The sequence below is a fragment of the Pleuronectes platessa genome, chromosome 13 (assembly GCF_947347685.1).
Source record: "Pleuronectes platessa chromosome 13, fPlePla1.1, whole genome shotgun sequence".
Classification (NCBI taxonomy): Eukaryota; Metazoa; Chordata; class Actinopteri; order Pleuronectiformes; family Pleuronectidae; genus Pleuronectes; species Pleuronectes platessa.
The window spans coordinates 26,327,729-26,399,817 of record NC_070638.1 but is presented as its reverse complement, the minus strand read 5'-3'; the positions used below and the strand labels follow the sequence as shown (position 1 = coordinate 26,399,817).

General features: G+C 43.8%; 1 protein-coding gene across 1 annotated transcript; it reads right to left on the bottom strand.

The window, feature by feature from the left end:
• Positions 1-43,115: 43,115 nt before the first annotated feature.
• LOC128455261 (sterile alpha motif domain-containing protein 3) lies at positions 43,116-49,617 on the bottom strand. Its single transcript, XM_053438944.1, has 5 exons — positions 48,966-49,617; positions 47,519-47,546; positions 44,841-44,905; positions 43,768-44,722; positions 43,116-43,274 (listed from the first exon to the last, which is right to left on the bottom strand). Exons 4-5 carry the CDS (start codon positions 44,716-44,718, stop codon positions 43,116-43,118), a joined length of 1,110 nt encoding a protein of 369 aa, XP_053294919.1. The 5' UTR covers positions 44,719-44,722; positions 44,841-44,905; positions 47,519-47,546; positions 48,966-49,617.
• Positions 49,618-72,089: the final 22,472 nt, after the last annotated feature.

Genomic DNA, 72,089 nt, shown 5'->3' with positions numbered 1-72,089 from the left:
TGTTTTAATGTTCCTGACAGGACGGTGATTCTTATAGGCTGCAGGGAGTCGGCGAAGTCTATTTAGGGACCCCCTAACTCTTCCCTTCTCCCCCTCTCTCTCTCCCCCCACTGCCGGTCCTGTGTGTGTGAGGAAGTGTTGCGTGGGCCGAGCAGGGATGGATTTATAAAAGAGTGCGTAGGATTCTTACTAAAAGTGTGCTTATGCCCAAAAGCAGGAAATGGCGTAAGCCAAAGCTAATTCCGATTTATAAAACCGTGCGCACGCAAAACCTGAACTCCAAATCCGCTCTCCACACGCTCAATTTCTACTATAAATGGTCAATGCATAGCACGTCACGAATATTAAATTATGAAGCTGACCAATGGTTTTCCACCGCGAGTCCTGACGGAGGCACGGCATCAAGCGATGTGAAGAGGAAGTAAAACTTTCAGACACTGACATCGAGGTGTTTGTTAGTGAGATGGAGGTGAAGAGCGACTTATGGGACAGCTGTGATGTCACTAATAAAGGAAATATACTGATACTCTGCCGCTGCTGCTGTGGATAACACAATGTGTGAGAATAGAAATCGCTGAACCCTCGCTTCCTCCTCATCATTCCATTCGCATGCACACATCGTCCAGAACCCCCCACCGGGGTCACGGTAGTATTTATCCATTTAGAGAATCGGACCGCTTCCCTCACATCAGTGGATCCTTGCCTCCACTCTGGGATCTTATTTGGAAAGTTTATTCATTTCTTGTAAGTGATCTCCTGTGCGCTCTGCCCGCTCTCTGTGCGCTCTGCGCCACTGCGCTCTCTGCGGTCTGCGCGCTCTGCTGAATTATATTGAATTTCATTTAAAACAATAATAAACAGACAAATAAATTTACATGACAATTGTTTACAGTGCGGGAGTTACACTCCAACAGAACGCATCACACTCGCGCTGTGGGTTTTACGCGGTGTCATTGCCGCCGGTCTACGGGGAGTATGACGGAAGTTGCATGTGCGCAGGACATCAGCTACTGTGGAAACACACGAGCAAAGCGATGACGGAAGCGACGCTGATGGGATCGGTCCCAGAATTTCCTTGTGGTTAACTCTTTAGATTTGGAAGGGTCGAACATCAAAGCAGCAAACACAAAAACCTGAAGGGAACAACCTAAACTTAACTACTGAAATTAATGGAACCAAAAGACATGTTCCTATCCTGACTCCTCTTCCAGAAACAGGAGAAAAAATGGGTTCAACTCAAATCATACCCACCCCCGAACCTGGCTGGGACATCCTCAACAGATCTTAAGACACGTTACAAGTGTAAGGGGTCAATTCTTAATACAGTTTTCGAGTTTTGGCAGTGTTATTTTTCCCGTTTTGCTGATATTTTAATTCATCCGACAGGACAGTGATTCCTATAGGCTGCGGGGATTTGGCGACGTCTATTAAGGGACACCGTAGCGCTCCCTCTCGCCCTCTCTCTCTCTCCACTGCCGGTCCTGTGTGTGTGAGTAAGTGCAGCGTGGCCGCAGCAGGTGCGGACACAAATTGTTTGTTGCGGTGAGTTTGCTGAAAGTAACTTTAATGTCAACGGAGATCACTCAGAAAACGTTCCGCAAATATTAACCTTTATTCCGTCCCTAGAGCCAGCGTACAGCTGTGTGCGTGAGGGTGAGACCGTATCAGCGTCGGCATAAATGCGCGCTGTAATCTTCAGTCATAAGAGTAATACTTGTAAGTAATGCGCCGGAACAATTAACAGAGTCTTCACTATTGTGTGCGTGACATTAAGTTAAGTTGTCTTTTCCTGTTTTAGTAATTGCTCTCAAGACAATAAGGACGGCGTGGATCCCTGCTTTATTTTAAATGAATTAAAGGTATGACATAATGATGTGTTTTATGATTGTCAATGTTTTCAAACATTTTGATAAACTGGTTTAAATTGTGTGAACTAACTACAACAAGTTTGTTTTATAGGGCTGCCTTATTTGACCTCATTTAAATTTAGTTTCTTTCTGATTTATTGGTTTGATTATTGTGCTTTTTGTTTTATTTTATTTTGCTCTATGGGAATGTGCAATATGGTTGACTGGTACGTATTAAATAAATTGTATATTTCTGAAATCACAGCCTCTTCTGCTGATGTTTTAATGTTCCTGACAGGACGGTGATTCTTATAGGCTGCAGGGAGTCGGCGAAGTCTATTTAGGGACCCCCTAACTCTTCCCTTCTCCCCCTCTCTCTCTCCCCCCACTGCCGGTCCTGTGTGTGTGAGGAAGTGTTGCGTGGGCCGAGCAGGGATGGATTTATAAAAGAGTGCGTAGGATTCTTACTAAAAGTGTGCTTATGCCCAAAAGCAGGAAATGGCGTAAGCCAAAGCTAATTCCGATTTATAAAACCGTGCGCACGCAAAACCTGAACTCCAAATCCGCTCTCCACACGCTCAATTTCTACTATAAATGGTCAATGCATAGCACGTCACGAATATTAAATTATGAAGCTGACCAATGGTTTTCCACCGCGAGTCCTGACGGAGGCACGGCATCAAGCGATGTGAAGAGGAAGTAAAACTTTCAGACACTGACATCGAGGTGTTTGTTAGTGAGATGGAGGTGAAGAGCGACTTATGGGACAGCTGTGATGTCACTAATAAAGGAAATACACTGATACTCTGCCGCTGCTGCTGTGGATAACACAATGTGTGAGAATAGAAATCGCTGAACCCTCGCTTCCTCCTCATCCTTCCATTCGCATGCACACATCGTCCAGAACCCCCCACCGGGGTCACGGTAGTATTTATCCATTTAGAGAATCGGACCGCTTCCCTCACATCAGTGGATCCTTGCCTCCACTCTGGGATCTTATTTGGAAAGTTTATTCATTTCTTGTAAGTGATCTCCTGTGCGCTCTGCCCGCTCTCTGTGCGCTCTGCGCCACTGCGCTCTCTGCGGTCTGCGCGCTCTGCTGAATTATATTGAATTTCATTTAAAACAATAATAAACAGACAAATAAATTTACATGACAATTGTTTACAGTGCGGGAGTTACACTCCAACAGAACGCATCACACTCGCGCTGTGGGTTTTACGCGGTGTCATTGCCGCCGGTCTACGGGGAGTATGACGGAAGTTGCATGTGCGCAGGACATCAGCTACTGTGGAAACACACGAGCAAAGCGATGACGGAAGCGACGCTGATGGGATCGGTCCCAGAATTTCCTTGTGGTTAACTCTTTAGATTTGGAAGGGTCGAACATCAAAGCAGCAAACACAAAAACCTGAAGGGAACAACCTAAACTTAACTACTGAAATTAATGGAACCAAAAGACATGTTCCTATCCTGACTCCTCTTCCAGAAACAGGAGAAAAAATGGGTTCAACTCAAATCATACCCACCCCCGAACCTGGCTGGGACATCCTCAACAGATCTTAAGACACGTTACAAGTGTAAGGGGTCAATTCTTAATACAGTTTTCGAGTTTTGGCAGTGTTATTTTTCCCGTTTTGCTGATATTTTAATTCATCCGACAGGACAGTGATTCCTATAGGCTGCGGGGATTTGGCGACGTCTATTAAGGGACACCGTAGCGCTCCCTCTCGCCCTCTCTCTCTCTCCACTGCCGGTCCTGTGTGTGTGAGTTAGTGCAGCGTGGCCGCAGCAGGTGCGGACACAAATTGTTTGTTGCGGTGAGTTTGCTGAAAGTAACTTTAATGTCAACGGAGATCACTCAGAAAACGTTCCGCAAATATTAACCTTTATTCCGTCCCTAGAGCCAGCGTACAGCTGTGTGCGTGAGGGTGAGACCGTATCAGCGTCGGCATAAATGCGCGCTGTAATCTTCAGTCATAAGAGTAATACTTGTAAGTAATGCGCCGGAACAATTAACAGAGTCTTCACTATTGTGTGCGTGACATTAAGTTAAGTTGTCTTTTCCTGTTTTAGTAATTGCTCTCAAGACAATAAGGACGGCGTGGATCCCTGCTTTATTTTAAATGAATTAAAGGTATGACATAATGATGTGTTTTATGATTGTCAATGTTTTCAAACATTTTGATAAACTGGTTTAAATTGTGTGAACTAACTACAACAAGTTTGTTTTATAGGGCTGCCTTATTTGACCTCATTTAAATTTAGTTTCTTTCTGATTTATTGGTTTGATTATTGTGCTTTTTGTTTTATTTTATTTTGCTCTATGGGAATGTGCAATATGGTTGACTGGTACGTATTAAATAAATTGTATATTTCTGAAATCACAGCCTCTTCTGCTGATGTTTTAATGTTCCTGACAGGACGGTGATTCTTATAGGCTGCAGGGAGTCGGCGAAGTCTATTTAGGGACCCCCTAACTCTTCCCTTCTCCCCCTCTCTCTCTCCCCCCACTGCCGGTCCTGTGTGTGTGAGGAAGTGTTGCGTGGGCCGAGCAGGGATGGATTTATAAAAGAGTGCGTAGGATTCTTACTAAAAGTGTGCTTATGCCCAAAAGCAGGAAATGGCGTAAGCCAAAGCTAATTCCGATTTATAAAACCGTGCGCACGCAAAACCTGAACTCCAAATCCGCTCTCCACACGCTCAATTTCTACTATAAATGGTCAATGCATAGCACGTCACGAATATTAAATTATGAAGCTGACCAATGGTTTTCCACCGCGAGTCCTGACGGAGGCACGGCATCAAGCGATGTGAAGAGGAAGTAAAACTTTCAGACACTGACATCGAGGTGTTTGTTAGTGAGATGGAGGTGAAGAGCGACTTATGGGACAGCTGTGATGTCACTAATAAAGGAAATACACTGATACTCTGCCGCTGCTGCTGTGGATAACACAATGTGTGAGAATAGAAATCGCTGAACCCTCGCTTCCTCCTCATCCTTCCATTCGCATGCACACATCGTCCAGAACCCCCCACCGGGGTCACGGTAGTATTTATCCATTTAGAGAATCGGACCGCTTCCCTCACATCAGTGGATCCTTGCCTCCACTCTGGGATCTTATTTGGAAAGTTTATTCATTTCTTGTAAGTGATCTCCTGTGCGCTCTGCCCGCTCTCTGTGCGCTCTGCGCCACTGCGCTCTCTGCGGTCTGCGCGCTCTGCTGAATTATGTTGAATTTCATTTAAAACAATAATAAACAGACAAATAAATTTACATGACAATTGTTTACAGTGCGGGAGTTACACTCCAACAGAACGCATCACACTCGCGCTGTGGGTTTTACGCGGTGTCATTGCCGCCGGTCTACGGGGAGTATGACGGAAGTTGCATGTGCGCAGGACATCAGCTCCTGTGGAAACACACGAGCAAAGCGATGACGGAAGCGACGCTGATGGGATCGGTCCCAGAATTTCCTTGTGGTTAACTCTTTAGATTTGGAAGGGTCGAACATCAAAGCAGCAAACACAAAAACCTGAAGGGAACAACCTAAACTTAACTACTGAAATTAATGGAACCAAAAGACATGTTCCTATCCTGACTCCTCTTCCAGAAACAGGAGAAAAAATGGGTTCAACTCAAATCATACCCACCCCCCGAACCTGGCTGGGACATCCTCAACAGATCTTAAGACACGTTACAAGTGTAAGGGGTCAATTCTTAATACAGTTTTCGAGTTTTGGCAGTGTTATTTTTCCCGTTTTGCTGATATTTTAATTCATCCGACAGGACAGTGATTCCTATAGGCTGCGGGGATTTGGCGACGTCTATTAAGGGACACCGTAGCGCTCCCTCTCGCCCTCTCTCTCTCTCCACTGCCGGTCCTGTGTGTGTGAGTAAGTGCAGCGTGGCCGCAGCAGGTGCGGACACAAATTGTTTGTTGCGGTGAGTTTGCTGAAAGTAACTTTAATGTCAACGGAGATCACTCAGAAAACGTTCCGCAAATATTAACCTTTATTCCGTCCCTAGAGCCAGCGTACAGCTGTGTGCGTGAGGGTGAGACCGTATCAGCGTCGGCATAAATGCGCGCTGTAATCTTCAGTCATAAGAGTAATACTTGTAAGTAATGCGCCGGAACAATTAACAGAGTCTTCACTATTGTGTGCGTGACATTAAGTTAAGTTGTCTTTTCCTGTTTTAGTAATTGCTCTCAAGACAATAAGGACGGCGTGGATCCCTGCTTTATTTTAAATGAATTAAAGGTATGACATAATGATGTGTTTTATGATTGTCAATGTTTTCAAACATTTTGATAAACTGGTTTAAATTGTGTGAACTAACTACAACAAGTTTGTTTTATAGGGCTGCCTTATTTGACCTCATTTAAATTTAGTTTCTTTCTGATTTATTGGTTTGATTATTGTGCTTTTTGTTTTATTTTATTTTGCTCTATGGGAATGTGCAATATGGTTGACTGGTACGTATTAAATAAATTGTATATTTCTGAAATCACAGCCTCTTCTGCTGATGTTTTAATGTTCCTGACAGGACGGTGATTCTTATAGGCTGCAGGGAGTCGGCGAAGTCTATTTAGGGACCCCCTAACTCTTCCCTTCTCCCCCTCTCTCTCAACCCCCACTGCCGGTCCTGTGTGTGTGAGGAAGTGTTGCGTGGGCCGAGCAGGGATGGATTTATAAAAGAGTGCGTAGGATTCTTACTAAAAGTGTGCTTATGCCCAAAAGCAGGAAATGGCGTAAGCCAAAGCTAATTCCGATTTATAAAACCGTGCGCACGCAAAACCTGAACTCCAAATCCGCTCTCCACACGCTCAATTTCTACTATAAATGGTCAATGCATAGCACGTCACGAATATTAATTTATGAAGCTGACCAATGGTTTTCCACCGCGAGTCCTGACGGAGGCACGGCATCAAGCGATGTGAAGAGGAAGTAAAACTTTCAGACACTGACATCGAGGTGTTTGTTAGTGAGATGGAGGTGAAGAGCGACTTATGGGACAGCTGTGATGTCACTAATAAAGGAAATACACTGATACTCTGCCGCTGCTGCTGTGGATAACACAATGTGTGAGAATAGAAATCGCTGAACCCTCGCTTCCTCCTCATCCTTCCATTCGCATGCACACATCGTCCAGAACCCCCCACCGGGGTCACGGTAGTATTTATCCATTTAGAGAATCGGACCGCTTCCCTCACATCAGTGGATCCTTGCCTCCACTCTGGGATCTTATTTGGAAAGTTTATTCATTTCTTGTAAGTGATCTCCTGTGCGCTCTGCCCGCTCTCTGTGCGCTCTGCGCCACTGCGCTCTCTGCGGTCTGCGCGCTCTGCTGAATTATGTTGAATTTCATTTAAAACAATAATAAACAGACAAATACATTTACATGACAATTGTTTACAGTGCGGGAGTTACACTCCAACAGAACGCATCACACTCGCGCTGTGGGTTTTACGCGGTGTCATTGCCGCCGGTCTACGGGGAGTATGACGGAAGTTGCATGTGCGCAGGACATCAGCTCCTGTGGAAACACACGAGCAAAGCGATGACGGAAGCGACGCTGATGGGATCGGTCCCAGAATTTCCTTGTGGTTAACTCTTTAGATTTGGAAGGGTCGAACATCAAAGCAGCAAACACAAAAACCTGAAGGGAACAACCTAAACTTAACTACTGAAATTAATGGAACCAAAAGACATGTTCCTATCCTGACTCCTCTTCCAGAAACAGGAGAAAAAATGGGTTCAACTCAAATCATACCCACCCCCCGAACCTGGCTGGGACATCCTCAACAGATCTTAAGACACGTTACAAGTGTAAGGGGTCAATTCTTAATACAGTTTTCGAGTTTTGGCAGTGTTATTTTTCCCGTTTTGCTGATATTTTAATTCATCCGACAGGACAGTGATTCCTATAGGCTGCGGGGATTTGGCGACGTCTATTAAGGGACACCGTAGCGCTCCCTCTCGCCCTCTCTCTCTCTCCACTGCCGGTCCTGTGTGTGTGAGTAAGTGCAGCGTGGCCGCAGCAGGTGCGGACACAAACTGTTTGTTGCGGTGATTTTGCTGAAAGTAACTTTAATGTCAACGGAGATCACTCAGAAAACGTTCCGCAAATATTAACCTTTATTCCGTCCCTAGAGCCAGCGTACAGCTGTGTGCGTGAGGGTGAGACCGTATCAGCGTCGGCATAAATGCGCGCTGTAATCTTCAGTCATAAGAGTAATACTTGTAAGTAATGCGCCGGAACAATTAACAGAGTCTTCACTATTGTGTGCGTGACATTAAGTTAAGTTGTCTTTTCCTGTTTTAGTAATTGCTCTCAAGACAATAAGGACGGCGTGGATCCCTGCTTTATTTTAAATGAATTAAAGGTATGACATAATGATGTGTTTTATGATTGTCAATGTTTTCAAACATTTTGATAAACTGGTTTAAATTGTGTGAACTAACTACAACAAGTTTGTTTTATAGGGCTGCCTTATTTGACCTCATTTAAATTTAGTTTCTTTCTGATTTATTGGTTTGATTATTGTGCTTTTTGTTTTATTTTATTTTGCTCTATGGGAATTTGCAATATGGTTGACTGGTACGTATTAAATAAATTGTATAGTTCTGAAATCACAGCCTCTTCTGCTGATGTTTTAATGTTCCTGACAGGACGGTGATTCTTATAGGCTGCAGGGAGTCGGCGAAGTCTATTTAGGGACCCCCTAACTCTTCCCTTCTCCCCCTCTCTCTCTCCCCCCACTGCCGGTCCTGTGTGTGTGAGGAAGTGTTGCGTGGGCCGAGCAGGGATGGATTTATAAAAGAGTGCGTAGGATTCTTACTAAAAGTGTGCTTATGCCCAAAAGCAGGAAATGGCATAAGCCAAAGCTAATTCCGATTTATAAAACCGTGCGCACGCAAAACCTGAACTCCAAATCCGCTCTCCACACGCTCAATTTCTACTATAAATGGTCAATGCATAGCACGTCACGAATATTAAATTATGAAGCTGACCAATGGTTTTCCACCGCGAGTCCTGACGGAGGCACGGCATCAAGCGATGTGAAGAGGAAGTAAAACTTTCAGACACTGACATCGAGGTGTTTGTTAGTGAGATGGAGGTGAAGAGCGACTTATGGGACAGCTGTGATGTCACTAATAAAGGAAATACACTGATACTCTGCCGCTGCTGCTGTGGATAACACAATGTGTGAGAATAGAAATCGCTGAACCCTCGCTTCCTCCTCATCATTCCATTCGCATGCACACATCGTCCAGAACCCCCCACCGGGGTCACGGTAGTATTTATCCATTTAGAGAATCGGACCGCTTCCCTCACATCAGTGGATCCTTGCCTCCACTCTGGGATCTTATTTGGAAAGTTTATTCATTTCTTGTAAGTGATCTCCTGTGCGCTCTGCCCGCTCTCTGTGCGCTCTGCGCCACTGCGCTCTCTGCGGTCTGCGCGCTCTGCTGAATTATGTTGAATTTCATTTAAAACAATAATAAACAGACAAATAAATTTACATGACAATTGTTTACAGTGCGGGAGTTACACTCCAACAGAACGCATCACACTCGCGCTGTGGGTTTTACGCGGTGTCATTGCCGCCGGTCTACGGGGAGTATGACGGAAGTTGCATGTGCGCAGGACATCAGCTCCTGTGGAAACACACGAGCAAAGCGATGACGGAAGCGACGCTGATGGGATCGGTCCCAGAATTTCCTTGTGGTTAACTCTTTAGATTTGGAAGGGTCGAACATCAAAGCAGCAAACACAAAAACCTGAAGGGAACAACCTAAACTTAACTACTGAAATTAATGGAACCAAAAGACATGTTCCTATCCTGACTCCTCTTCCAGAAACAGGAGAAAAAATGGGTTCAACTGAAATCATACCCACCCCCCGAACCTGGCTGGGACATCCTCAACAGATCTTAAGACACGTTACAAGTGTAAGGGGTCAATTCTTAATACAGTTTTCGAGTTTTGGCAGTGTTATTTTTCCCGTTTTGCTGATATTTTAATTCATCCGACAGGACAGTGATTCCTATAGGCTGCGGGGATTTGGCGACGTCTATTAAGGGACACCGTAGCGCTCCCTCTCGCCCTCTCTCTCTCTCCACTGCCGGTCCTGTGTGTGTGAGTAAGTGCAGCGTGGCCGCAGCAGGTGCGGACACAAATTGTTTGTTGCGGTGAGTTTGCTGAAAGTAACTTTAATGTCAACGGAGATCACTCAGAAAACGTTCCGCAAATATTAACCTTTATTCCGTCCCTAGAGCCAGCGTACAGCTGTGTGCGTGAGGGTGAGACCGTATCAGCGTCGGCATAAATGCGCGCTGTAATCTTCAGTCATAAGAGTAATACTTGTAAGTAATGCGCCGGAACAATTAACAGAGTCTTCACTATTGTGTGCGTGACATTAAGTTAAGTTGTCTTTTCCTGTTTTAGTAATTGCTCTCAAGACAATAAGGACGGCGTGGATCCCTGCTTTATTTTAAATGAATTAAAGGTATGACATAATGATGTGTTTTATGATTGTCAATGTTTTCAAACATTTTGATAAACTGGTTTAAATTGTGTGAACTAACTACAACAAGTTTGTTTTATAGGGCTGCCTTATTTGACCTCATTTAAATTTAGTTTCTTTCTGATTTATTGGTTTGATTATTGTGCTTTTTGTTTTATTTTATTTTGCTCTATGGGAATGTGCAATATGGTTGACTGGTACGTATTAAATAAATTGTATATTTCTGAAATCACAGCCTCTTCTGCTGATGTTTTAATGTTCCTGACAGGACGGTGATTCTTATAGGCTGCAGGGAGTCGGCGAAGTCTATTTAGGGACCCCCTAACTCTTCCCTTCTCCCCCTCTCTCTCTCCCCCCACTGCCGGTCCTGTGTGTGTGAGGAAGTGTTGCGTGGGCCGAGCAGGGATGGATTTATAAAAGAGTGCGTAGGATTCTTACTAAAAGTGTGCTTATGCCCAAAAGCAGGAAATGGCGTAAGCCAAAGCTAATTCCGATTTATAAAACCGTGCGCACGCAAAACCTGAACTCCAAATCCGCTCTCCACACGCTCAATTTCTACTATAAATGGTCAATGCATAGCACGTCACGAATATTAAATTATGAAGCTGACCAATGGTTTTCCACCGCGAGTCCTGACGGAGGCACGGCATCAAGCGATGTGAAGAGGAAGTAAAACTTTCAGACACTGACATCGAGGTGTTTGTTAGTGAGATGGAGGTGAAGAGCGACTTATGGGACAGCTGTGATGTCACTAATAAAGGAAATACACTGATACTCTGCCGCTGCTGCTGTGGATAACACAATGTGTGAGAATAGAAATCGCTGAACCCTCGCTTCCTCCTCATCATTCCATTCGCATGCACACATCGTCCAGAACCCCCCACCGGGGTCACGGTAGTATTTATCCATTTAGAGAATCGGACCGCTTCCCTCACATCAGTGGATCCTTGCCTCCACTCTGGGATCTTATTTGGAAAGTTTATTCATTTCTTGTAAGTGATCTCCTGTGCGCTCTGCCCGCTCTCTGTGCGCTCTGCGCCACTGCGCTCTCTGCGGTCTGCGCGCTCTGCGGAATTATGTTGAATTTCATTTAAAACAATAATAAACAGACAAATAAATTTACATGACAATTGTTTACAGTGCGGGAGTTACACTCCAACAGAACGCATCACACTCGCGCTGTGGGTTTTACGCAGTGTCATTGCCGCCGGTCTACGGGGAGTATGACGGAAGTTGCATGTGCGCAGGACATCAGCTCCTGTGGAAACACACGAGCAAAGCGATGACGGAAGCGACGCTGATGGGATCGGTCCCAGAATTTCCTTGTGGTTAACTCTTTAGATTTGGAAGGGTCGAACATCAAAGCAGCAAACACAAAAACCTGAAGGGAACAACCTAAACTTAACTACTGAAATTAATGGAACCAAAAGACATGTTCCTATCCTGACTCCTCTTCCAGAAACAGGAGAAAAAATGGGTTCAACTCAAATGATACCCACCCCCCGAACCTGGCTGGGACATCCTCAACAGATCTTAAGACACGTTACAAGTGTAAGGGGTCAATTCTTAATACAGTTTTCGAGTTTTGGCAGTGTTATTTTTCCCGTTTTGCTGATATTTTAATTCATCCGACAGGACAGTGATTCCTATAGGCTGCGGGGATTTGGCGACGTCTATTAAGGGACACCGTAGCGCTCCCTCTCGCCCTCTCTCTCTCTCCACTGCCGGTCCTGTGTGTGTGAGTAAGTGCAGTTTGGCCGCAGCAGGTGCGGACACAAATTGTTTGTTGCGGTGAGTTTGCTGAAAGTAACTTTAATGTCAACGGAGATCACTCAGAAAACGTTCCGCAAATATTAACCTTTATTCCGTCCCTAGAGCCAGCGTACAGCTGTGTGCGTGAGGGTGAGACCGTATCAGCGTCGGCATAAATGCGCGCTGTAATCTTCAGTCATAAGAGTAATACTTGTAAGTAATGCGCCGGAACAATTAACAGAGTCTTCACTATTGTGTGCGTGACATTAAGTTAAGTTGTCGTTTCCTGTTTTAGTAATTGCTCTCAAGACAATAAGGACGGCGTGGATCCCTGCTTTATTTTAAATGAATTAAAGGTATGACATAATGATGTGTTTTATGATTGTCAATGTTTTCAAACATTTTGATAAACTGGTTTAAATTGTGTGAACTAACTACAACAAGTTTGTTTTATAGGGCTGCCTTATTTGACCTCATTTAAATTTAGTTTCTTTCTGATTTATTGGTTTGATTATTGTGCTTTTTGTTTTATTTTATTTTGCTCTATGGGAATGTGCAATATGGTTGACTGGTACGTATTAAATAAATTGTGTATTTCTGAAATCACAGCCTCTTCTGCTGATGTTTTAATGTTCCTGACAATACGGTGATTCTTATAGGCTGCAGGGAGTCGGCGAAGTCTATTTAGGGACCCCCTAACTCTTCCCTTCTCCCCCTCTCTCTCTCCCCCAACTGCCGGTCCTGTGTGTGTGAGGAAGTGTAGCGTGGGCCGAGCAGGGATGGATTTATAAAAGAGTGCGTAGGATTCTCACTAAAAGTGTGCTTATGCCCAAAAGCAGGAAATGGCGTAAGCCAAAGCTAATTCCGATTTATAAAACCGTGCGCACGCAAAACCTGAACTCCAAATCCGCTCTCCACACGCCCAATTTCTACTATAAATGGTCAATGCATAGCACGTCACGAATATTAAATTATGAAGCTGACCAATGGTTTTCCACCGCGAGTCCTGACGGAGGCACGGCATCAAGCGATGTGAAGAGGAAGTAAAACTTTCAGACACTGACATCGAGGTGTTTGTTAGTGAGATGGAGGTGAAGAGCGACTTATGGGACAGCTGTGATGTCACTAATAAAGGAAATACACTGATACTCTGCCGCTGCTGCTGTGGATAACACAATGTGTGAGAATAGAAATCGCTGAACCCTCGCTTCCTCCTCATCCTTCCATTTGCATGCACACATCGTCCAGAACCCCCCACCGGGGTCACGGTAGTATTTATCCATTTAGAGAATCGGACCGCTTCCCTCACATCAGTGGATCCTTGCCTCCACTCTGGGATCTTATTTGGAAAGTTTATTCATTTCTTGTAAGTGATCTCCTGTGCGCTCTGCCCGCTCTCTGTGCGCTCTGCGCCACTGCGCTCTCTGCGGTCTGCGCGCTCTGCTGAATTATGTTGAATTTCATTTAAAACAATAATAAACAGACAAATAAATTTACATGACAATTGTTTACAGTGCGGGAGTTACACTCCAACAGAACGCATCACACTCGCGCTGTGGGTTTTACGCGGTGTCATTGCCGCCGGTCTACGGGGAGTATGACGGAAGTTGCATGTGCGCAGGACATCAGCTCCTGTGGAAACACACGAGCAAAGCGATGACGGAAGCGACGCTGATGGGATCGGTCCCAGAATTTCCTTGTGGTTAACTCTTTAGATTTGGAAGGGTCGAACATCAAAGCAGCAAACACAAAAACCTGAAGGGAACAACCTAAACTTAACTACTGAAATTAATGGAACCAAAAGACATGTTCCTATCCTGACTCCTCTTCCAGAAACAGGAGAAAAAATGGGTTCAACTCAAATCATACCCACCCCCCGAACCTGGCTGGGACATCCTCAACAGATCTTAAGACACGTTACAAGTGTAAGGGGTCAATTCTTAATACAGTTTTCGAGTTTTGGCAGTGTTATTTTTCCCGTTTTGCTGATATTTTAATTCATCCGACAGGACAGTGATTCCTATAGGCTGCGGGGATTTGGCGACGTCTATTAAGGGACACCGTAGCGCTCCCTCTCGCCCTCTCTCTCTCTCCACTGCCGGTCCTGTGTGTGTGAGTAAGTGCAGCGTGGCCGCAGCAGGTGCGGACACAAATTGTTTGTTGCGGTGAGTTTGCTGAAAGTAACTTTAATGTCAACGGAGATCACTCAGAAAACGTTCCGCAAATATTAACCTTTATTCCGTCCCTAGAGCCAGCGTACAGCTGTGTGCGTGAGGGTGAGACCGTATCAGCGTCGGCATAAATGCGCGCTGTAATCTTCAGTCATAAGAGTAATACTTGTAAGTAATGCGCCGGAACAATTAACAGAGTCTTCACTATTGTGTGCGTGACATTAAGTTAAGTTGTCTTTTCCTGTTTTAGTAATTGCTCTCAAGACAATAAGGACGGCGAAGATCCCTGCTTTATTTTAAATGAATTAAAGGTATGACATAATGATGTGTTTTATGATTGTCAATGTTTTCAAACATTTTGATAAACTGGTTTAAATTGTGTGAACTAACTACAACAAGTTTGTTTTATAGGGCTGCCTTATTTGACCTCATTTAAATTTAGTTTCTTTCTGATTTATTGGTTTGATTATTGTGCTTTTTGTTTTATTTTATTTTGCTCTATGGGAATGTGCAATATGGTTGACTGGTACGTATTAAATAAATTGTGTATTTCTGAAATCACAGCCTCTTCTGCTGATGTTTTAATGTTCCTGACAATACGGTGATTCTTATAGGCTGCAGGGAGTCGGCGAAGTCTATTTAGGGACCCCGTAACTCTTCCCTTCTCCCCCTCTCTCTCTCCCCCCACTGCCGGTCCTGTGTGTGTGAGGAAGTGTTGCGTGGGCCGAGCAGGGATGGATTTATAAAAGAGTGCGTAGGATTCTTACTAAAAGTGTGCTTATGCCCAAAAGCAGGAAATGGCGTAAGCCAAAGCTAATTCCGATTTATAAAACCGTGCGCACGCAAAACCTGAACTCCAAATCCGCTCTCCACACGCTCAATTTCTACTATAAATGGTCAATGCATAGCACGTCACGAATATTAAATTATGAAGCTGACCAATGGTTTTCCACCGCGAGTCCTGACGGAGGCACGGCATCAAGCGATGTGAAGAGGAAGTAAAACTTTCAGACACTGACATCGAGGTGTTTGTTAGTGAGATGGAGGTGAAGAGCGACTTATGGGACAGCTGTGATGTCACTAATAAAGGAAATACACTGATACTCTGCCGCTGCTGCTGTGGATAACACAATGTGTGAGAATAGAAATCGCTGAACCCTCGCTTCCTCCTCATCCTTCCATTCGCATGCACACATCGTCCAGAACCCCCCACCGGGGTCACGGTAGTATTTATCCATTTAGAGAATCGGACCGCTTCCCTCACATCAGTGGATACTTGCCTCCACTCTGGGATCTTATTTGGAAAGTTTATTCATTTCTTGTAAGTGATCTCCTGTGCGCTCTGCCCGCTCTCTGTGCGCTCTGCGCCACTGCGCTCTCTGCGGTCTGCGCGCTCTGCTGAATTATGTTGAATTTCATTTAAAACAATAATAAACAGACAAATAAATTTACATGACAATTGTTTACAGTGCGGGAGTTACACTCCAACAGAACGCATCACACTCGCGCTGTGGGTTTTACGCGGTGTCATTGCCGCCGGTCTACGGGGAGTATGACGGAAGTTGCATGTGCGCAGGACATCAGCTCCTGTGGAAACACACGAGCAAAGCGATGACGGAAGCGACGCTGATGGGATCGGTCCCAGAATTTCCTTGTGGTTAACTCTTTAGATTTGGAAGGGTCGAACATCAAAGCAGCAAACACAAAAACCTGAAGGGAACAACCTAAACTTAACTACTGAAATTAATGGAACCAAAAGACATGTTCCTATCCTGACTCCTCTTCCAGAAACAGGAGAAAAAATGGGTTCAACTCAAATCATACCCACCCCCCGAACCTGGCTGGGACATCCTCAACAGATCTTAAGACACGTTACAAGTGTAAGGGGTCAATTCTTAATACAGTTTTCGAGTTTTGGCAGTGTTATTTTTCCCGTTTTGCTGATATTTTAATTCATCCGACAGGACAGTGATTCCTATAGGCTGCGGGGATTTGGCGACGTCTATTAAGGGACACCGTAGCGCTCCCTCTCGCCCTCTCTCTCTCTCCACTGCCGGTCCTGTGTGTGTGAGTAAGTGCAGCGTGGCCGCAGCAGGTGCGGACACAAATTGTTTGTTGCGGTGAGTTTGCTGAAAGTAACTTTAATGTCAACGGAGATCACTCAGAAAACGTTCCGCAAATATTAACCTTTATTCCGTCCCTAGAGCCAGCGTACAGCTGTGTGCGTGAGGGTGAGACTGTATCAGCGTCGGCATAAATGCGCGCTGTAATCTTCAGTCATAAGAGTAATACTTGTAAGTAATGCGCCAGAACAATTAACAGAGTCTTCACTATTGTGTGCGTGACATTAAGTTAAGTTGTCTTTTCCTGTTTTAGTAATTGCTCTCAAGACAATAAGGACGGCGTGGATCCCTGCTTTATTTTAAATGAATTAAAGGTATGACATAATGATGTGTTTTATGATTGTCAATGTTTTCAAACATTTTGATAAACTGGTTTAAATTGTGTGAACTAACTACAACAAGTTTGTTTTATAGGGCTGCCTTATTTGACCTTATTTAAATTTAGTTTCTTTCTGATTTATTGGTTTGATTATTGCGCTTTTTGTTTTATTTTATTTTGTTCTATGGGAATGTGCAATATGGTTGACTGGTACGTATTAAATAAATTGTATATTTCTGAAATCACAGCCTCTTCTGCTGATGTTTTAATGTTCCTGACAGGACGGTGATTCTTATAGGCTGCAGGGAGTCGGCGAAGTCTATTTAGGGACCCCCTAACTCTTCCCTTCTCCCCCTCTCTCTCTCCCCCCACTGCCGGTCCTGTGTGTGTGAGGAAGTGTTGCGTGGGCCGAGCAGGGATGGATTTATAAAAGAGTGCGTAGGATTCTCACTAAAAGTGTGCTTATGCCCAAAAGCAGGAAATGGCGTAAGCCAAAGCTAATTCCGATTTATAAAACCGTGCGCACGCAAAACCTGAACTCCAAATCCGCTCTCCACACGCTCAATTTCTACTATAAATGGTCAATGCATAGCACGTCACGAATATTAAATTATGAAGCTGACCAATGGTTTTCCACCGCGAGTCCTGACGGAGGCACGGCATCAAGCGATGTGAAGAGGAAGTAAAACTTTCAGACACTGACATCGAGGTGTTTGTTAGTGAGATGGAGGTGAAGAGCGACTTATGGGACAGCTGTGATGTCACTAATAAAGGAAATACACTGATACTCTGCCGCTGCTGCTGTGGATAACACAATGTGTGAGAATAGAAATCGCTGAACCCTCGCTTCCTCCTCATCCTTCCATTCGCATGCACACATCGTCCAGAACCCCCCACCGGGGTCACGGTAGTATTTATCCATTTAGAGAATCGGACCGCTTCCCTCACATCAGTGGATCCTTGCCTCCACTCTGGGATCTTATTTGGAAAGTTTATTCATTTCTTGTAAGTGATCTCCTGTGCGCTCTGCCCGCTCTCTGTGCGCTCTGCGCCACTGCGCTCTCTGCGGTCTGCGCGCTCTGCTGAATTATGTTGAATTTCATTTAAAACAATAATAAACAGACAAATAAATTTACATGACAATTGTTTACAGTGCGGGAGTTACACTCCAACAGAACGCATCACACTCGCGCTGTGGGTTTTACGCAGTGTCATTGCCGGCGGTCTACGGGGAGTATGACGGAAGTTGCATGTGCGCAGGACATCAGCTCCTGTGGAAACACACGAGCAAAGCGATGACGGAAGCGACGCTGATGGGATCGGTCCCAGAATTTCCTTGTGGTTAACTCTTTAGATTTGGAAGGGTCGAACATCAAAGCAGCAAACACAAAAACCTGAAGGGAACAACCTAAACTTAACTACTGAAATTAATGGAACCAAAAGACATGTTCCTATCCTGACTCCTCTTCCAGAAACAGGAGAAAAAATGGGTTCAACTCAAATGATACCCACCCCCCGAACCTGGCTGGGACATCCTCAACAGATCTTAAGACACGTTACAAGTGTAAGGGGTCAATTCTTAATACAGTTTTCGAGTTTTGGCAGTGTTATTTTTCCCGTTTTGCTGATATTTTAATTCATCCGACAGGACAGTGATTCCTATAGGCTGCGGGGATTTGGCGACGTCTATTAAGGGACACCGTAGCGCTCCCTCTCGCCCTCTCTCTCTCTCCACTGCCGGTCCTGTGTGTGTGAGTAAGTGCAGCGTGGCCGCAGCAGGTGCGGACACAAATTGTTTGTTGCGGTGAGTTTGCTGAAAGTAACTTTAATGTCAACGGAGATCACTCAGAAAACGTTCCGCAAATATTAACCTTTATTCCGTCCCTAGAGCCAGCGTACAGCTGTGTGCGTGAGGGTGAGACCGTATCAGCGTCGGCATAAATGCGCGCTGTAATCTTCAGTCATAAGAGTAATACTTGTAAGTAATGCGCCGGAACAATTAACAGAGTCTTCACTATTGTGTGCGTGACATTAAGTTAAGTTGTCTTTTCCTGTTTTAGTAATTGCTCTCAAGACAATAAGGACGGCGTGGATCCCTGCTTTATTTTAAATGAATTAAAGGTATGACATAATGATGTGTTTTATGATTGTCAATGTTTTCAAACATTTTGATAAACTGGTTTAAATTGTGTGAACTAACTACAACAAGTTTGTTTTATAGGGCTGCCTTATTTGACCTCATTTAAATTTAGTTTCTTTCTGATTTATTGGTTTGATTATTGTGCTTTTTGTTTTATTTTATTTTGCTCTATGGGAATGTGCAATATGGTTGACTGGTACGTATTAAATAAATTGTATATTTCTGAAATCACAGCCTCTTCTGCTGATGTTTTAATGTTCCTGACAGGACGGTGATTCTTATAGGCTGCAGGGAGTCGGCGAAGTCTATTTAGGGACCCCCTAACTCTTCCCTTCTCCCCCTCTCTCTCTCCCCCCACTGCCGGTCCTGTGTGTGTGAGGAAGTGTTGCGTGGGCCGAGCAGGGATGGATTTATAAAAGAGTGCGTAGGATTCTTACTAAAAGTGTGCTTATGCCCAAAAGCAGGAAATGGCGTAAGCCAAAGCTAATTCCGATTTATAAAACCGTGCGCACTCAAAACCTGAACTCCAAATCCGCTCTCCACACGCTCAATTTCTACTATAAATGGTCAATGCATAGCACGTCACGAATATTAAATTATGAAGCTGACCAATGGTTTTCCACCGCGAGTCCTGACGGAGGCACGGCATCAAGCGATGTGAAGAGGAAGTAAAACTTTCAGACACTGACATCGAGGTGTTTGTTAGTGAGATGGAGGTGAAGAGCGACTTATGGGACAGCTGTGATGTCACTAATAAAGGAAATACACTGATACTCTGCCGCTGCTGCTGTGGATAACACAATGTGTGAGAATAGAAATCGCTGAACCCTCGCTTCCTCCTCATCCTTCCATTCGCATGCACACATCGTCCAGAACCCCCCACCGGGGTCACGGTAGTATTTATCCATTTAGAGAATCGGACCGCTTCCCTCACATCAGTGGATCCTTGCCTCCACTCTGGGATCTTATTTGGAAAGTTTATTCATTTCTTGTAAGTGATCTCCTGTGCGCTCTGCCCGCTCTCTGTGCGCTCTGCGCCACTGCGCTCTCTGCGGTCTGCGCGCTCTGCTGAATTATGTTGAATTTCATTTAAAACAATAATAAACAGACAAATAAATTTACATGACAATTGTTTACAGTGCGGGAGTTACACTCCAACAGAACGCATCACACTCGCGCTGTGGGTTTTACGCGGTGTCATTGCCGCCGGTCTACGGGGAGTATGACGGAAGTTGCATGTGCGCAGGACATCAGCTCCTGTGGAAACACACGAGCAAAGCGATGACGGAAGCGACGCTGATGGGATCGGTCCCAGAATTTCCTTGTTGTTAACTCTTTAGATTTGGAAGGGTCGAACATCAAAGCAGCAAACACAAAAACCTGAAGGGAACAACCTAAACTTAACTACTGAAATTAATGGAACCAAAAGACATGTTCCTATCCTGACTCCTCTTCCAGAAACAGGAGAAAAAATGGGTTCAACTCAAATGATACCCACCCCCCGAACCTGGCTGGGACATCCTCAACAGATCTTAAGACACGTTACAAGTGTAAGGGGTCAATTCTTAATACAGTTTTCGAGTTTTGGCAGTGTTATTTTTCCCGTTTTAATGATATTTTAATTCATCCGACAGGACAGTGATTCCTATAGGCTGCGGGGATTTGGCGACGTCTATTAAGGGACACCGTAGCGCTCCCTCTCGCCCTCTCTCTCTCTCCACTGCCGGTCCTGTGTGTGTGAGTAAGTGCAGCTTGGCCGCAGCAGGTGCGGACACAAATTGTTTGTTGCGGTGAGTTTGCTGAAAGTAACTTTAATGTCAACGGAGATCACTCAGAAAACGTTCCGCAAATATTAACCTTTATTCCGTCCCTAGAGCCAGCGTACAGCTGTGTGCGTGAGGGTGAGACCGTATCAGCGTCGGCATAAATGCGCGCTGTAATCTTCAGTCATAAGAGTAATACTTGTAAGTAATGCGCCGGAACAATTAACAGAGTCTTCACTATTGTGTGCGTGACATTAAGTTAAGTTGTCTTTTCCTGTTTTAGTAATTGCTCTCAAGACAATAAGGACGGCGTGGATCCCTGCTTTATTTTAAATGAATTAAAGGTATGACATAATGATGTGTTTTATGATTGTCAATGTTTTCAAACATTTTGATAAACTGGTTTAAATTGTGTGAACTAACTACAACAAGTTTGTTTTATAGGGCTGCCTTATTTGACCTTATTTAAATTTAGTTTCTTTCTGATTTATTGGTTTGATTATTGTGCTTTTTGTTTTATTTTATTTTGCTCTATGGGAATGTGCAATATGGTTGACTGGTACGTATTAAATAAATTGTATATTTCTGAAATCACAGCCTCTTCTGCTGATGTTTTAATGTTCCTGACAGGACGGTGATTCTTATAGGCTGCAGGGAGTCGGCGAAGTCTATTTAGGGACCCCGTAACTCTTCCCTTCTCCCCCTCTCTCTCTCCCCCCACTGCCGGTCCTGTGTGTGTGAGGAAGTGTAGCGTGGGCCGAGCAGGGATGGATTTATAAAAGAGTGCGTAGGATTCTCACTAAAAGTGTGCTTATGCCCAAAAGCAGGAAATGGCGTAAGCCAAAGCTAATTCCGATTTATAAAACCGTGCGCACGCAAAACCTGAACTCCAAATCCGCTCTCCACACGCCCAATTTCTACTATAAATGGTCAATGCATAGCACGTCACGAATATTAAATTATGAAGCTGACCAATGGTTTTCCACCGCGAGTCCTGACGGAGGCACGGCATCAAGCGATGTGAAGAGGAAGTAAAACTTTCAGACACTGACATCGAGGTGTTTGTTAGTGAGATGGAGGTGAAGAGCGACTTATGGGACAGCTGTGATGTCACTAATAAAGGAAATACACTGATACTCTGCCGCTGCTGCTGTGGATAACACAATGTGTGAGAATAGAAATCGCTGAACCCTCGCTTCCTCCTCATCCTTCCATTCGCATGCACACATCGTCCAGAACCCCCCACCGGGGTCACGGTAGTATTTATCCATTTAGAGAATCGGACCGCTTCCCTCACATCAGTGGATACTTGCCTCCACTCTGGGATCTTATTTGGAAAGTTTATTCATTTCTTGTAAGTGATCTCCTGTGCGCTCTGCCCGCTCTCTGTGCGCTCTGCGCCACTGCGCTCTCTGCGGTCTGCGCGCTCTGCTGAATTATGTTGAATTTCATTTAAAACAATAATAAACAGACAAATAAATTTACATGACAATTGTTTACAGTGCGGGAGTTACACTCCAACAGAACGCATCACACTCGCGCTGTGGGTTTTACGCGGTGTCATTGCCGCCGGTCTACGGGGAGTATGACGGAAGTTGCATGTGCGCAGGACATCAGCTCCTGTGGAAACACACGAGCAAAGCGATGACGGAAGCGACGCTGATGGGATCGGTCCCAGAATTTCCTTGTGGTTAACTCTTTAGATTTGGAAGGGTCGAACATCAAAGCAGCAAACACAAAAACCTGAAGGGAACAACCTAAACTTAACTACTGAAATTAATGGAACCAAAAGACATGTTCCTATCCTGACTCCTCTTCCAGAAACAGGAGAAAAAATGGGTTCAACTCAAATCATACCCACCCCCCGAACCTGGCTGGGACATCCTCAACAGATCTTAAGACACGTTACAAGTGTAAGGGGTCAATTCTTAATACAGTTTTCGAGTTTTGGCAGTGTTATTTTTCCCGTTTTGCTGATATTTTAATTCATCCGACAGGACAGTGATTCCTATAGGCTGCGGGGATTTGGCGACGTCTATTAAGGGACACCGTAGCGCTCCCTCTCGCCCTCTCTCTCTCTCCACTGCCGGTCCTGTGTGTGTGAGTAAGTGCAGCGTGGCCGCAGCAGGTGCGGACACAAATTGTTTGTTGCGGTGAGTTTGCTGAAAGTAACTTTAATGTCAACGGAGATCACTCAGAAAACGTTCCGCAAATATTAACCTTTATTCCGTCCCTAGAGCCAGCGTACAGCTGTGTGCGTGAGGGTGAGACTGTATCAGCGTCGGCATAAATGCGCGCTGTAATCTTCAGTCATAAGAGTAATACTTGTAAGTAATGCGCCAGAACAATTAACAGAGTCTTCACTATTGTGTGCGTGACATTAAGTTAAGTTGTCTTTTCCTGTTTTAGAAATTGCTCTCAAGACAATAAGGACGGCGTGGATCCCTGCTTTATTTTAAATGAATTAAAGGTATGACATAATGATGTGTTTTATGATTGTCAATGTTTTCAAACATTTTGATAAACTGGTTTAAATTGTGTGAACTAACTACAACAAGTTTGTTTTATAGGGCTGCCTTATTTGACCTTATTTAAATTTAGTTTCTTTCTGATTTATTGGTTTGATTATTGTGCTTTTTGTTTTATTTTATTTTGTTCTATGGGAATGTGCAATATGGTTGACTGGTACGTATTAAATAAATTGTATATTTCTGAAATCACAGCCTCTTCTGCTGATGTTTTAATGTTCCTGACAGGACGGTGATTCTTATAGGCTGCAGGGAGTCGGCGAAGTCTATTTAGGGACCCCCTAACTCTTCCCTTCTCCCCCTCTCTCTCTCCCCCCACTGCCGGTCCTGTGTGTGTGAGGAAGTGTTGCGTGGGCCGAGCAGGGATGGATTTATAAAAGAGTGCGTAGGATTCTCACTAAAAGTGTGCTTATGCCCAAAAGCAGGAAATGGCGTAAGCCAAAGCTAATTCCGATTTATAAAACCGTGCGCACGCAAAACCTGAACTCCAAATCCGCTCTCCACACGCTCAATTTCTACTATAAATGGTCAATGCATAGCACGTCACGAATATTAAATTATGAAGCTGACCAATGGTTTTCCACCGCGAGTCCTGACGGAGGCACGGCATCAAGCGATGTGAAGAGGAAGTAAAACTTTCAGACACTGACATCGAGGTGTTTGTTAGTGAGATGGAGGTGAAGAGCGACTTATGGGACAGCTGTGATGTCACTAATAAAGGAAATACACTGATACTCTGCCGCTGCTGCTGTGGATAACACAATGTGTGAGAATAGAAATCGCTGAACCCTCGCTTCCTCCTCATCCTTCCATTCGCATGCACACATCGTCCAGAACCCCCCACCGGGGTCACGGTAGTATTTATCCATTTAGAGAATCGGACCGCTTCCCTCACATCAGTGGATCCTTGCCTCCACTCTGGGATCTTATTTGGAAAGTTTATTCATTTCTTGTAAGTGATCTCCTGTGCGCTCTGCCCGCTCTCTGTGCGCTCTGCGCCACTGCGCTCTCTGCGGTCTGCGCGCTCTGCTGAATTATGTTGAATTTCATTTAAAACAATAATAAACAGACAAATAAATTTACATGACAATTGTTTACAGTGCGGGAGTTACACTCCAACAGAACGCATCACACTCGCGCTGTGGGTTTTACGCAGTGTCATTGCCGGCGGTCTACGGGGAGTATGACGGAAGTTGCATGTGCGCAGGACATCAGCTCCTGTGGAAACACACGAGCAAAGCGATGACGGAAGCGACGCTGATGGGATCGGTCCCAGAATTTCCTTGTGGTTAACTCTTTAGATTTGGAAGGGTCGAACATCAAAGCAGCAAACACAAAAACCTGAAGGGAACAACCTAAACTTAACTACTGAAATTAATGGAACCAAAAGACATGTTCCTATCCTGACTCCTCTTCCAGAAACAGGAGAAAAAATGGGTTCAACTCAAATGATACCCACCCCCCGAACCTGGCTGGGACATCCTCAACAGATCTTAAGACACGTTACAAGTGTAAGGGGTCAATTCTTAATACAGTTTTCGAGTTTTGGCAGTGTTATTTTTCCCGTTTTGCTGATATTTTAATTCATCCGACAGGACAGTGATTCCTATAGGCTGCGGGGATTTGGCGACGTCTATTAAGGGACACCGTAGCGCTCCCTCTCGCCCTCTCTCTCTCTCCACTGCCGGTCCTGTGTGTGTGAGTAAGTGCAGCGTGGCCGCAGCAGGTGCGGACACAAATTGTTTGTTGCGGTGAGTTTGCTGAAAGTAACTTTAATGTCAACGGAGATCACTCAGAAAACGTTCCGCAAATATTAACCTTTATTCCGTCCCTAGAGCCAGCGTACAGCTGTGTGCGTGAGGGTGAGACCGTATCAGCGTCGGCATAAATGCGCGCTGTAATCTTCAGTCATAAGAGTAATACTTGTAAGTAATGCGCCGGAACAATTAACAGAGTCTTCACTATTGTGTGCGTGACATTAAGTTAAGTTGTCTTTTCCTGTTTTAGTAATTGCTCTCAAGACAATAAGGACGGCGTGGATCCCTGCTTTATTTTAAATGAATTAAAGGTATGACATAATGATGTGTTTTATGATTGTCAATGTTTTCAAACATTTTGATAAACTGGTTTAAATTGTGTGAACTAACTACAACAAGTTTGTTTTATAGGGCTGCCTTATTTGACCTCATTTAAATTTAGTTTCTTTCTGATTTATTGGTTTGATTATTGTGCTTTTTGTTTTATTTTATTTTGCTCTATGGGAATGTGCAATATGGTTGACTGGTACGTATTAAATAAATTGTATATTTCTGAAATCACAGCCTCTTCTGCTGATGTTTTAATGTTCCTGACAGGACGGTGATTCTTATAGGCTGCAGGGAGTCGGCGAAGTCTATTTAGGGACCCCCTAACTCTTCCCTTCTCCCCCTCTCTCTCTCCCCCCACTGCCGGTCCTGTGTGTGTGAGGAAGTGTTGCGTGGGCCGAGCAGGGATGGATTTATAAAAGAGTGCGTAGGATTCTCACCAAAAGTGTGCTTATGCCCAAAAGCAGGAAATGGCGTAAGCCAAAGCTAATTCCGATTTATAAAACCGTGCGCACGCAAAACCTGAACTCCAAATCCGCTCTCCACACGCTCAATTTCTACTATAAATGGTCAATGCATAGCACGTCACGAATATTAAATTATGAAGCTGACCAATGGTTTTCCACCGCGAGTCCTGACGGAGGCACGGCATCAAGCGATGTGAAGAGGAAGTAAAACTTTCAGACACTGACATCGAGGTGTTTGTTAGTGAGATGGAGGTGAAGAGCGACTTATGGGACAGCTGTGATGTCACTAATAAAGGAAATACACTGATACTCTGCCGCTGCTGCTGTGGATAACACAATGTGTGAGAATAGAAATCGCTGAACCCTCGCTTCCTCCTCATCCTTCCATTCGCATGCATACATCGTCCAGAACCCCCCACCGGGGTCACGGTAGTATTTATCCATTTAGAGAATCGGACCGCTTCCCTCACATCAGTGGATCCTTGCCTCCACTCTGGGATCTTATTTGGAAAGTTTATTCATTTCTTGTAAGTGATCTCCTGTGCGCTCTGCCCGCTCTCTGTGCGCTCTGCGCCACTGCGCTCTCTGCGGTCTGCGCGCTCTGCTGAATTATGTTGAATTTCATTTAAAACAATAATAAACAGACAAATAAATTTACATGACAATTGTTTACAGTGCGGGAGTTACACTCCAACAGAACGCATCACACTCGCGCTGTGGGTTTTACGCGGTGTCATTGCCGCCGGTCTACGGGGAGTATGACGGAAGTTGCATGTGCGCAGGACATCAGCTCCTGTGGAAACACACGAGCAAAGCGATGACGGAAGCGACGCTGATGGGATCGGTCCCAGAATTTCCTTGTGGTTAACTCTTTAGATTTGGAAGGGTCGAACATCAAAGCAGCAAACACAAAAACCTGAAGGGAACAACCTAAACTTAACTACTGAAATTAATGGAACCAAAAGACATGTTCCTATCCTGACTCCTCTTCCAGAAACAGGAGAAAAAATGGGTTCAACTCAAATCATACCCACCCCCCGAACCTGGCTGGGACATCCTCAACAGATCTTAAGACACGTTACAAGTGTAAGGGGTCAATTCTTAATACAGTTTTCGAGTTTTGGCAGTGTTATTTTTCCCGTTTTGCTGATATTTTAATTCATCCGACAGGACAGTGATTCCTATAGGCTGCGGGGATTTGGCGACGTCTATTAAGGGACACCGTAGCGCTCCCTCTCGCCCTCTCTCTCTCTCCACTGCCGGTCCTGTGTGTGTGAGTAAGTGCAGCGTGGCCGCAGCAGGTGCGGACACAAATTGTTTGTTGCGGTGAGTTTGCTGAAAGTAACTTTAATGTCAACGGAGATCACTCAGAAAACGTTCCGCAAATATTAACCTTTATTCCGTCCCTAGAGCCAGCGTACAGCTGTGTGCGTGAGGGTGAGACCGTATCAGCGTCGGCATAAATGCGCGCTGTAATCTTCAGTCATAAGAGTAATACTTGTAAGTAATGCGCCGGAACAATTAACAGAGTCTTCACTATTGTGTGCGTGACATTAAGTTAAGTTGTCTTTTCCTGTTTTAGTAATTGCTCTCAAGACAATAAGGACGGCGTGGATCCCTGCTTTATTTTAAATGAATTAAAGGTATGACATAATGATGTGTTTTATGATTGTCAATGTTTTCAAACATTTTGATAAACTGGTTTAAATTGTGTGAACTAACTACAACAAGTTTGTTTTATAGGGCTGCCTTATTTGACCTCATTTAAATTTAGTTTCTTTCTGATTTATTGGTTTGATTATTGTGCTTTTTGTTTTATTTTATTTTGCTCTATGGGAATGTGCAATATGGTTGACTGGTACGTATTAAATAAATTGTATATTTCTGAAATCACAGCCTCTTCTGCTGATGTTTTAATGTTCCTGACAGGACGGTGATTCTTATAGGCTGCAGGGAGTCGGCGAAGTCTATTTAGGGACCCCCTAACTCTTCCCTTCTCCCCCTCTCTCTCTCCCCCCACTGCCGGTCCTGTGTGTGTGAGGAAGTGTTGCGTGGGCCGAGCAGGGATGGATTTATAAAAGAGTGCGTAGGATTCTTACTAAAAGTGTGCTTATGCCCAAAAGCAGGAAATGGCGTAAGCCAAAGCTAATTCCGATTTATAAAACCGTGCGCACGCAAAACCTGAACTCCAAATCCGCTCTCCACACGCTCAATTTCTACTATAAATGGTCAATGCATAGCACGTCACGAATATTAAATTATGAAGCTGACCAATGGTTTTCCACCGCGAGTCCTGACGGAGGCACGGCATCAAGCGATGTGAAGAGGAAGTAAAACTTTCAGACACTGACATCGAGGTGTTTGTTAGTGAGATGGAGGTGAAGAGCGACTTATGGGACAGCTGTGATGTCACTAATAAAGGAAATACACTGATACTCTGCCGCTGCTGCTGTGGATAACACAATGTGTGAGAATAGAAATCGCTGAACCCTCGCTTCCTCCTCATCCTTCCATTCGCATGCACACATCGTCCAGAACCCCCCACCGGGGTCACGGTAGTATTTATCCATTTAGAGAATCGGACCGCTTCCCTCACATCAGTGGATCCTTGCCTCCACTCTGGGATCTTATTTGGAAAGTTTATTCATTTCTTGTAAGTGATCTCCTGTGCGCTCTGCCCGCTCTCTGTGCGCTCTGCGCCACTGCGATCTCTGCGGTCTGCGCGCTCTGCTGAATTATGTTGAATTTCATTTAAAACAATAATAAACAGACAAATAAATTTACATGACAATTGTTTACAGTGCGGGAGTTACACTCCAACAGAACGCATCACACTCGCGCTGTGGGTTTTACGCGGTGTCATTGCCGCCGGTCTACGGGGAGTATGACGGAAGTTGCATGTGCGCAGGACATCAGCTCCTGTGGAAACACACGAGCAAAGCGATGACGGGAGCGACGCTGATGGGATCGGTCCCAGAATTTCCTTGTGGTTAACTCTTTAGATTTGGAAGGGTCGAACATCAAAGCAGCAAACACAAAAACCTGAAGGGAACAACCTAAACTTAACTACTGAAATTAATGGAACCAAAAGACATGTTCCTATCCTGACTCCTCTTCCAGAAACAGGAGAAAAAATGGGTTCAACTCAAATGATACCCACCCCCCGAACCTGGCTGGGACATCCTCAACAGATCTTAAGACACGTTACAAGTGTAAGGGGTCAATTCTTAATACAGTTTTCGAGTTTTGGCAGTGTTATTTTTCCCGTTTTGCTGATATTTTAATTCATCCGACAGGACAGTGATTCCTATAGGCTGCGGGGATTTGGCGACGTCTATTAAGGGACACCGTAGCGCTCCCTCTCGCCCTCTCTCTCTCTCCACTGCCGGTCCTGTGTGTGTGAGTAAGTGCAGCGTGGCCGCAGCAGGTGCGGACACAAATTGTTTGTTGCGGTGAGTTTGCTGAAAGTAACTTTAATGTCAACGGAGATCACTCAGAAAACGTTCCGCAAATATTAACCTTTATTCCGTCCCTAGAGCCAGCGTACAGCTGTGTGCGTGAGGGTGAGACTGTATCAGCGTCGGCATAAATGCGTGCTGTAATCTTCAGTCATAAGAGTAATACTTGTAAGTAATGCGCCGGAACAATTAACAGAGTCTTCACTATTGTGTGCGTGACATTAAGTTAAGTTGTCTTTTCCTGTTTTAGTAATTGCTCTCAAGACAATAAGGACGGTGTGGATCCCTGCTTTATTTTAAATGAATTAAAGGTATGACATAATGATGTGTTTTATGATTGTCAATGTTTTCAAACATTTTGATAAACTGGTTTAAATTGTGTGAACTAACTACAACAAGTTTGTTTTATAGGGCTGCCTTATTTGACCTTATTTAAATTTAGTTTCTTTCTGATTTATTGGTTTGATTATTGTGCTTTTTGTTTTATTTTATTTTGTTCTATGGGAATGTGCAATATGGTTGACTGGTACGTATTAAATAAATTGTATATTTCTGAAATCACAGCCTCTTCTGCTGATGTTTTAATGTTCCTGACAGGACGGTGATTCTTATAGGCTGCAGGGAGTCGGCGAAGTCTATTTAGGGACCCCCTAACTCTTCCCTTCTCCCCCTCTCTCTCTCCCCCCACTGCCGGTCCTGTGTGTGTGAGGAAGTGTTGCGTGGGCCGAGCAGGGATGGATTTATAAAAGAGTGCGTAGGATTCTCACTAAAAGTGTGCTTATGCCCAAAAGCAGGAAATGGCGTAAGCCAAAGCTAATTCCGATTTATAAAACCGTGCGCACGCAAAACCTGAACTCCAAATCCGCTCTCCACACGCTCAATTTCTACTATAAATGGTCAATGCATAGCACGTCACGAATATTAAATTATGAAGCTGACCAATGGTTTTCCACCGCGAGTCCTGACGGAGGCACGGCATCAAGCGATGTGAAGAGGAAGTAAAACTTTCAGACACTGACATCGAGGTGTTTGTTAGTGAGATGGAGGTGAAGAGCGACTTATGGGACAGCTGTGATGTCACTAATAAAGGAAATACACTGATACTCTGCCGCTGCTGCTGTGGATAACACAATGTGTGAGACTAGAAATCGCTGAACCCTCGCTTCCTCCTCATCCTTCCATTCGCATGCACACATCGTCCAGAACCCCCCACCGGGGTCACGGTAGTATTTATCCATTTAGAGAATCGGACCGCTTCCCTCACATCAGTGGATCCTTGCCTCCACTCTGGGATCTTATTTGGAAAGTTTATTCATTTCTTGTAAGTGATCTCCTGTGCGCTCTGCCCGCTCTCTGTGCGCTCTGCGCCACTGCGCTCTCTGCGGTCTGCGCGCTCTGCTGAATTATGTTGAATTTCATTTAAAACAATAATAAACAGACAAATAAATTTACATGACAATTGTTTACAGTGCGGGAGTTACACTCCAACAGAACGCATCACACTCGCGCTGTGGGTTTTACGCAGTGTCATTGCCGGCGGTCTACGGGGAGTATGACGGAAGTTGCATGTGCGCAGGACATCAGCTCCTGTGGAAACACACGAGCAAAGCGATGACGGAAGCGACGCTGATGGGATCGGTCCCAGAATTTCCTTGTGGTTAACTCTTTAGATTTGGAAGGGTCGAACATCAAAGCAGCAAACACAAAAACCTGAAGGGAACAACCTAAACTTAACTACTGAAATTAATGGAACCAAAAGACATGTTCCTATCCTGACTCCTCTTCCAGAAACAGGAGAAAAAATGGGTTCAACTCAAATGATACCCACCCCCCGAACCTGGCTGGGACATCCTCAACAGATCTTAAGACACGTTACAAGTGTAAGGGGTCAATTCTTAATACAGTTTTCGAGTTTTGGCAGTGTTATTTTTCCCGTTTTGCTGATATTTTAATTCATCCGACAGGACAGTGATTCCTATAGGCTGCGGGGATTTGGCGACGTCTATTAAGGGACACCGTAGCGCTCCCTCTCGCCCTCTCTCTCTCTCCACTGCCGGTCCTGTGTGTGTGAGTAAGTGCAGCGTGGCCGCAGCAGGTGCGGACACAAATTGTTTGTTGCGGTGAGTTTGCTGAAAGTAACTTTAATGTCAACGGAGATCACTCAGAAAACGTTCCGCAAATATTAACCTTTATTCCGTCCCTAGAGCCAGCGTACAGCTGTGTGCGTGAGGGTGAGACCGTATCAGCGTCGGCATAAATGCGCGCTGTAATCTTCAGTCATAAGAGTAATACTTGTAAGTAATGCGCCGGAACAATTAACAGAGTCTTCACTATTGTGTGCGTGACATTAAGTTAAGTTGTCTTTTCCTGTTTTAGTAATTGCTCTCAAGACAATAAGGACGGCGTGGATCCCTGCTTTATTTTAAATGAATTAAAGGTATGATATAATGATGTGTTTTATGATTGTCAATGTTTTCAAACATTTTGATAAACTGGTTTAAATTGTGTGAACTAACTACAACAAGTTTGTTTTATAGGGCTGCCTTATTTGACCTCATTTAAATTTAGTTTCTATCTGATTTATTGGTTTGATTATTGTGCTTTTTGTTTTATTTTATTTTGCTCTATGGGAATGTGCAATATGGTTGACTGGTACGTATTAAATAAATTGTATATTTCTGAAATCACAGCCTCTTCTGCTGATGTTTTAATGTTCCTGACAGGACGGTGATTCTTATAGGCTGCAGGGAGTCGGCGAAGTCTATTTAGGGACCCCCTAACTCTTCCCTTCTCCCCCTCTCTCTCTCCCCCCACTGCCGGTCCTGTGTGTGTGAGGAAGTGTTGCGTGGGCCGAGCAGGGATGGATTTATAAAAGAGTGCGTAGGATTCTCACCAAAAGTGTGCTTATGCCCAAAAGCAGGAAATGGCGTAAGCCAAAGCTAATTCCGATTTATAAAACCGTGCGCACGCAAAACCTGAACTCCAAATCCGCTCTCCACACGCTCAATTTCTACTATAAATGGTCAATGCATAGCACGTCACGAATATTAAATTATGAAGCTGACCAATGGTTTTCCACCGCGAGTCCTGACGGAGGCACGGCATCAAGCGATGTGAAGAGGAAGTAAAACTTTCAGACACTGACATCGAGGTGTTTGTTAGTGAGATGGAGGTGAAGAGCGACTTATGGGACAGCTGTGATGTCACTAATAAAGGAAATACACTGATACTCTGCCGCTGCTGCTGTGGATAACACAATGTGTGAGAATAGAAATCGCTGAACCCTCGCTTCCTCCTCATCCTTCCATTCGCATGCATACATCGTCCAGAACCCCCCACCGGGGTCACGGTAGTATTTATCCATTTAGAGAATCGGACCGCTTCCCTCACATCAGTGGATCCTTGCCTCCACTCTGGGATCTTATTTGGAAAGTTTATTCATTTCTTGTAAGTGATCTCCTGTGCGCTCTGCCCGCTCTCTGTGCGCTCTGCGCCACTGCGCTCTCTGCGGTCTGCGCGCTCTGCTGAATTATGTTGAATTTCATTTAAAACAATAATAAACAGACAAATAAATTTACATGACAATTGTTTACAGTGCGGGAGTTACACTCCAACAGAACGCATCACACTCGCGCTGTGGGTTTTACGCGGTGTCATTGCCGCCGGTCTACGGGGAGTATGACGGAAGTTGCATGTGCGCAGGACATCAGCTCCTGTGGAAACACACGAGCAAAGCGATGACGGAAGCGACGCTGATGGGATCGGTCCCAGAATTTCCTTGTGGTTAACTCTTTAGATTTGGAAGGGTCGAACATCAAAGCAGCAAACACAAAAACCTGAAGGGAACAACCTAAACTTAACTACTGAAATTAATGGAACCAAAAGACATGTTCCTATCCTGACTCCTCTTCCAGAAACAGGAGAAAAAATGGGTTCAACTCAAATCATACCCACCCCCCGAACCTGGCTGGGACATCCTCAACAGATCTTAAGACACGTTACAAGTGTAAGGGGTCAATTCTTAATACAGTTTTCGAGTTTTGGCAGTGTTATTTTTCCCGTTTTGCTGATATTTTAATTCATCCGACAGGACAGTGATTCCTATAGGCTGCGGGGATTTGGCGACGTCTATTAAGGGACACCGTAGCGCTCCCTCTCGCCCTCTCTCTCTCTCCACTGCCGGTCCTGTGTGTGTGAGTAAGTGCAGCGTGGCCGCAGCAGGTGCGGACACAAATTGTTTGTTGCGGTGAGTTTGCTGAAAGTAACTTTAATGTCAACGGAGATCACTCAGAAAACGTTCCGCAAATATTAACCTTTATTCCGTCCCTAGAGCCAGCGTACAGCTGTGTGCGTGAGGGTGAGACCGTATCAGCGTCGGCATAAATGCGCGCTGTAATCTTCAGTCATAAGAGTAATACTTGTAAGTAATGCGCCGGAACAATTAACAGAGTCTTCACTATTGTGTGCGTGACATTAAGTTAAGTTGTCTTTTCCTGTTTTAGTAATTGCTCTCAAGACAATAAGGACGGCGTGGATCCCTGCTTTATTTTAAATGAATTAAAGGTATGACATAATGATGTGTTTTATGATTGTCAATGTTTTCAAACATTTTGATAAACTGGTTTAAATTGTGTGAACTAACTACAACAAGTTTGTTTTATAGGGCTGCCTTATTTGACCTCATTTAAATTTAGTTTCTTTCTGATTTATTGGTTTGATTATTGTGCTTTTTGTTTTATTTTATTTTGCTCTATGGGAATGTGCAATATGGTTGACTGGTACGTATTAAATAAATTGTATATTTCTGAAATCACAGCCTCTTCTGCTGATGTTTTAATGTTCCTGACAGGACGGTGATTCTTATAGGCTGCAGGGAGTCGGCGAAGTCTATTTAGGGACCCCCTAACTCTTCCCTTCTCCCCCTCTCTCTCTCCCCCCACTGCCGGTCCTGTGTGTGTGAGGAAGTGTTGCGTGGGCCGAGCAGGGATGGATTTATAAAAGAGTGCGTAGGATTCTTACTAAAAGTGTGCTTATGCCCAAAAGCAGGAAATGGCGTAAGCCAAAGCTAATTCCGATTTATAAAACCGTGCGCACGCAAAACCTGAACTCCAAATCCGCTCTCCACACGCTCAATTTCTACTATAAATGGTCAATGCATAGCACGTCACGAATATTAAATTATGAAGCTGACCAATGGTTTTCCACCGCGAGTCCTGACGGAGGCACGGCATCAAGCGATGTGAAGAGGAAGTAAAACTTTCAGACACTGACATCGAGGTGTTTGTTAGTGAGATGGAGGTGAAGAGCGACTTATGGGACAGCTGTGATGTCACTAATAAAGGAAATACACTGATACTCTGCCGCTGCTGCTGTGGATAACACAATGTGTGAGAATAGAAATCGCTGAACCCTCGCTTCCTCCTCATCCTTCCATTCGCATGCACACATCGTCCAGAACCCCCCACCGGGGTCACGGTAGTATTTATCCATTTAGAGAATCGGACCGCTTCCCTCACATCAGTGGATCCTTGCCTCCACTCTGGGATCTTATTTGGAAAGTTTATTCATTTCTTGTAAGTGATCTCCTGTGCGCTCTGCCCGCTCTCTGTGCGCTCTGCGCCACTGCGATCTCTGCGGTCTGCGCGCTCTGCTGAATTATGTTGAATTTCATTTAAAACAATAATAAACAGACAAATAAATTTACATGACAATTGTTTACAGTGCGGGAGTTACACTCCAACAGAACGCATCACACTCGCGCTGTGGGTTTTACGCGGTGTCATTGCCGCCGGTCTACGGGGAGTATGACGGAAGTTGCATGTGCGCAGGACATCAGCTCCTGTGGAAACACACGAGCAAAGCGATGACGGGAGCGACGCTGATGGGATCGGTCCCAGAATTTCCTTGTGGTTAACTCTTTAGATTTGGAAGGGTCGAACATCAAAGCAGCAAACACAAAAACCTGAAGGGAACAACCTAAACTTAACTACTGAAATTAATGGAACCAAAAGACATGTTCCTATCCTGACTCCTCTTCCAGAAACAGGAGAAAAAATGGGTTCAACTCAAATGATACCCACCCCCCGAACCTGGCTGGGACATCCTCAACAGATCTTAAGACACGTTACAAGTGTAAGGGGTCAATTCTTAATACAGTTTTCGAGTTTTGGCAGTGTTATTTTTCCCGTTTTGCTGATATTTTAATTCATCCGACAGGACAGTGATTCCTATAGGCTGCGGGGATTTGGCGACGTCTATTAAGGGACACCGTAGCGCTCCCTCTCGCCCTCTCTCTCTCTCCACTGCCGGTCCTGTGTGTGTGAGTAAGTGCAGCGTGGCCGCAGCAGGTGCGGACACAAATTGTTTGTTGCGGTGAGTTTGCTGAAAGTAACTTTAATGTCAACGGAGATCACTCAGAAAACGTTCCGCAAATATTAACCTTTATTCCGTCCCTAGAGCCAGCGTACAGCTGTGTGCGTGAGGGTGAGACTGTATCAGCGTCGGCATAAATGCGTGCTGTAATCTTCAGTCATAAGAGTAATACTTGTAAGTAATGCGCCGGAACAATTAACAGAGTCTTCACTATTGTGTGCGTGACATTAAGTTAAGTTGTCTTTTCCTGTTTTAGTAATTGCTCTCAAGACAATAAGGACGGTGTGGATCCCTGCTTTATTTTAAATGAATTAAAGGTATGACATAATGATGTGTTTTATGATTGTCAATGTTTTCAAACATTTTGATAAACTGGTTTAAATTGTGTGAACTAACTACAACAAGTTTGTTTTATAGGGCTGCCTTATTTGACCTTATTTAAATTTAGTTTCTTTCTGATTTATTGGTTTGATTATTGTGCTTTTTGTTTTATTTTATTTTGTTCTATGGGAATGTGCAATATGGTTGACTGGTACGTATTAAATAAATTGTATATTTCTGAAATCACAGCCTCTTCTGCTGATGTTTTAATGTTCCTGACAGGACGGTGATTCTTATGGGCTGCAGGGAGTCGGCGAAGTCTATTTAGGTACCCCCTAACTCTTCCCTTCTCCCCCTCTCTCTCTCCCCCCACTGCCGGTCCTGTGTGTGTGAGGAAGTGTTGCGTGGGCCGAGCAGGGATGGATTTATAAAAGAGTGCGTAGGATTCTCACTAAAAGTGTGCTTATGCCCAAAAGCAGGAAATGGCGTAAGCCAAAGCTAATTCCGATTTATAAAACCGTGCGCACGCAAAACCTGAACTCCAAATCCGCTCTCCACACGCTCAATTTCTACTATAAATGGTCAATGCATAGCACGTCACGAATATTAAATTATGAAGCTGACCAATGGTTTTCCACCGCGAGTCCTGACGGAGGCACGGCATCAAGCGATGTGAAGAGGAAGTAAAACTTTCAGACACTGACATCGAGGTGTTTGTTAGTGAGATGGAGGTGAAGAGCGACTTATGGGACAGCTGTGATGTAACTAATAAAGGAAATACACTGATACTCTGCCGCTGCTGCTGTGGATAACACAATGTGTGAGAATAGAAATCGCTGAACCCTCGCTTCCCCTCATCCTTCCATTTGCATGCACACATCGTCCAGAACCCCCCACCGGGGTCACGGTAGTATTTATCCATTTAGAGAATCGGACCGCTTCCCTCACATCAGTGGATCCTTGCCTCCACTCTGGGATCTTATTTGGAAAGTTTATTCATTTCTTGTAAGTGATCTCCTGTGCGCTCTGCCCGCTCTCTGTGCGCTCTGCGCCACTGCGCTCTCTGCGGTCTGCGCGCTCTGCTGAATTATGTTGAATTTCATTTAAAACAATAATAAACAGACAAATAAATTTACATGACAATTGTTTACAGTGCGGGAGTTACACTCCAACAGAACGCATCACACTCGCGCTGTGGGTTTTACGCGGTGTCATTGCCGCCGGTCTACGGGGAGTATGACGGAAGTTGCATGTGCGCAGGACATCAGCTCCTGTGGAAACACACGAGCAAAGCGATGACGGAAGCGACGCTGATGGGATCGGTCCCAGAATTTCCTTGTGGTTAACTCTTTAGATTTGGAAGGGTCGAACATCAAAGCAGCAAACACAAAAACCTGAAGGGAACAACCTAAACTTAACTAATGAAATTAATGGAACCAAAAGACATGTTCCTATCCTGACTCCTCTTCCAGAAACAGGAGAAAAAATGGGTTCAACTCAAATGATACCCACCACCCGAACCTGGCTGGGACATCCTCAACAGATCTTAAGACACGTTACAAGTGTAAGGGGTCAATTCTTAATACAGTTTTCGAGTTTTGGCAGTGTTATTTTTCCCGTTTTGCTGATATTTTAATTCATCCGACAGGACAGTGATTCCTATAGGCTGCGGGGATTTGGCGACGTCTATTAAGTGACACCGTAGCGCTCCCTCTCGCCCTCTCTCTCTCTCTCCACTGCCGGTCCTGTGTGTGTGAGTAAGTGCAGCGTGGCCGCAGCAGGTGTGGACACAAATTGTTTGTTGCGGTGAGTTTGCTGAAAGTAACTTTAATGTCAACGGAGATCACTCAGAAAACGTTCCGCAAATATTAACCTTTATTCCGTTCCTAGAGCCAGCGTACAGCTGTGTGCGTGAGGGTGAGACCGTATCAGCGTCGGCATAAATGCGCGCTGTAATCTTCAGTCATAAGAGTAATACTTGTAAGTAATGCGCCGGAACAATTAACAGAGTCTTCACTATTGTGTGCGTGACATTAAGTTAAGTTGTCTTTTCCTGTTTTAGTAATTGCTCTCAAGACAATAAGGACGGCGTGGATCCCTGCTTTATTTTAAATGAATTAAAGGTATGACATAATGATGTGTTTTATGATTGTCAATGTTTTCAAACATTTTGATAAACTGGTTTAAATTGTGTGAACTAACTACAACAAGTTTGTTTTATAGGGCTGCCTTATTTGACCTCATTTAAATTTAGTTTCTTTCTGATTTATTGGTTTGATTATTGTGCTTTTTGTTTTATTTTATTTTGCTCTATGGGAATGTGCAATATGGTTGACTGGTACGTATTAAATAAATTGTATATTTCTGAAATCACAGCCTCTTCTGCTGATGCTTTAATGTTCCTGACAGGACGGTGATTCTTATAGGCTGCAGGGAGTCGGCGAAGTCTATTTAGGGACCCCCTAACTCTTCCCTTCTCCCCCTCTCTCTCTCCCCCCACTGCCGGTCCTGTGTGTGTGAGGAAGTGTTGCGTGGGCCGAGCAGGGATGGATTTATAAAAGAGTGCGTAGGATTCTTACTAAAAGTGTGCTTATGCCCAAAAGCAGGAAATGGCGTAAGCCAAAGCTAATTCCGATTTATAAAACCATGCGCACGCAAAACCTGAACTCCAAATCCGCTCTCCACACGCTCAATTTCTACTATAAATGGTCAATGCATAGCACGTCACGAATATTAAATTATGAAGCTGACCAATGGTTTTCCACCGCGAGTCCTGACGGAGGCACGGCATCAAGCGATGTGAAGAGGAAGTAAAACTTTCAGACACTGACATCGAGGTGTTTGTTAGTGAGATGGAGGTGAAGAGCGACTTATGGGACAGCTGTGATGTCACTAATAAAGGAAATACACTGATACTCTGCCGCTGCTGCTGTGGATAACACAATGTGTGAGAATAGAAATCGCTGAACCCTCGCTTCCTCCTCATCCTTCCATTCGCATGCACACATCGTCCAGAACCCCCCACCGGGGTCACGGTAGTATTTATCCATTTAGAGAATCGGACCGCTTCCCTCACATCAGTGGATCCTTGCCTCCACTCTGGGATCTTATTTGGAAAGTTTATTCATTTCTTGTAAGTGATCTCCTGTGCGCTCTGCCCGCTCTCTGTGCGCTCTGCGCCACTGCGATCTCTGCGGTCTGCGCGCTCTGCTGAATTATGTTGAATTTCATTTAAAACAATAATAAACAGACAAATAAATTTACATGACAATTGTTTACAGTGCGGGAGTTACACTCCAACAGAACGCATCACACTCGCGCTGTGGGTTTTACGCGGTGTCATTGCCGCCGGTCTACGGGGAGTATGACGGAAGTTGCATGTGCGCAGGACATCAGCTCCTGTGGAAACACACGAGCAAAGCGATGACGGGAGCGACGCTGATGGGATCGGTCCCAGAATTTCCTTGTGGTTAACTCTTTAGATTTGGAAGGGTCGAACATCAAAGCAGCAAACACAAAAACCTGAAGGGAACAACCTAAACTTAACTACTGAAATTAATGGAACCAAAAGACATGTTCCTATCCTGACTCCTCTTCCAGAAACAGGAGAAAAAATGGGTTCAACTCAAATGATACCCACCCCCCGAACCTGGCTGGGACATCCTCAACAGATCTTAAGACACGTTACAAGTGTAAGGGGTCAATTCTTAATACAGTTTTCGAGTTTTGGCAGTGTTATTTTTCCCGTTTTGCTGATATTTTAATTCATCCGACAGGACAGTGATTCCTATAGGCTGCGGGGATTTGGCGACGTCTATTAAGGGACACCGTAGCGCTCCCTCTCGCCCTCTCTCTCTCTCCACTGCCGGTCCTGTGTGTGTGAGTAAGTGCAGCGTGGCCGCAGCAGGTGCGGACACAAATTGTTTGTTGCGGTGAGTTTGCTGAAAGTAACTTTAATGTCAACGGAGATCACTCAGAAAACGTTCCGCAAATATTAACCTTTATTCCGTCCCTAGAGCCAGCGTACAGCTGTGTGCGTGAGGGTGAGACTGTATCAGCGTCGGCATAAATGCGTGCTGTAATCTTCAGTCATAAGAGTAATACTTGTAAGTAATGCGCCGGAACAATTAACAGAGTCTTCACTATTGTGTGCGTGACATTAAGTTAAGTTGTCTTTTCCTGTTTTAGTAATTGCTCTCAAGACAATAAGGACGGCGTGGATCCCTGCTTTATTTTAAATGAATTAAAGGTATGACATAATGATGTGTTTTATGATTGTCAATGTTTTCAAACATTTTGATAAACTGGTTTAAATTGTGTGAACTAACTACAACAAGTTTGTTTTATAGGGCTGCCTTATTTGACCTTATTTAAATTTAGTTTCTTTCTGATTTATTGGTTTGATTATTGTGCTTTTTGTTTTATTTTATTTTGTTCTATGGGAATGTGCAATATGGTTGACTGGTACGTATTAAATAAATTGTATATTTCTGAAATCACAGCCTCTTCTGCTGATTGTTTAATGTTCCTGACAGGACGGTGATTCTTATAGGCTGCAGGGAGTCGGCGAAGTCTATTTAGGTACCCCCTAACTCTTCCCTTCTCCCCCTCTCTCTCTCCCCCCACTGCCGGTCCTGTGTGTGTGAGGAAGTGTTGCGTGGGCCGAGCAGGGATGGATTTATAAAAGAGTGCGTAGGATTCTCACTAAAAGTGTGCTTATGCCCAAAAGCAGGAAATGGCGTAAGCCAAAGCTAATTCCGATTTATAAAACCGTGCGCACGCAAAACCTGAACTCCAAATCCGCTCTCCACACGCTCAATTTCTACTATAAATGGTCAATGCATAGCACGTCACGAATATTAAATTATGAAGCTGACCAATGGTTTTCCACCGCGAGTCCTGACGGAGGCACGGCATCAAGCGATGTGAAGAGGAAGTAAAACTTTCAGACACTGACATCGAGGTGTTTGTTACACTGTAAACCCGAATAAGTAAGCAGTACTCAAAAAAATTGAGGCAATCAATTGCCACAATTTTTTTGAGTTCATAAACTCAAAAGTTTGAGTTAATGGGAGCTTGTATATTTGAAGTTGAAGGTACACATACTTTTTGATTAGTTAAACAAAATGACTGATAAAGCAAAATCAAATATTTCAGCAACAGTAACTTAAAAATACCCATAAGCAAACTCAAATGTTTTCAGTAACAGTTACTCAAAAATATCCATAAGCCACCTCAAATGTTCAGTAACGGTAACTCCAAAAAATGTATTTACATTGCTCAATGCAATAAGTTAGCTGAACTGAATAGTTTAAAGTATAGACACCAAGTATTTTTGTGTTCAATAAACTCAATGTTTATTAGTATATTTTCCAATATTTCCATTTAGTGCAAATCAAAACAATTGACTTTATGAAACTCCAAAAACTACTAGTACTACCAACTTGTACAATTTCAAACATCAAAGTTAGCCTTTTTTACCCTTCCAAAAGGTTGTCTTGCAAAGACTGCAACAAAAAGAATATTTAAAAACAAACAGACACATTTACATAAAAAACAACAATTGCAAAGGCACAATTGGGGCCATTTTTGTAAACCTTTTAGTCTACATGTAAGGCAGCAGCTACTTTTGGTTTAAATCTACCATAACTCTTATTACAACCCATTTCACAATAATGTTAAAAGGAAACATTGCCACTGCATTTCCGGTAAATATAGGCAATTTGCACAATAAATTCCTTAGTGTGTGCCATATCGCCCTAACTGCTAAATCTGTTGTTCCTGCATTAGTGATGTCACAGTGATGTTGTGGACATGAGCATAGCCTACATAGCTCTGTGAGAAGAAGACCATAACATTTCCTTTTTTCTTGATCAATATAGCAGCACTGAGGAAATTATTGCTTGAATGGACAAAATTGACCATAAATACTGCTTCAACATCTACGTAAAAATGGCAATGTTTCATTTTAAAATGTAAAATTACAAAGTCAGTGTGTAATTTGTGCAAGGTGGCTAAAAACCTAGAGTACAGCAGCAATTTGAACATCAACAGTAGAACAGTTCAATCAACACAGACAATTTACATTTTTATGTTGTGGCTCTTAACAGTGAGACTCCAGAGTCCTCTATTCTTTAAGGCACTCAATTGTCTTGGTCAATTCTTTGGAATATCTGAAATGTGAGGTACATAGATGAGGCCAAAAGTAACCAAGAAGGCATCAGCATGTTTTTCGTTCATGCTCTGCATTTTCATCACAAACTGGGACAAAAATATTTCAATATCAAAAAGAAGAGTTAACAATTAAAGTAAACACAAAAATTGCATATGCACACGCTGTGCCATCTGGCTGCAAACCAGTGAGGTAGCAACAAGTGCTTGACAGCTTATAGAGCAGCAATTTTAACATTAATAGTTGAACAACAGCTAACACAGACAGTAACATATTTTTGTTATGGATTAGGCTCTTAACTGAATGAGCCAGATTATTCCATTATTGCTTTTCAGATCTTCCAGTTCTACACATGTCCCATCAAGTCATTCTTCAGCGACTGCAGTCTGGGTGACAATTTACATTCTTCCAGACCAAGTAAAATTTTCTGAGCAAATTCGAAGGTGTTGGTCAGTCCTTTGGGATAGCTGAGATGTAGTGCATAGGTAAGGCCGAACATTACCAGAAAGGCATCAGCGAGTCTCGGGAGGGTGGCCACCACTTCACCCTCTAGGACAACTGAGATTTTCTCTGGTTGGTAGTGAACTCGACTCATTGAATTGTCGCTGATTGTTGTAAGGAGAGCAACTGACGCATCCCCAAAACCTGGCTCATCCAAACCATCCTGAAAAAATTTGAGAGAGAGATCATATAATTACAATTACATCCACTGAAACACCATGGGCAATAAGTGGGTGGCAAGCAAAACCCTTTGGCATGTCAATAGAAATTTTGACAAGTATTGTTTTATAAATAAATATAAACAAAAATTAAAATATGAATGTTAAATATAGAATGGGCCTGATATTTATATAATTAGACCTACCACACATGTTTGGAAAAATCCGGAGGTATCTTCACGCAGATACACAGGAAGGGCATGGAGAACAGTGGTACGCCTTGAGTGGATATCATGTAATACCTATGGAGATTAAAATTAATGTTGTGAACAAATTTTGATCATGGAACCTATTACTGGCATTACATAAAGAGTTAATTTGTGATATATATATAATTACCTGTTCATCATGGACTGAAAATTTCAGCCAAAGCATCTGCATTCTTTCCAGTTCTAGAAGCCTTTTGTCGGAATAAAGCCATCAAACGAGGAGTGTGGCGATCAAGTTCGGCATAGAATGTGTTAGACAGGTTCTGGTTAGTTATCCGCTGGAACTCTGCAAACACCTACAATTAAGAAGAGGATAAGGGGCAGAACACACAGCACAGTAATGTTGATTAGTTGATAATACGGTAAAACTACACATAGAATCATTGGCCACCAAATGGAAGATATTAAGATTTGCCTTCATTTGGATTGGATAGGTTAGGGCGGTTGGTAGGAATTGACACCAGACCAGTGTAGCAAGGAATGGCCTTGGGGCGTACACTATTAAGGTTAATTATTTTGAGTTTGTAGTTTGCAGTGATGTTTTCCTGGAGTGCATTATACTGAAAGATGTTTTTTATGTTTCTAATATTCTGCCCCTCATGTATTTTAATGTGTCGCCCAAATATTGGAAACACCAACAATTTAATGACATCCAGTTCAGCTCCTCTGCAAACTCAAGAAATGTATTGGATTAAATAAGATTGTGCAAGTGTACCCAATAAGGTTACCAGTGAATGCAATATGACATTATTGGCAAAGCAGAACAGGTGAAAAATCAATCCATATTACCTCAGACTGCATGCGAAGAGCAGGCCACAGGTCCAAGAGCTGTTTCACTGGTGGGCAGGACATCACTATTGTCTGTCGCCGCAAGGCGAATGTGGTCTGCATCATCTTACTAATGAGAGGAAGGTTTCTCTCAGTCTTCTTTACTTCTTCAACAATAAGATCCCTCAAATGTTCGAGACTTGAGGAATCTTCTCCTTGGGGAAAGTTTGGCAGAAAGTTAACTTCTGCCCGCTTGGGCCTTTTGATGTTAGTGTGTGAAGGTTCATTGTCAGGGTTTCTTCGGCTTCTTTTTCCAGCATTTACGGTGACCTCTTTACAGCCGACCCTTCTCATCTTGGTCCTGTAGTTACCCATTTTAAACTTGATGCTGTTTTTCCAGCCATTCCATCCAGTGTCAGATCCTGCTTCCTTTAAACATGGATGTTTGGCCACAAGAGCTTCAGCTGCCTTAGCTAACTCTTTGTCACTTGGGTAAGCCTTAAAACCATATATCGTAGAAGCAAGTTGCTCAAGAATGTCATGCTTTTGGTCTCTAGCCAGCCGAAGAGGGGTTCCATTTTTCTCAAATTCCCTATTGCCTTCTGTAAGCATTACCTCAACAACAAATGAAAACGATGGAATCGGAAAAGGACCTGAAGGCCATCTGCTAAGACGTTCCGGTGTTGACATGTTTGAGAGTGTTTCAGTTGATGCAACAGCGCTGGAATCATTTGAAAGGGAAATATGCACAACAGCTTTTTGTGGCAACTCGTTAATGTCCACTAGTGAAGTGAGTTTCCCATCAAAATCTGGATCTTCATAGTGTAAGCTAAAGTCATTGTCCAATTCTAGTTTGTGTTTCAAAATGTTGATTAGTTGGTCAACAGAGCTAGGCCGGGAGCTGAGTTTTAATTTTATAACACGGTCTGCCTCAATGACACGGAGGATCATTTCTGAAGGTTCAGCTGCCATTGCACTAAAAAAAATGAAGAAACATTGAGGGATTAAAAGATTGCACTTACAAAATACAGACCATACACTGATTGATGCACACATTTTTGTATTTAAAAAAGGTATTATTAATAGTTACTTACCAATGAGTAGTCTCAATTCTGTCTCACTTGTAGGAACCTCTTCGGAGTCAACAGCAGCAATCCTTCTATTTGGTATGCAGAGAGTGGGACAGAATCATTGAAATCAGATTGCTGGTGGATGGACAGGCAATGTGTGGCTGAAAGCTCATAAGACCGAAGATGTTCTACATACCAGGAGTCAAAATCACAACACAGAAAAGAAACATTCTGATTCACAAGGTAGATCTGTTCTAGTTTGCAAAATTTAGACAGTCCCCCACTAACTCCAACTGACACAAACATTCCACTGATATAGTCGATGCCATCAATTATCACCTTTGATGTATGGTAGACAGTATCATTAGCAGTAAGTCCTCTAATGTGAGCCTGAGCTACCTCTGGTAGAGCAGAAACCCAGACAGTTTCAACACTGGATGTTTGGGTTTTCGGCTTGAAAAATGAGGGTGCACCAAGATGATATGCCATCATGTGCTGGTGACTGATTGCGAGTGTTTTCAATATATTTTTGAAGTTTTGAGAGTCATGGACCACTCTTTTGAAGAAGCGATGTTTGGCCTCGAATCGCATCGTCCAAACATGTACTAGGGGTCCAAAGCACTTAACAAGGTTGGGGTAATGTTCCACATAGTGGTGTTTAGGACGCAGCCTAAAGTGAGGGAAAACCTCTTGCAGTATCTGTCTGTGATCGCTGATTTTGCACACAAAATAATCTAAGGTTTCATCAGTAAAAGATGGGCACAATGCTAGTTCCACCACTTCTTTTAATTCCATCAAAACTGCCCATACAACATTGCCCTCTGGCACTTTACTACCTACAAGTAATGGCAGTAGTCTGAGCAGAGTGGCATTTTCATGCGCATTACCTCCGATTGTTCTCCGAGTCATGAATGTCTTAGGAATAGGCTTAGGTTTGTTTACTTTATCAGTGTGCTGATATGGAAAGGAAGATATCTTTTGGTTCAAATACTCTAAAGTGAAGTACTTCAGCCGAATCATTTCTTTAATACAAAGAGAAAGCTCAACGGGAACAATACCTTCCAGAAGATCATGAAGGATATCTGGAGGAAGACCCGTGATTTGATGGAAGTAGTTCAGGGTCTCATGCAAGACACAATCACCTTTGACACCAAATTGGCTGCTCAGAATGTCACTTTCTAGGACGTTTTGTACATGAAGGTCATGACTGGCTTTGGATCTTGGAACAAACTTTTCCACTCTCACTTCAGTTTTTTGAAACTGTTCACTTGTGGCCATACAGAATCTGCAAACATACTCTGCTTTGAATGACTCTATAAAGCCACCTAATCCATGAGCAGCCAGATTGTCAGCAGAAACACAAAAGATGGTGCCTTTCACATTTTGACCTAACGATTCAATGAACACACCATCTTGTTCAAGAATGTGAACATCTCGCACAAATGGAGCAAGTATAGCTGCATACCCATACTTCTTGAGGTCCGTTACTTTAGCAAGCACAGCCAGTTGTATAGTGTGCATTGCTGATCTGTATTTGGGCGGCAGATTGGCAATGACCCAGTATAATGCACAAATTTTGTAAATTTTTCGTGATGTGCCAAGAGGGTTAGCAATTTCAAGGTCATCAATATATAGCTGGATTGCTATGTTTAGTTCTTCTTTTGAGAGTAACATATTTTCATGGAAATGAGAGCCATCACGATATGACACATAATGACCAGGCTCAGAATTAGGTTCTTGAATCTTCTTGAGAATATCTGTGTTTTTAAACAACTCCTGAATCATTTGAAGGATTGGAACATACATGATGGTATGACCAGATGCTTCTAAATGGTACTCTACCGGGATGACCATTGGATAGCTGTGCTCGACAAATGTCTTTCTTCGCTTGGAAGAGGACAGCTCTGCACCTTTGGAGGTACTACTATATACAACATTAGAGTCCATGACCGCACTGACAACTTCATTGAGTGTGGAATCTGTGATATTGTGACCATGTCTCTCCAATATATCACTAACTGCCCCCTTGATCAATGGCTGGGATAAAGAGAAGATCTGATTCAGGTTGTCCACTATTTCCTGTGTGGCTGTGTTTGACACATGAAGGATAGCCTGCATCTTTAAAAATAGAGACGCTAAATTAAGTTTGAGCTGATTTTTTAGTTCAAAGCTATCATGCTGCTCTTCATCCTGTATGTCAGTGCTATTACCTGGACACTCCTCATTCAAGTCACAAGTGACCTCGGAGCTAGTGGACTGAGGATTCTGCGTATGCTCAGAGACAATGTCATTGCGAAAGTCTGATGCAAGATTTGCTCGATGCACTCTGCTTTTATGAGAGTTGAATGAAGAGTACACATTTGTGCTATAGTTACAGTCTTTGTATGGGCAGAGTACCATTTCGTGTTTTTTTAAGTGTGATCTTATGTGACTGAGGAGTACAGACTCAGAAAAAGGGTGCTGATATGTGCATAAAGGGCACCTGAATGTTACAGGTTCCTGACTCTGCCCTGCACTGGTTCTATGTTCTGGAATATGGTATCTTGACAAATGAGTTCCCAGTGCACTAAGTGTTAGAAATGTGCACATGCAATCATCATAGAGGCATGGTAGTGGGCTAACTCTTGAAAAGTGGCTATGCCTCAGTCTACAATGTTTAAATAATTGTGTCCTGGTGGTGAAATTAGCTGAACACAACTTACAGTTCCAAGTCATATTAGGAGCAGCTACCTGAAAATAGAAAATGTAATCATTTTAATATATTTGTCACCTCAAGTAATAGTAAAATGCAAAGTCAATGTAGAAAGACAGGGCTGAGAGTATCAGCTCAACAGCAGCAATGCTCTGTGTGGACATGCATAGGCAGTGTGTCCTGAACATCAAACAAGGATTTCCCCGCTCCCTGCTTTTTCCACAATTTACAGGAAAACAGGCACTCACAAAGTTCTATTCTTGTTATTAATAAACCAACTGCCAAATCAAGCATTTTTTGTTTTTTTGCAGTCACAAAATTATAAAATGAGTAGGGATGCACCGATATGGAAATTCTTGGCCGATACCGATATTTAAAATAACAATCTGGCCGATAGCCGATACCGATATTTGTTTATTTTCTTTTTGTTGTTATTCATTCACCCTTTTGTGCCAGAAAAATAATTAAATCATTATTTAAAAAGCAGTATTTAAAAAATGTTCAGCCCTTCATCACTCTTATCTTTTAATGAGCACGAATTTAATCAGATTTATGAAACAATCTTTGATTTAACTAAACTTTATTTAACAGAGACATATTATGCCCATTTTACCGCAAGTTGAAATGGTTCCTTGGGATCTTAATGAAATGCCTGTAACATATTTTGGTCAAAATACCACAAGGATAATTTAAAACAGCACCTTTTTACCCTGTCTAAAACAGCCCTGTTAAAGTATCATTATAGAGACACTCTTCTCATTGATTTACGGTATTGCCCGTTTATTAGATGTGTTACGGCTTCTGTGTGTATGACGTATGTTGTCAATTCCCTTGTTACCTGTGCATGAGACGGATGAATAGAGCCGGTGCACATGAGAATAAAGAACTTAAACAGACGCTACGCTCATACTTTTTACACCAAGTTACACTGCGTGAGTCCAGATAACTTAACAAGCCCTCCTCAGTTTTACCTGTTTTTAGTGTCGGGCAGAAATCACATCGCGTCAAAACCCACCGTGGCCCTTCGCGATGCTTGTTTTAATTAAACAGTCGGATTCCCCTGGTCCGCACCAGTTCTCAGGGTTCCCCCAGCGGTCGTCGTAGCTGAGGTGATCCGCGAGAAGGGCCCGACACGCGTCCAGAGTGGCCGCCGCTGACCGCGTACCCAGTCCCCTCCAACGGCCCGCCTTCCGCGCCGGCGATGGACACCGCCCCGCGGTCCAAGAGAAAGAAAGCCCCCCCACCAGTAACGCCGTGAGGTGCCACCGGATGAGGACCTCCCGGTGCCGCGCACTGAGCCTCCGGCGGCGCGGAGAGGAGGGCGACGGAGCGACTGCTCCCCCAGCCGCGGCACGTGCCCAGCGGTTTTACCACAAATATGAACATCGGCCGATGTACGACCGATAAATCGGTGCACCCCTAAAAATGAGTTACATACATTTAACCCCTTAACTTACCTAGCAAAACTAGAAGAAGATATTCCAGTGGGGTAGTCTAAGATTCGGTTTTAAATTTGCCAAGGAGGATGAGGATGCTCCAACAGATTGGTTTACCTGGATGTTGAAATTAGAGTTTACATGATTAACACACTAAAAAAATAACACACTGCCATGTATCATCAAAACTTTACATCACACAAGTTCAGTAAGTTCCCGACAAGTCTTGCTAGCTTAGTAGATAGGACTACTTTTATACATATAAATTGTCATATTTGTGTAATGTGTGGCTCACATTCTTAACTTCAAATTGAATACTTACAATTGTATCCTTGGGCGTTGATGACTTAGAACCAGAAGCACAAAAGACAGGTCTGCAGGTCTTCTCTGTCGTTTTCTGTCGGTACCGGTGAGGAACAAATATCTCTGGGTAAAACTCGGTGCGCGCCTTCTAGAGATTAACCTCCGGTCAAAGCCCGCTCAAACGGAAGCTTAACCGTCAGAACAGGAAATGAACCTCGAACTTCAAAGTAAAATCGTGTAGGTACTACCTGTGGAGACGATTTTGTAGTTTGTTAATATTTAATAGATACATTTACACCGTTCCGTCGGACTGTTTATTTCTTAAAATTCACTTATACTTATTCTGTAAATATGAGGGGACCAACTTGTAAATCGCGATTGACTTTTCGATCTCTTAAGTACTCTTCACAGTCGACGCCTTTCGCTATCGGGAAACACTGTCTGCAGATGCGCCGCAGACAGGCTGTGCGTCGCGGCGGTCTCTGGCAGCAAGTCCGCTGCTGGTGGCAGATCGGCAGCAAAGCTGCTGGAATAAAAACTTAATCTTGGAAACTGTAGATTTATGAGTCTCTGCACATTTTAAATTTTAAGTAGTACTTACAGAATCTACAAAAATAGTTCATGTAAATCAAAAATTATTAGTTACACATACTCTAAAATTAGAATGTCGTTTTGGTACTCAATATTTTTAAGCAAGGAGAACTTCTTAACAGATTTTAAGTTTACACTACTCAATCCAGTTGATTAATTTGAGCATTCGGGTTAACAGTGTAGTGAGATGGAGGTGAAGAGCGACTTATGGGACAGCTGTGATGTCACTAATAAAGGAAATACACTGATACTCTGCCGCTGCTGCTGTGGATAACACAATGTGTGAGAATAGAAATCGCTGAACCCTCGCTTCCTCCTCATCCTTCCATTTGCATGCACACATCGTCCAGAACCCCCCACCGGGGTCACGGTAGTATTTATCCATTTAGAGAATCGGACCGCTTCCCTCACATCAGTGGATCCTTGCCTCCACTCTGGGATCTTATTTGGAAAGTTTATTCATTTCTTGTAAGTGATCTCCTGTGCGCTCTGCCCGCTCTCTGTGCGCTCTGCGCCACTGCGCTCTCTGCGGTCTGCGCGCTCTGCTGAATTATGTTGAATTTCATTTAAAACAATAATAAACAGACAAATAAATTTACATGACAATTGTTTACAGTGCGGGAGTTACACTCCAACAGAACGCATCACACTCGCGCTGTGGGTTTTACGCGGTGTCATTGCCGCCGGTCTACGGGGAGTATGACGGAAGTTGCATGTGCGCAGGACATCAGCTCCTGTGGAAACACACGAGCAAAGCGATGACGGAAGCGACGCTGATGGGATCGGTCCCAGAATTTCCTTGTGGTTAACTCTTTAGATTTGGAAGGGTCGAACATCAAAGCAGCAAACACAAAAACCTGAAGGGAACAACCTAAACTTAACTACTGAAATTAATGGAACCAAAAGACATGTTCCTATCCTGACTCCTCTTCCAGAAACAGGAGAAAAAATGGGTTCAACTCAAATGATACCCACCACCCGAACCTGGCTGGGACATCCTCAACAGATCTTAAGACACGTTACAAGTGTAAGGGGTCAATTCTTAATACAGTTTTCGAGTTTTGGCAGTGTTATTTTTCCCGTTTTGCTGATATTTTAATTCATCCGACAGGACAGTGATTCCTATAGGCTGCGGGGATTTGGCGACGTCTATTAAGTGACACCGTAGCGCTCCCTCTCGCCCTCTCTCTCTCTCTCCACTGCCGGTCCTGTGTGTGTGAGTAAGTGCAGCGTGGCCGCAGCAGGTGTGGACACAAATTGTTTGTTGCGGTGAGTTTGCTGAAAGTAACTTTAATGTCAACGGAGATCACTCAGAAAACGTTCCGCAAATATTAACCTTTATTCCGTCCCTAGAGCCAGCGTACAGCTGTGTGCGTGAGGGTGAGACCGTATCAGCGTCGGCATAAATGCGCGCTGTAATCTTCAGTCATAAGAGTAATACTTGTAAGTAATGCGCCGGAACAATTAACAGAGTCTTCACTATTGTGTGCGTGACATTAAGTTAAGTTGTCTTTTCCTGTTTTAGTAATTGCTCTCAAGACAATAAGGACGGCGTGGATCCCTGCTTTATTTTAAATGAATTAAAGGTATGACATAATGATGTGTTTTATGATTGTCAATGTTTTCAAACATTTTGATAAACTGGTTTAAATTGTGTGAACTAACTACAACAAGTTTGTTTTATAGGGCTGCCTTATTTGACCTCATTTAAATTTAGTTTCTTTCTGATTTATTGGTTTGATTATTGTGCTTTTTGTTTTATTTTATTTTGCTCTATGGGAATGTGCAATATGGTTGACTGGTACGTATTAAATAAATTGTATATTTCTGAAATCACAGCCTCTTCTGCTGATGTTTTAATGTTCCTGACAGGACGGTGATTCTTATAGGCTGCAGGGAGTCGGCGAAGTCTATTTAGGGACCCCCTAACTCTTCCCTTCTCCCCCTCTCTCTCTCCCCCCACTGCCGGTCCTGTGTGTGTGAGGAAGTGTTGCGTGGGCCGAGCAGGGATGGATTTATAAAAGAGTGCGTAGGATTCTCACTAAAAGTGTGCTTATGCCCAAAAGCAGGAAATGGCGTAAGCCAAAGCTAATTCCGATTTATAAAACCGTGCGCACGCAAAACCTGAACTCCAAATCCGCTCTCCACACGCTCAATTTCTACTATAAATGGTCAATGCATAGCACGTCACGAATATTAAATTATGAAGCTGACCAATGGTTTTCCACCGCGAGTCCTGACGGAGGCACGGCATCAAGCGATGTGAAGAGGAAGTAAAACTTTCAGACACTGACATCGAGGTGTTTGTTAGTGAGATGGAGGTGAAGAGCGACTTATGGGACAGCTGTGATGTCACTAATAAAGGAAATACACTGATACTCTGCCGCTGCTGCTGTGGATAACACAATGTGTGAGAATAGAAATCGCTGAACCCTCGCTTCCTCCTCATCCTTCCATTCGCATGCACACATCGTCCAGAACCCCCCACCGGGGTCACGGTAGTATTTATCCATTTAGAGAATCGGACCGCTTCCCTCACATCAGTGGATCCTTGCCTCCACTCTGGGATCTTATTTGGAAAGTTTATTCATTTCTTGTAAGTGATCTCCTGTGCGCTCTGCCCGCTCTCTGTGCGCTCTGCGCCACTGCGCTCTCTGCGGTCTGCGCGCTCTGCTGAATTATGTTGAATTTCATTTAAAACAATAATAAACAGACAAATAAATTTACATGACAATTGTTTACAGTGCGGGAGTTACACTCCAACAGAACGCATCACACTCGCGCTGTGGGTTTTACGCGGTGTCATTGCCGCCGGTCTACGGGGAGTATGACGGAAGTTGCATGTGCGCAGGACATCAGCTCCTGTGGAAACACACGAGCAAAGCGATGACGGAAGCGACGCTGATGGGATCGGTCCCAGAATTTCCTTGTGGTTAACTCTTTAGATTTGGAAGGGTCGAACATCAAAGCAGCAAACACAAAAACCTGAAGGGAACAACCTAAACTTAACTACTGAAATTAATGGAACCAAAAGACATGTTCCTATCCTGACTCCTCTTCCAGAAACAGGAGAAAAAATGGGTTCAACTCAAATGATACCCACCACCCGAACCTGGCTGGGACATCCTCAACAGATCTTAAGACACGTTACAAGTGTAAGGGGTCAATTCTTAATACAGTTTTCGAGTTTTGGCAGTGTTATTTTTCCCGTTTTGCTGATATTTTAATTCATCCGACAGGACAGTGATTCCTATAGGCTGCGGGGATTTGGCGACGTCTATTAAGTGACACCGTAGCGCTCCCTCTCGCCCTCTCTCTCTCTCTCCACTGCCGGTCCTGTGTGTGTGAGTAAGTGCAGCGTGGCCGCAGCAGGTGTGGACACAAATTGTTTGTTGCGGTGAGTTTGCTGAAAGTAACTTTAATGTCAACGGAGATCACTCAGAAAACGTTCCGCAAATATTAACCTTTATTCCGTCCCTAGAGCCAGCGTACAGCTGTGTGCGTGAGGGTGAGACCGTATCAGCGTCGGCATAAATGCGCGCTGTAATCTTCAGTCATAAGAGTAATACTTGTAAGTAATGCGCCGGAACAATTAACAGAGTCTTCACTATTGTGTGCGTGACATTAAGTTAAGTTGTCTTTTCCTGTTTTAGTAATTGCTCTCAAGACAATAAGGACGGCGTGGATCCCTGCTTTATTTTAAATGAATTAAAGGTATGACATAATGATGTGTTTTATGATTGTCAATGTTTTCAAACATTTTGATAAACTGGTTTAAATTGTGTGAACTAACTACAACAAGTTTGTTTTATAGGGCTGCCTTATTTGACCTCATTTAAATTTAGTTTCTTTCTGATTTATTGGTTTGATTATTGTGCTTTTTGTTTTATTTTATTTTGCTCTATGGGAATGTGCAATATGGTTGACTGGTACGTATTAAATAAATTGTATATTTCTGAAATCACAGCCTCTTCTGCTGATGTTTTAATGTTCCTGACAGGACGGTGATTCTTATAGGCTGCAGGGAGTCGGCGAAGTCTATTTAGGGACCCCCTAACTCTTCCCTTCTCCCCCTCTCTCTCTCCCCCCACTGCCGGTCCTGTGTGTGTGAGGAAGTGTTGCGTGGGCCGAGCAGGGATGGATTTATAAAAGAGTGCGTAGGATTCTCACTAAAAGTGTGCTTATGCCCAAAAGCAGGAAATGGCGTAAGCCAAAGCTAATTCCGATTTATAAAACCGTGCGCACGCAAAACCTGAACTCCAAATCCGCTCTCCACACGCTCAATTTCTACTATAAATGGTCAATGCATAGCACGTCACGAATATTAAATTATGAAGCTGACCAATGGTTTTCCACCGCGAGTCCTGACGGAGGCACGGCATCAAGCGATGTGAAGAGGAAGTAAAACTTTCAGACACTGACATCGAGGTGTTTGTTAGTGAGATGGAGGTGAAGAGCGACTTATGGGACAGCTGTGATGTCACTAATAAAGGAAATACACTGATACTCTGCCGCTGCTGCTGTGGATAACACAATGTGTGAGAATAGAAATCGCTGAACCCTCGCTTCCTCCTCATCCTTCCATTCGCATGCACACATCGTCCAGAACCCCCCACCGGGGTCACGGTAGTATTTATCCATTTAGAGAATCGGACCGCTTCCCTCACATCAGTGGATCCTTGCCTCCACTCTGGGATCTTATTTGGAAAGTTTATTCATTTCTTGTAAGTGATCTCCTGTGCGCTCTGCCCGCTCTCTGTGCGCTCTGCGCCACTGCGCTCTCTGCGGTCTGCGCGCTCTGCTGAATTATGTTGAATTTCATTTAAAACAATAATAAACAGACAAATAAATTTACATGACAATTGTTTACAGTGCGGGAGTTACACTCCAACAGAACGCATCACACTCGCGCTGTGGGTTTTACGCGGTGTCATTGCCGCCGGTCTACGGGGAGTATGACGGAAGTTGCATGTGCGCAGGACATCAGCTCCTGTGGAAACACACGAGCAAAGCGATGACGGAAGCGACGCTGATGGGATCGGTCCCAGAATTTCCTTGTGGTTAACTCTTTAGATTTGGAAGGGTCGAACATCAAAGCAGCAAACACAAAAACCTGAAGGGAACAACCTAAACTTAACTACTGAAATTAATGGAACCAAAAGACATGTTCCTATCCTGACTCCTCTTCCAGAAACAGGAGAAAAAATGGGTTCAACTCAAATGATACCCACCACCCGAACCTGGCTGGGACATCCTCAACAGATCTTAAGACACGTTACAAGTGTAAGGGGTCAATTCTTAATACAGTTTTCGAGTTTTGGCAGTGTTATTTTTCCCGTTTTGCTGATATTTTAATTCATCCGACAGGACAGTGATTCCTATAGGCTGCGGGGATTTGGCGACGTCTATTAAGTGACACCGTAGCGCTCCCTCTCGCCCTCTCTCTCTCTCTCCACTGCCGGTCCTGTGTGTGTGAGTAAGTGCAGCGTGGCCGCAGCAGGTGTGGACACAAATTGTTTGTTGCGGTGAGTTTGCTGAAAGTAACTTTAATGTCAACGGAGATCACTCAGAAAACGTTCCGCAAATATTAACCTTTATTCCGTCCCTAGAGCCAGCGTACAGCTGTGTGCGTGAGGGTGAGACCGTATCAGCGTCGGCATAAATGCGCGCTGTAATCTTCAGTCATAAGAGTAATACTTGTAAGTAATGCGCCGGAACAATTAACAGAGTCTTCACTATTGTGTGCGTGACATTAAGTTAAGTTGTCTTTTCCTGTTTTAGTAATTGCTCTCAAGACAATAAGGACGGCGTGGATCCCTGCTTTATTTTAAATGAATTAAAGGTATGACATAATGATGTGTTTTATGATTGTCAATGTTTTCAAACATTTTGATAAACTGGTTTAAATTGTGTGAACTAACTACAACAAGTTTGTTTTATAGGGCTGCCTTATTTGACCTCATTTAAATTTAGTTTCTTTCTGATTTATTGGTTTGATTATTGTGCTTTTTGTTTTATTTTATTTTGCTCTATGGGAATGTGCAATATGGTTGACTGGTACGTATTAAATAAATTGTATATTTCTGAAATCACAGCCTCTTCTGCTGATGTTTTAATGTTCCTGACAGGACGGTGATTCTTATAGGCTGCAGGGAGTCGGCGAAGTCTATTTAGGGACCCCCTAACTCTTCCCTTCTCCCCCTCTCTCTCTCCCCCCACTGCCGGTCCTGTGTGTGTGAGGAAGTGTTGCGTGGGCCGAGCAGGGATGGATTTATAAAAGAGTGCGTAGGATTCTTACTAAAAGTGTGCTTATGCCCAAAAGCAGGAAATGGCGTAAGCCAAAGCTAATTCCGATTTATAAAACCGTGCGCACGCAAAACCTGAACTCCAAATCCGCTCTCCACACGCTCAATTTCTACTATAAATGGTCAATGCATAGCACGTCACGAATATTAAATTATGAAGCTGACCAATGGTTTTCCACCGCGAGTCCTGACGGAGGCACGGCATCAAGCGATGTGAAGAGGAAGTAAAACTTTCAGACACTGACATCGAGGTGTTTGTTAGTGAGATGGAGGTGAAGAGCGACTTATGGGACAGCTGTGATGTCACTAATAAAGGAAATACACTGATACTCTGCCGCTGCTGCTGTGGATAACACAATGTGTGAGAATAGAAATCGCTGAACCCTCGCTTCCTCCTCATCATTCCATTCGCATGCACACATCGTCCAGAACCCCCCACCGGGGTCACGGTAGTATTTATCCATTTAGAGAATCGGACCGCTTCCCTCACATCAGTGGATCCTTGCCTCCACTCTGGGATCTTATTTGGAAAGTTTATTCATTTCTTGTAAGTGATCTCCTGTGCGCTCTGCCCGCTCTCTGTGCGCTCTGCGCCACTGCGCTCTCTGCGGTCTGCGCGCTCTGCGGAATTATGTTGAATTTCATTTAAAACAATAATAAACAGACAAATAAATTTACATGACAATTGTTTACAGTGCGGGAGTTACACTCCAACAGAACGCATCACACTCGCGCTGTGGGTTTTACGCAGTGTCATTGCCGCCGGTCTACGGGGAGTATGACGGAAGTTGCATGTGCGCAGGACATCAGCTCCTGTGGAAACACACGAGCAAAGCGATGACGGAAGCGACGCTGATGGGATCGGTCCCAGAATTTCCTTGTGGTTAACTCTTTATATTTGGAAGGGTCGAACATCAAAGCAGCAAACACAAAAACCTGAAGGGAACAACCTAAACTTAACTACTGAAATTAATGGAACCAAAAGACATGTTCCTATCCTGACTCCTCTTCCAGAAACAATAGAAAAAATGGGTTCAACTCAAATCATACCCACCCCCGAACCTGGCTGGGACATCCTCAACAGATCTTAAGACACGTTACAAGTGTAAGGGGTCAATTCTTAATACAGTTTTCGAGTTTTGGCAGTGTTATTTTTCCCGTTTTGCTGATATTTTAATTCATCCGACAGGACAGTGATTCCTATAGGCTGCGGGGATTTGGCGACGTCTATTAAGGGACACCGTAGCGCTCCCTCTCGCCCTCTCTCTCTCTCCACTGCCGGTCCTGTGTGTGTGAGTAAGTGCAGCGTGGCCGCAGCAGGTGCGGACACAAATTGTTTGTTGCGGTGAGTTTGCTGAAAGTAACTTTAATGTCAACGGAGATCACTCAGAAAACGTTCCGCAAATATTAACCTTTATTCCGTCCCTAGAGCCAGCGTACAGCTGTGTGCGTGAGGGTGAGACCGTATCAGCGTCGGCATAAATGCGCGCTGTAATCTTCAGTCATAAGAGTAATACTTGTAAGTAATGCGCCGGAACAATTAACAGAGTCTTCACTATTGTGTGCGTGACATTAAGTTAAGTTGTCTTTTCCTGTTTTAGTAATTGCTCTCAAGACAATAAGGACGGCGTGGATCCCTGCTTTATTTTAAATGAATTAAAGGTATGACATAATGATGTGTTTTATGATTGTCAATGTTTTCAAACATTTTGATAAACTGGTTTAAATTGTGTGAACTAACTACAACAAGTTTGTTTTATAGGGCTGCCTTATTTGACCTCATTTAAATTTAGTTTCTTTCTGATTTATTGGTTTGATTATTGTGCTTTTTGTTTTATTTTATTTTGCTCTATGGGAATGTGCAATATGGTTGACTGGTACGTATTAAATAAATTGTGTATTTCTGAAATCACAGCCTCTTCTGCTGATGTTTTAATGTTCCTGACAATACGGTGATTCTTATAGGCTGCAGGGAGTCGGCGAAGTCTATTTAGGGACCCCCTAACTCTTCCCTTCTCCCCCTCTCTCTCTCCCCCCACTGCCGGTCCTGTGTGTGTGAGGAAGTGTTGCGTGGGCCGAGCAGGGATGGATTTATAAAAGAGTGCGTAGGATTCTTACTAAAAGTGTGCTTATGCCCAAAAGCAGGAAATGGCGTAAGCCAAAGCTAATTCCGATTTATAAAACCGTGCGCACGCAAAACCTGAACTCCAAATCCGCTCTCCACACGCTCAATTTCTACTATAAATGGTCAATGCATAGCACGTCACGAATATTAAATTATGAAGCTGACCAATGGTTTTCCACCGCGAGTCCTGACGGAGGCACGGCATCAAGCGATGTGAAGAGGAAGTAAAACTTTCAGACACTGACATCGAGGTGTTTGTTAGTGAGATGGAGGTGAAGAGCGACTTATGGGACAGCTGTGATGTCACTAATAAAGGAAATACACTGATACTCTGCCGCTGCTGCTGTGGATAACACAATGTGTGAGAATAGAAATCGCTGAACCCTCGCTTCCTCCTCATCCTTCCATTCGCATGCACACGTCGTCCAGAACCCCCCACCGGGGTCACGGTAGTATTTATCCATTTAGAGAATCGGACCGCTTCCCTCACATCAGTGGATCCTTGCCTCCACTCTGGGATCTTATTTGGAAAGTTTATTCATTTCTTGTAAGTGATCTCCTGTGCGCTCTGCCCGCTCTCTGTGCGCTCTGCGCCACTGCGCTCTCTGCGGTCTGCGCGCTCTGCTGAATTATGTTGAATTTCATTTAAAACAACTAGGGCTACGTTGTAGCACTAACGGGCCCGAGCACCCGCACGTTGAAGCCTGTTGCGGTCGGTGGAGAGAGCGATCGATGACCAAGCGCACATCATCGATCGAGCATGCACTTCTCCACGTTGCATGCGTTTTGCGCTCTGCGGCAGTAGGTTTGCCAGTAGGTGGCGCCATCACTATTATTACGCACAGACATATAGATCTGTTCAAGTAGGCGCTCTGATGTAGCGTGAGAAATTTTGTGTCAATTGGACAATGTGTCCGCAACTTAATTTTCACACTGATCAATAGGTGGCGCTATGATCCTGAACTAATATTCATATATGGAGCTGTTCTATTCAGGATTGTGATCATAGGTCAGTAGTTTGGAGCCGGTTGGATAATGCAGAGTGGATTAACAAAGTACTTCCTGTTTCCTGGCGAATCAGTAGGTGGCGCTATGACATTGAGGAAATATTGACACATAGAGCTGTTCAGGCTTGGACTCTGACCATGTGACAGAAGTTTTGTAGTGATAGGACAATGCACAGTGGAGTTATGATAACATCGTGTCCTTTGGCGAAGGAAAATCCTTCGCCGCACATCAATGTTTACACGGTTTGAGGAAACGTCACAATTCTGACCATGATCTAATGACTTGACTGATCTGATTTGAGCTGTATATTGTAAATCAGCCAGGAGCAGTTCATCAAAGTATAAAACATGTCACTTCCTGTAGCCACCAGGGGGCGCTGTAATTTCAAGTCATAATTTCTGTGTAGATGTCATCAGGATGGCACCCTTGTCTTACATGTCTAGTTTGGACTCGATTGGACAATGTATGTCCGAGATACAGAACCTCGTGTTTTGATGGCGTTTAATCAAACTCAAGACGCCACGCCACGGTCACACGGTGTGACGAAAGGTCAATCTCTTAATCACTTTTTATCTCCATCTTGTTGTGATGGCACTGATCTTAATTTGAAGTTAATCTGATGAAAGCCCTGGGACAAGTGCATCAAGTAAAAATGTGGAATATGGAAAAAAAATGGCCACTTAATCCAAAATGGCGGCCTCCCTGTTTGGTCAAGCATACCTATCCAAGATATTTTTTTGTTTGTTATGAAACGACACATGTCCCGATAGATTTGTATAAATGTCGGCCATCGTAGTGCCGGGGTTGCCCTATAGGGGGCGCTGGTCAGTTTTTTTGCCACGCCCATTTCTTAAAACCATATGAATATCTTCAGGGGGGGGCTGTTGTTACACACATGTAGTTTGAGAGAGATAGAATCATGAACACTGAAGTTACAGCAATTTCGTGTTTCACGGCGAGTTGATGAACTTTAATGCCACGCCATTCATATGGCGTTTGACGAAAAGTCACGGTAATCTTATGTCTTCATTGTCAATGTCTTGGGACCCATTTGATACAGTTTGACATGGTTGAGGTCAGTGGATGAGGAGAAATTCATCCAAGTGTAAGACAAGCAAAAAACAAGACATTTCCTGTTGCCACCAGGGGGCGCTGCGGTTTTAAGTCATCATTTATGCATAGATGTCATCAGGCGGGGACTATTGTCTTACATGTCTAGTTTGGACTTGATTGGAACATGTATGTCCGAGATACAGATGCCCGTGTTTTGATGGCGTGTAACCAATTTTTAACGCCATGCCACGGTCACACGGTGTGATAAAAAAAAAATCCCTCAATCATTTTTTATCTCCATCTTGTTGTGATGACACTCATCTGAATTTGAAGTTGATCTGATGAAAGCCCTGGGACAAGTACGTAAAAGTAAAAATGTGGGATATTGCCAAAATGGCCACTAAAAGCAAAATGGCGGACTTCCTGTTGCGTTTTTCATAATGCTCCATGAGACTTTTTTTCATGACTGGTCACGATACACCTATATCCAGATTTTGATGAAAATCCGTTATGTGGAAACCTAGGGGCTGGTTCCAGGGGGCGCTGTAGAGCCATTTTGCCACGCCCAATTCCAATTACTCCAGAATACTAAAATATCCGCAGACCTTGAATTTCCTGCAAAGTTTCATAACTTTTTGAGCATGTCTAGACCCTGAAAAAGCCCCCCAAAGGGAAATAATAATAATAATAATAATAACTAGGGCTACGTTGTAGCACTTGCGGGCCCGAGCACCCGCACGTTGAAGCCTGTTGCGGTCGGTGGAGAGAGCGATCGATGACCAAGCGCACATCATCGATCGAGCATGCACTTCTCCACGTTGCATGCGTTTTGCGCTCTGCGGCAGTAGGTTTGCCAGTAGGTGGCGCCATCACTATTATTACACACAGACTTATAGATCTGTTCAAGTAGCCGCTCTGATGTAGCGTGAGCAGTTTCGTGTCAATTGGAAAATTTTACCACAATGTAATTTTCACACTGATCAGTAGGTGGCGCTATGACCCTGAACTAATGTTTATATATGGAGCTGTTCAGATCAGGATTGTGATCATAGGTCAGAAGTTTGGAGCCGGTTGGATAAGGCAGTGTGGATTAACAAAGTACTTCCTGTTTCATGGATAATCAGTAGGTGGCGCTATGACACTGAGGAAATATTGACACATAGAGCTGTTCAGGCTTGTACTCTTATCATGTGACAGAAGTTTGGTAGTGATAGGACAATGCACAGTGGACTTATGAAAACATCGTGTCCTTTGGCGAAGGATGATCCTTCGCCGCACCTCAATGTTTAAATGGTTTGAGGAAATGTCACAATTCTGACCTTGATTCAATGACTTGACTGAGCTCATTTGAGCTGTATATCTTAAAGCAGTCAGGAGCAGTTCATCAAAGAATAAAACATGTCACTTCCTGTAGCCACCAGGGGGCGCTGTAATTTCAAGTCATAATTTCTGTGTAGATGTCATCAGGATGGCACCCTTGTCTTACATGTCTAGTTTGGACTCGATTGGACAATGTATGTCCGAGATACAGAACCTCGTGTTTTGATGGCGTTTAATCAAACTCAAGACGCCACGCCACGGTCACACGGTGTGACGAAAGGTCAATCTCTTAATCACTTTTTATCTCCATCTTGTTGTGATGGCACTGATCTTAATTTGAAGTTAATCTGATGAAAGCCCTGGGACAAGTGCATCAAGTAAAAATGTGGAATATGGAAAAAAAATGGCCACTTAATCCAAAATGGCGGCCTCCCTGTTTGGTCAAGCATACCTATCCAAGATATTTTTTTGTTTGTTATGAAACGACACATGTCCCGATAGATTTGTATAAATGTCGGCCATCGTAGTGCCGGGGTTGCCCTATAGGGGGCGCTGGTCAGTTTTTTTGCCACGCCCATTTCTTAAAACCATATGAATATCTTCAGGGGGGGGCTGTTGTTACACACATGTAGTTTGAGAGAGATAGAATCATGAACACTGAAGTTACAGCAATTTCGTGTTTCACGGCGAGTTGATGAACTTTAATGCCACGCCATTCATATGGCGTTTGACGAAAAGTCACGGTAATCTTATGTCTTCATTGTCAATGTCTTGGGACCCATTTGATACAGTTTGACATGGTTGAGGTCAGTGGATGAGGAGAAATTCATCCAAGTGTAAGACAAGCAAAAAACAAGACATTTCCTGTTGCCACCAGGGGGCGCTGCGGTTTTAAGTCATCATTTATGCATAGATGTCATCAGGCGGGGACTGTTGTCTTACATGTCTAGTTTGGACTTGATTGGAACATGTATGTCCGAGATACAGATGCCCGTGTTTTGATGGCGTGTAACCAATTTTTAACGCCATGCCACGGTCACACGGTGTGATAAAAAAAAAATCCCTCAATCATTTTTTATCTCCATCTTGTTGTGATGACACTCATCTGAATTTGAAGTTGATCTGATGAAAGCCCTGGGACAAGTACGTAAAAGTAAAAATGTGGGATATTGCCAAAATGGCCACTAAAAGCAAAATGGCGTACTTCCTGTTGCGTTTTTCATAATGCTCCATGAGACTTTTTTTCATGACTGGTCACGATACACCTATATCCAGATTTTGATGAAAATCCGTTATGTGGAAACCTAGGGGCTGGTTCCAGGGGGCGCTGTAGAGCCATTTTGCCACGCCCAATTCCAATTACTCCAGAATACTAAAATATCCGCAGACCTTGAATTTCCTGCAAAGTTTCATAACTTTTTGAGCATGTCTAGACCCTGAAAAAGCCCCCCAAAGGGAAATAATAATAACTAGGGCTACGTTGTAGCACTTGCGGGCCCGAGCACCCGCACGTTGAAGCCTGTTGCGGTCGGTGGAGAGAGCGATCGATGACCAAGCGCACATCATCGATCGAGCATGCACTTCTCCACGTTGCATGCGTTTTGCGCTCTGCGGCAGTAGGTTTGCCAGTAGGTGGCGCCATCACTATTATTACACACAGACTTATAGATCTGTTCAAGTAGACGCTCTGATGTAGCGTGAGCAGTTTCGTGTCAATTGGAAAATTTTACCACAATGTCATTTTCACACTGATCAGTAGGTGGCGCTATGACCCTGAACTAATGTTTATATATGGAGCTGTTCAGATCAGGATTGTGATCATAGGTCAGTAGTTTGGAGCCGGTTGGATAATGCAGAGTGGATTAACAAAGTACTTCCTGTTTCCTGGCGAATCAGTAGGTGGCGCTATGACACTGAGGAAATATTGACACATAGAGCTGTTCAGGCTTGGACTCTGACCATGTGACAGAAGTTTTGTAGTGATAGGACAATGCACAGTGGAGTTATGATAACATCGTGTCCTTTGGCGAAGGAAAATCCTTCGCCGCACATCAATGTTTACACGGTTTGAGGAAACGTCACAATTCTGACCATGATCTAATGACTTGACTGATCTGATTTGAGCTGTATATTGTAAATCAGCCAGGAGCAGTTCATCAAAGTATAAAACATGTCACTTCCTGTAGCCACCAGGGGGCGCTGTAATTTCAAGTCATAATTTCTGTGTAGATGTCATCAGGATGGCACCCTTGTCTTACATGTCTAGTTTGGACTCGATTGGACAATGTATGTCCGAGATACAGAACCTCGTGTTTTGATGGCGTTTAATCAAACTCAAGACGCCACGCCACGGTCACACGGTGTGACGAAAGGTCAATCTCTTAATCACTTTTTATCTCCATCTTGTTGTGATGGCACTGATCTTAATTTGAAGTTAATCTGATGAAAGCCCTGGGACAAGTGCATCAAGTAAAAATGTGGAATATGGAAAAAAAATGGCCACTTAATCCAAAATGGCGGCCTCCCTGTTTGGTCAAGCATACCTATCCAAGATATTTTTTTGTTTGTTATGAAACGACACATGTCCCGATAGATTTGTATAAATGTCGGCCATCGTAGTGCCGGGGTTGCCCTATAGGGGGCGCTGGTCAGTTTTTTTGCCACGCCCATTTCTTAAAACCATATGAATATCTTCAGGGGGGGGCTGTTGTTACACACATGTAGTTTGAGAGAGATAGAATCATGAACACTGAAGTTACAGCAATTTCGTGTTTCACGGCGAGTTGATGAACTTTAATGCCACGCCATTCATATGGCGTTTGACGAAAAGTCACGGTAATCTTATGTCTTCATTGTCAATGTCTTGGGACCCATTTGATACAGTTTGACATGGTTGAGGTCAGTGGATGAGGAGAAATTCATCCAAGTGTAAGACAAGCAAAAAACAAGACATTTCCTGTTGCCACCAGGGGGCGCTGCGGTTTTAAGTCATCATTTATGCATAGATGTCATCAGGCGGGGACTATTGTCTTACATGTCTAGTTTGGACTTGATTGGAACATGTATGTCCGAGATACAGATGCCCGTGTTTTGATGGCGTGTAACCAATTTTTAACGCCATGCCACGGTCACACGGTGTGATAAAAAAAAAATCCCTCAATCATTTTTTATCTCCATCTTGTTGTGATGACACTCATCTGAATTTGAAGTTGATCTGATGAAAGCCCTGGGACAAGTACGTAAAAGTAAAAATGTGGGATATTGCCAAAATGGCCACTAAAAGCAAAATGGCGGACTTCCTGTTGCGTTTTTCATAATGCTCCATGAGACTTTTTTTCATGACTGGTCACGATACACCTATATCCAGATTTTGATGAAAATCCGTTATGTGGAAACCTAGGGGCTGGTTCCAGGGGGCGCTGTAGAGCCATTTTGCCACGCCCAATTCCAATTACTCCAGAATACTAAAATATCCGCAGACCTTGAATTTCCTGCAAAGTTTCATAACTTTTTGAGCATGTCTAGACCCTGAAAAAGCCCCCCAAAGGGAAATAATAATAATAATAATAATAATAATAATAAAAATCCTTACAGATTCAATAGGGCCTCTCACCATTCGGTGCTCGGGCCCTAATAAAAATCCTTACAGATTCAATAGGGCCTCTCACCATTCGGTGCTCGGGCCCTAATAATAATAATAATAATAATAAAAATCCTTACAGATTCAATAGGGCCTCTCACCATTCGGTGCTCGGGCCCTAATAATAAACAGACAAATAAATTTACATGACATTTGTTTACAGTGCGGGAGTTACACTCCAACAGAACGCATCACACTCGCGCTGTGGGTTTTACGCGGTGTCATTGCCGCCGGTCTACGGGGAGTATGACGGAAGTTGCATGTGCGCAGGACATCAGCTCCTGTGGAAACACACGAGCAAAGCGATGACGGAAGCGACGCTGATGGGATCGGTCCCAGAATTTCCTTGTGGTTAACTCTTTAGATTTGGAAGGGTCGAACATCAAAGCAGCAAACACAAAAACCTGAAGGGAACAACCTAAACTTAACTACTGAAATTAATGGAACCAAAAGACATGTTCCTATCCTGACTCCTCTTCCAGAAACAGGAGAAAAAATGGGTTCAACTCAAATGATACCCACCCCCCGAACCTGGCTGGGACATCCTCAACAGATCTTAAGACACGTTACAAGTGTAAGGGGTCAATTCTTAATACAGTTTTCGAGTTTTGGCAGTGTTATTTTTCCCGTTTTGCTGATATTTTAATTCATCCGACAGGACAGTGATTCCTATAGGCTACGGGGATTTGGCGACGTCTATTAAGGGACACCGTAGCGCTCCCTCTCGCCCTCTCTCTCTCTCCACTGCCGGTCCTGTGTGTGTGAGTTAGTGCAGCGTGGCCGCAGCAGGTGCGGACACAAACTGTTTGTTGCGGTGAGTTTGCTGAAAGTAACTTTAATGTCAACGGAGATCACTCAGAAAACGTTCCGCAAATATTAACCTTTATTCCGTCCCTAGAGCCAGCGTACAGCTGTGTGCGTGAGGGTGAGACCGTATCAGCGTCGGCATAAATGCGCGCTGTAATCTTCAGTCATAAGAGTAATACTTGTAAGTAATGCGCCGGAACAATTAACAGAGTCTTCACTATTGTGTGCGTGACATTAAGTTAAGTTGTCTTTTCCTGTTTTAGTAATTGCTCTCAAGACAATAAGGACGGCGTGGATCCCTGCTTTATTTTAAATGAATTAAAGGTATGACATAATGATGTGTTTTATGATTGTCAATGTTTTCAAACATTTTGATAAACTGGTTTAAATTGTGTGAACTAACTACAACAAGTTTGTTTTATAGGGCTGCCTTATTTGACCTTATTTAAATATAGTTTCTTTCTGATTTATTGGTTTGATTATTGTGCTTTTTGTTTTATTTTATTTTGTTCTATGGGAATGTGCAATATGGTTGACTGGTACGTATTAAATAAATTGTATATTTCTGAAATCACAGCCTCTTCTGCTGATGTTTTAATGTTCCTGACAGGACGGTGATTCTTATAGGCTGCAGGGAGTCGGCGAAGTCTATTTAGGGACCCCCTAACTCTTCCCTTCTCCCCCTCTCTCTCTCCCCCCACTGCCGGTCCTGTGTGTGTGAGGAAGTGTTGCGTGGGCCGAGCAGGGATGGATTTATAAAAGAGTGCGTAGGATTCTTACTAAAAGTGTGCTTATGCCCAAAAGCAGGAAATGGCGTAAGCCAAAGCTAATTCCGATTTATAAAACCGTGCGCACGCAAAACCTGAACTCCAAATCCGCTCTCCACACGCTCAATTTCTACTATAAATGGTCAATGCATAGCACGTCACGAATATTAAATTATGAAGCTGACCAATGGTTTTCCACCGCGAGTCCTGACGGAGGCACGGCATCAAGCGATGTGAAGAGGAAGTAAAACTTTCAGACACTGACATCGAGGTGTTTGTTAGTGAGATGGAGGTGAAGAGCGACTTATGGGACAGCTGTGATGTCACTAATAAAGGAAATACACTGATACTCTGCCGCTGCTGCTGTGGATAACACAATGTGTGAGAATAGAAATCGCTGAACCCTCGCTTCCTCCTCATCATTCCATTCGCATGCACACATCGTCCAGAACCCCCCACCGGGGTCACGGTAGTATTTATCCATTTAGAGAATCGGACCGCTTCCCTCACATCAGTGGATCCTTGCCTCCACTCTGGGATCTTATTTGGAAAGTTTATTCATTTCTTGTAAGTGATCTCCTGTGCGCTCTGCCCGCTCTCTGTGCGCTCTGCGCCACTGCGCTCTCTGCGGTCTGCGCGCTCTGCGGAATTATGTTGAATTTCATTTAAAACAATAATAAACAGACAAATAAATTTACATGACAATTGTTTACAGTGCGGGAGTTACACTCCAACAGAACGCATCACACTCGCGCTGTGGGTTTTACGCAGTGTCATTGCCGCCGGTCTACGGGGAGTATGACGGAAGTTGCATGTGCGCAGGACATCAGCTCCTGTGGAAACACACGAGCAAAGCGATGACGGAAGCGACGCTGATGGGATCGGTCCCAGAATTTCCTTGTGGTTAACTCTTTAGATTTGGAAGGGTCGAACATCAAAGCAGCAAACACAAAAACCTGAAGGGAACAACCTAAACTTAACTACTGAAATTAATGGAACCAAAAGACATGTTCCTATCCTGACTCCTCTTCCAGAAACAATAGAAAAAATGGGTTCAACTCAAATCATACCCACCCCCGAACCTGGCTGGGACATCCTCAACAGATCTTAAGACACGTTACAAGTGTAAGGGGTCAATTCTTAATACAGTTTTCGAGTTTTGGCAGTGTTATTTTTCCCGTTTTGCTGATATTTTAATTCATCCGACAGGACAGTGATTCCTATAGGCTGCGGGGATTTGGCGACGTCTATTAAGGGACACCGTAGCGCTCCCTCTCGCCCTCTCTCTCTCTCCACTGCCGGTCCTGTGTGTGTGAGTAAGTGCAGCGTGGCCGCAGCAGGTGCGGACACAAATTGTTTGTTGCGGTGAGTTTGCTGAAAGTAACTTTAATGTCAACGGAGATCACTCAGAAAACGTTCCGCAAATATTAACCTTTATTCCGTCCCTAGAGCCAGCGTACAGCTGTGTGCGTGAGGGTGAGACCGTATCAGCGTCGGCATAAATGCGCGCTGTAATCTTCAGTCATAAGAGTAATACTTGTAAGTAATGCGCCGGAACAATTAACAGAGTCTTCACTATTGTGTGCGTGACATTAAGTTAAGTTGTCTTTTCCTGTTTTAGTAATTGCTCTCAAGACAATAAGGACGGCGTGGATCCCTGCTTTATTTTAAATGAATTAAAGGTATGACATAATGATGTGTTTTATGATTGTCAATGTTTTCAAACATTTTGATAAACTGGTTTAAATTGTGTGAACTAACTACAACAAGTTTGTTTTATAGGGCTGCCTTATTTGACCTTATTTAAATTTAGTTTCTTTCTGATTTATTGGTTTGATTATTGTGCTTTTTGTTTTATTTTATTTTGTTCTATGGGAATGTGCAATATGGTTGACTGGTACGTATTAAATAAATTGTATATTTCTGAAATCACAGCCTCTTCTGCTGATGTTTTAATGTTCCTGACAGGACGGTGATTCTTATAGGCTGCAGGGAGTCGGCGAAGTCTATTTAGGGACCCCCTAACTCTTCCCTTCTCCCCCTCTCTCTCTCCCCCCACTGCCGGTCCTGTGTGTGTGAGGAAGTGTTGCGTGGGCCGAGCAGGGATGGATTTATAAAAGAGTGCGTAGGATTCTTACTAAAAGTGTGCTTATGCCCAAAAGCAGGAAATGGCGTAAGCCAAAGCTAATTCCGATTTATAAAACCGTGCGCACGCAAAACCTGAACTCCAAATCCGTTCTCCACACGCTCAATTTCTACTATAAATGGTCAATGCATAGCACGTCACGAATATTAAATTATGAAGCTGACCAATGGTTTTCCACCGCGAGTCCTGACGGAGGCACGGCATCAAGCGATGTGAAGAGGAAGTAAAACTTTCAGACACTGACATCGAGGTGTTTGTTAGTGAGATGGAGGTGAAGAGCGACTTATGGGACAGCTGTGATGTCACTAATAAAGGAAATACACTGATACTCTGCCGCTGCTGCTGTGGATAACACAATGTGTGAGAATAGAAATCGCTGAACCCTCGCTTCCTCCTCATCCTTCCATTCGCATGCACACATCGTCCAGAACCCCCCACCGGGGTCAAGGTAGTATTTATCCATTTAGAGAATCGGACCGCTTCCCTCACATCAGTGGATCCTTGCCTCCACTCTGGGATCTTATTTGGAAAGTTTATTCATTTCTTGTAAGTGATCTCCTGTGCGCTCTGCCCGCTCTCTGTGCGCTCTGCGCCACTGCGCTCTCTGCGGTCTGCGCGCTCTGCTGAATTATGTTGAATTTCATTTAAAACAATAATAAACAGACAAATAAATTTACATGACAATTGTTTACAGTGCGGGAGTTACACTCCAACAGAACGCATCACACTCGCGCTGTGGGTTTTACGCGGTGTCATTGCCGCCGGTCTACGGGGAGTATGACGGAAGTTGCATGTGCGCAGGACATCAGCTCCTGTGGAAACACACGAGCAAAGCGATGACGGAAGCGACGCTGATGGGATCGGTCCCAGAATTTCCTTGTGGTTAACTCTTTATATTTGGAAGGGTCGAACATCAAAGCAGCAAACACAAAAACCTGAAGGGAACAACCTAAACTTAACTACTGAAATTAATGGAACCAAAAGACATGTTCCTATCCTGACTCCTCTTCCAGAAACAGGAGAAAAAATGGGTTCAACTCAAATCATACCCACCCCCCGAACCTGGCTGGGACATCCTCAACAGATCTTAAGACACGTTACAAGTGTAAGGGGTCAATTCTTAATACAGTTTTCGAGTTTTGGCAGTGTTATTTTTCCCGTTTTGCTGATATTTTAATTCATCCGACAGGACAGTGATTCCTATAGGCTGCGGGGATTTGGCGACGTCTATTAAGGGACACCGTAGCGCTCCCTCTCGCCCTCTCTCTCTCTCCACTGCCGGTCCTGTGTGTGTGAGTAAGTGCAGCGTGGCCGCAGCAGGTGCGGACACAAATTGTTTGTTGCGGTGAGTTTGCTGAAAGTAACTTTAATGTCAACGGAGATCACTCAGAAAACGTTCCGCAAATATTAACCTTTATTCCGTCCCTAGAGCCAGCGTACAGCTGTGTGCGTGAGGGTGAGACCGTATCAGCGTCGGCATAAATGCGCGCTGTAATCTTCAGTCATAAGAGTAATACTTGTAAGTAATGCGCCGGAACAATTAACAGAGTCTTCACTATTGTGTGCGTGACATTAAGTTAAGTTGTCTTTTCCTGTTTTAGTAATTGCTCTCAAGACAATAAGGACGGCGTGGATCCCTGCTTTATTTTAAATGAATTAAAGGTATGACATAATGATGTGTTTTATGATTGTCAATGTTTTCAAACATTTTGATAAACTGGTTTAAATTGTGTGAACTAACTACAACAAGTTTGTTTTATAGGGCTGCCTTATTTGACCTCATTTAAATTTAGTTTCTTTCTGATTTATTGGTTTGATTATTGTGCTTTTTGTTTTATTTTATTTTGCTCTATGGGAATGTGCAATATGGTTGACTGGTACGTATTAAATAAATTGTGTATTTCTGAAATCACAGCCTCTTCTGCTGATGTTTTAATGTTCCTGACAATACGGTGATTCTTATAGGCTGCAGGGAGTCGGCGAAGTCTATTTAGGGACCCCCTAACTCTTCCCTTCTCCCCCTCTCTCTCTCCCCCCACTGCCGGTCCTGTGTGTGTGAGGAAGTGTTGCGTGGGCCGAGCAGGGATGGATTTATAAAAGAGTGCGTAGGATTCTTACTAAAAGTGTGCTTATGCCCAAAAGCAGGAAATGGCGTAAGCCAAAGCTAATTCCGATTTATAAAACCGTGCGCACGCAAAACCTGAACTCCAAATCCGCTCTCCACACGCTCAATTTCTACTATAAATGGTCAATGCATAGCACGTCACGAATATTAAATTATGAAGCTGACCAATGGTTTTCCACCGCGAGTCCTGACAGAGGCACGGCATCAAGCGATGTGAAGAGGAAGTAAAACTTTCAGACACTGACATCGAGGTGTTTGTTAGTGAGATGGAGGTGAAGAGCGACTTATGGGACAGCTGTGATGTCACTAATAAAGGAAATACACTGATACTCTGCCGCTGCTGCTGTGGATAACACAATGTGTGAGAATAGAAATCGCTGAACCCTCGCTTCCTCCTCATCCTTCCATTCGCATGCACACGTCGTCCAGAACCCCCCACCGGGGTCACGGTAGTATTTATCCATTTAGAGAATCGGACCGCTTCCCTCACATCAGTGGATCCTTGCCTCCACTCTGGGATCTTATTTGGAAAGTTTATTCATTTCTTGTAAGTGATCTCCTGTGCGCTCTGCCCGCTCTCTGTGCGCTCTGCGCCACTGCGCTCTCTGCGGTCTGCGCGCTCTGCTGAATTATGTTGAATTTCATTTAAAACAACTAGGGCTACGTTGTAGCACTAACGGGCCCGAGCACCCGCACGTTGAAGCCTGTTGCGGTCGGTGGAGAGAGCGATCGATGACCAAGCGCACATCATCGATCGAGCATGCACTTCTCCACGTTGCATGCGTTTTGCGCTCTGCGGCAGTAGGTTTGCCAGTAGGTGGCGCCATCACTATTATTACGCACAGACATATAGATCTGTTCAAGTAGGCGCTCTGATGTAGCGTGAGAAATTTTGTGTCAATTGGACAATGTTTCCGCAACTTAATTTTCACACTGATCAATAGGTGGCGCTATG

What these genes read in the sequence shown, in the direction of transcription:
- LOC128455261 (XM_053438944.1), bottom strand. Translation starts at nt 44,718, where the DNA reads ATGGCAGCTGAACCTTCAGAAATGATCCTCCGTGTCATTGAGGCAGAC. An exon ending in CTCTTCGCATGCAGTCTGAG is followed by an intron (nt 43,275 to 43,767) that starts GTAATATGGATT and finishes TCTTAATTGTAG; the next exon opens with GTGTTTGCAGAGTTCCAGCG.